The 72089-nt window shown below is 39.8% G+C and overlaps 1 protein-coding gene across 1 annotated transcript; it reads right to left on the bottom strand.

Annotated features, from left to right (window-relative positions):
* Positions 1-12131: 12131 nt before the first annotated feature.
* gcgrb (glucagon receptor b) lies at positions 12132-68522 on the bottom strand. Its single transcript, XM_042485587.1, has 14 exons — positions 68486-68522; positions 28044-28191; positions 27848-27944; positions 26987-27094; positions 24175-24263; positions 23772-23878; positions 22906-23104; positions 21327-21486; positions 19076-19136; positions 18805-18874; positions 15618-15706; positions 15348-15492; positions 14229-14270; positions 12132-13867 (listed from the first exon to the last, which is right to left on the bottom strand). The coding sequence occupies exons 2-14, from the start codon at positions 28095-28097 to the stop codon at positions 13445-13447; spliced, it is 1644 nt and encodes a 547-aa protein (XP_042341521.1). The 5' UTR covers positions 28098-28191; positions 68486-68522; the 3' UTR covers positions 12132-13444.
* Positions 68523-72089: the final 3567 nt, after the last annotated feature.

The following is a 72089-nucleotide window of genomic DNA, read 5'->3' as shown; positions in this document are numbered from 1 at the left end:
GAAGTACACTTGCTGTCTCTTGTGCATCACAAATGTAAGTGATTTCTAGTGAAATTTGCAAATGCAGTACTTGAGTGCAGGTGCATTTATTCATTATTCATGCTTTCTAATCTACCTCAGACTGAAACTGCATAAACACATATTTTGTGCAGGTGTGAAAAAGCATTCACGTGCATGTAATCTAAAGGCAAGAACAATTTCCCCATGGAATGGTTTGACATCCTAGAAAAACCGCATATTAGCTTTCTTGATAATAACTACTGTTGTAGGTGGGAATTTGGATACCACTCTGTAAATATGAATCTACAGCAAACTGCAAATTAGCTTATTTTGGCATTAAGGTGGGAAACATGGGGAAACAGCTAGATTTGCTGTCTAAATGTAATAGGAGTCGCCAATCGGCATATGTGAAGCTCACAAATCAGACAAATAGTCCCGATAGCAAATTGACCCTTTGCATATTTCCTTTCTATACAGCCGCAGTTCAATCCTAGGTTAGCAACCGTTTACTAAGAACAGGAAGCCTGTTAAGCTTTCAGAAAAAGGAAAGATGCTGAAATGGTTTGCACATGGCACCAGTAAGTCTGACAGGAGGTGTACCCAAGATTTGGATGAGGGTGTTGTATTTTTTTGTTTTGATATGCAACAGACTAATTGCGGTTTAAACAAATGGATAAGCGGGACAGTTTAGTTTGACTTGCAATTACTAAACACAAACTGGAGAAGGACTCACATAGCAGACTCACAGATTTGGAGAAAAGTTTAGGGTCTTTAAGCTAAAGAGAAAAGACAATGTTATTTCAGAGCCAAACATGCAAAGTCTCCTCCTCTGTGCTGCAGCATCATAAACGCAGCTGCTTGTAACAGAGTAGAGGACTCACTTCACAGCAAAAATCTGGGCATCAAAACATCCGCAGAGGTAAACTGCACAGCACCTTGACAATCAAAAAAAAAGGAACAACTGCTCAACTTGAAGCAAACTTAGTCAACTGGTCTCTGACTGATGATTCTTATCTCTGACTTTCAAAGGGCAGTCATAACACTAACCAAGGAGGGCGGGACTTAACGGAGAGTTATTTGTCATTTTACTCCTTTCTGTGCAGTAACACAAAAAAAGGATTTTGGTGGATTTTGTAAACTTTTGACAGACCCAGGCTAGTTTCCTTTCTGTTTCCAGTCTTCATGCTAAGCAAAGCTAACCAACTGCTTGCTTTAGTTTCAGGTTTAGTGTTCTTCACAAAATGTCAAACTTTTACTTTAAAGGAAGGGCAATAATTGCATGCAGACACAGCCCCTCTTCTGACATTTTACACATCTGTCTCATTCAACAGAATCCTGGTGCTCTTCACACACTGTTCTACACACTGGTCTCTGCTCCGTTTCCTCACTGTCCTTAATAAAAATCAACTAAGGTCAGAAAACTCGGCAGCTTTGAAGCCTTCGATGGGTCCCTGTGGGAATCTCAACGCAGTCTTCTACTCTTTGAAATTCAGATCCCATCCCTGCCAAATATGGCTTTGCATTTCAAAGTATGGTATTTCCTCTATCCTCATATACAGAAACACATCATCTGACACATTACACAAACACACACATACAGACACATATGAAGTTGACAAGACTTCCCAGTGTTTACATGCACCCCCATAACTTGAACTCTAACCACTGCATGTCCTAACTAAACCCTGACCCTCACACACACACACACACACACACACACACACACGCACCCACACACTCGCACGCGCACACGCACACACACACACACACACACACACACACACACACACACACTATTTACAGCCTAATGGGATGATTAAAGAGGTGGCTGACCATAAACTGACCAAAGTATTTGTCATTAATGAAACCTTGAACAAACACTGCAGAGTCTCTGGGGACTCATTTTTTCCCAAAATGCGTTACTGTTTATACAGGCCAGAGGAGATAAGAGTAGTGGTTTAACGTAGCAGGGTCCCTCAAGCGACACAATACAGTGCATCTAGTTGAATTTATACCCAAATAAGATAAGGTCTGTTTTCACCTCAGAGGTTCCTGTTTTGACTCTGATTCATCAGTTTGAAATATCGTGGGCAGGCGAGCTAGTTTTTAGTTTGCATCAATGTTTTGTTGCACATTCAAGGCACCTGAACCAACAACAAAGGTAGCACTATTCAAAGAGTACTCCAGAGACAAAATGAGCGACTGAATGGTCAAAATCAATTCAGGATTGTGACTATTAATCATTTGGGTCCAAGCACACTGGATCCTACACTTCAAATAAAACACAATAGTATCTTCTTGTTAGACCTTCCCTCAACACCCACGTCTTTCAAGCTGTCAGCTGAAATGAGGCCTTTTATACTCTGTTTGTAGTCTCTAAACTGAACCAAGAGATGACCCTGATTATATCACCTGGGAATCTTTCTGAGACTCAACAAAACTCCTCTAATAAAACAGTTTTCACAGGCTGAGTAGTGCTCAGAGAAAACTGATTTTGATGTGAAACGTCAGTGGATTACTACTCAATAAAAGCACAACTTTGACAAAAATAAAAGAGATGTAGTAACTGAGATGGACTACCTCACACAAGTGTTAAGACTGTGCAATCTCATTTTTATATTGTTTTAAAAGGAGTGGAAATAAATTAGTTTAAGGTAAAGCAGGAAAAGGAATTCATCAATCAAAAACCTGTGTTTTGGAAAAGGATGGTGGCCAAAATGTGGAATTACAATTTGCCACTTGAAGCCATGGGGCCCAGAAAGACATTTTCTCATAAAAATACATTGCGAAAGGGAAATTTACAAATCACTGGATGCACTTTTTGAGCATTACAATCCCTACAAAATCACTCACAAACATAATTTGATACCTTCGGCCTGATTACATTTACAAAGTCCGGAAGAGTAAAATTCAATTATTTTACTGCTTTGCTGCTTGTCCAGCTGAAGTTATAGTGCACTTGCACTATGGGCCCGACAATGCAGAAGATCCAGGTAATTTTATACTCTGGAAGTCAAACGTTTTCTGCTTCACTGAGCCACTTTTATAGGTATGAATGGGATCCCCTCATGCTGTATCCAGTCCTCTTTATACATCCATAAGTTTACAGGGAGGATGACTGCTAAGCTAACTGTTGATGGAAATCTTTCCAAACTGTAGACAGATTACTTATTTCTCTTGTTTTCCCTTTTCAAGCAATAATTCAGAAGATGAGATTCGTTGTGTTGAAGCACTTTTGACGATTCATTAGCTTGGTAACAAATGTCATGTAAACTATTTTCTGATGAGTAAAAAGTGACAAGAAAATATTAGCTGCTGGTTTTGGGAGATGGAAGCTCAAATGTCACAGACAGGAGTGATAACAACAAAATATGACATATTATCAGCTGATACAAAGCCTGAACAGGGCTGACTCTGTCTTATTAATGAGCTTTCTCATACATGCTCTTTCCCTCTCCACTCAGTGTCATTTGGGTAATCAGTGGTCAGTGTTTGATATGTTGGTTTTGGTCCTCCACATCAATCTCTTGACTCTACTAATTGAAATGCAGACTCTGTTGCTTTATGTGTAAAAAAGAAGAAGAAAGAATTGAAGCTCATTTAGTGAAATGAGAGTGTTCAAGACACAGAGACTATAGTTAGTTTGATGGAAGGATGCGATACTGGGTCGAAGAGAAATCATTTTACTGGCAAGAGGTGCAGCAGCGGCACTTTTCTGGCAGATGAGCTGACAAGTCATTAGCGGTTATGGAAGTCTGAGCCAAGCGTAGAGGAAATCAGCATCTATCTCCGACTGCTTCTATTGCTGTTACATATATTAGGATTTAATGAGCCATCAGTCATCTGCATTCTGTATCAGTCGCTCGGCCTGCAGGACCAGTGTTGTCGAGGTGCGCACAAGTTGTGTGTGTGTGATAGCTCTTCAGGGATCTCTAGACTCATGAAAACACAGATGATGGGAAAAGTTCAGCCAGAGCAGCCCCCCCAAAACACAATCCAAGTGCTTCAAATGAAACTATAAACTTCACACAGCACTCAGACGGCTGATGAAAGTCGATTTGTCCCTCTTTATCTCTCAAAGCTTTGGTCTTGTTCAACACCTACTGGAGCACAGAAAAACTTTTAAGACAACATTTAGTTTCTTTGTTTTGGAATTGAAAGACTGCAGGCTGTAGGGACATAGGATTGGTATTCAAAGAGGAAAAAGAAAGTTGTGCCAACAAATAAAGCTAGACTCTTGTCTCAACAAAGGTGATCTAGAGCTGTTGATCCCTCTCCCAAAAAAGGCCTGACCATACATGAAGTCTGACTCGAGCCTAAACCATGAGCTGAGCCTGATCTCAATAACAATGCAAATTTTCATGTTAATCTTTTTTTTTATTTTTTTACAAAAACAATTATTACAAGCTAAAGTCAACTAAAGTCCATAACAGAAATTTGTGACACAATTTCCGACATGCATCTTCTCCTATTAAAAGTCTAACACAGCCCAAAAACCCTCACATCGTGACCCATTGGCTTTTCCTCTGGTGCCATCATCAGGTCCAAATTTTTTATTTTCCACCACTTCGGAACCAAATCCATGCAAAAAAAACCCCAAACAAACAAACAAACAAACAAACAAAAAAAAAAAAAAACGCTAAATTAAGCACACAAGTGTAATCACTGGAAAATAAGAATAGCTGTATTTTTGTTACCTTATGTAACGTGAGGGTTCGTCTGTGATAGCTGGACAAGGCTTTATAAGATACTGTCCTCCATCCATGGCAGCTTCACAACAACAACTTTACTTCCTCAAACACAGTCACATGTCACTGCACTAACTAAATAGGAGCTAGCAGGACCTGAACAGGTAAACTCGAGAGATTCAACAAGGCAGATTCAGCAGAGTATCTTAGCTGCTTGCAAATATACAAATGTAAATATTTGACAGTGTAAATATGTAACTAATAACTCTGTACACATAAACATGTAAATAGTTAGCTGTGTTCACATTGTAAATATATTTTTTAGAAAATTAACTCAAACATATGAATTAATTTTACTTCTGAACCTTACACTTACAATGAGCCAATTATATCGGTTCTTTTCCACAGAGTCTGCCATGTTGTTCTACAGTAGCCCAAAATGTACAAACTAAGCACTGGCACTAGATAAGGCAATACACGTTCTTGTGTTGGTCACTGTCCTCCTCTTAAATGCTTGTACATAGGTGAAGTTTCAGTTTGCAAGCTGCAACCTCATCACACTAGATGGTACTAAATCCTACACACTGGGCCTTTAAAGTTTAGCAATGAAAACCTTCAAAGCCAAGATGTTATTGAAGCTTGCTTTCCTTAATATTTCAAGTTTTCTCAAATTTTTAGAGTGTACAGAGATGTTAAAGGCTTTTAAAATGTTTTAAGGCCTTATGGACACCTCTGCCTCCTTACTGACACTCATTGCATTAGTAATAATCATTGAGGACACTGTTTAACAGGGATACATCCATGCTTCCTCTATGGCTATGGCTTTCTTTTCTTTTTTTCAAAGACTTTTTGGTGGCATTTTGCCTTTATTTAATTAACAACAGTGCAGAGGCAAAATTAAAATTAAGAAAGAGAGAGAGGTATGATAAGCATCAAGGCTGGAATGAAACCACTTGGTGACCAAGGGGCTCTGTCCTCCTTTTCAATAGTGCTTCTAACAAAGTAGTCCATAAAAATATGGAAATCTGTCAGCTCATTACAGTTACAGTATCCTGATGTTGGTGTTTTAAAGAAATACAAGGAAACATCTACTCTCTGAAATTGTTCTGTTTATGAACCACTGTGCAAGAAGGTCCACTATAACTGAAGTATTGCAGTGGGAAAAACATTTGATTGGTATCACAGCCCAAATAGCATTGTGCTCATGAGGTGATTTTTATGTAATATCAACACCCACCCACACTAACAGACATTCAAATACGACTCACACAGATGTGAACAGTGTTTTTTCCTCTTCCGTTACATTTGTTTGACTGTTAAGCCTCACCCAGTCTTTGCCTGTTCTTGGACTCAAGTACTTTTCACAATAGACTTGTCGAAGCTGATTGATTTCAACACCATGCTGCTTCTTTGTAATTGCTATGTCATTGTTCTGAGGTTTTTTTTTGTACTGATCCCAAAATATCTTCTCCTGGCTTCGTGCAGCACGTGTATACATCTTCCTTGTATAAAAGTCGGGATTCACAGTATAACAGAAAGAGATAGAAACAAAGATTCACGCGGAAAATCTGCCTGTCATTGCAAAACACACACACACACACACGCACGCACACATGGACGCACACACGCACGCACACACACACACACACACACACACACACACACACACACACAAGCACAGGTGATGATGAAGCTGGTGATTTCAAAAGGCCAGGGAGCAGTTGTGGAAAATTGCATTCAGCCTTTATATATATTCATTTAATAATATATATTTAATTATTCATCCAATAATTAGATTGGCCTTTGTTTTGAAGATGGCACTCAGTAATGATGATCTGCTCCATCTCCTTTCAATCACAGCTTCACCTTCAGCTTTCACACCTTGGAGATTGAAGATTTTCATGGGGCTGAGTGTTTGCAGTACTTATGCTTTTGGACATGTCTCAGAACTGAAACTGAGAGACCAAAAACAATCAGGACTTGAACCTGACTGTAAGAAACTTGATTAGCTCGCATCACAATGTGCATTTACAATAACTACCAGGTAAAAAAAAAACAAAACAAAAAAAAAAAAACACTTGCAGAGAATAAAACAGTGCTGACCAAACCTCAGTTAGTCTTTAAATTAAAAAAAAAAAATTTAAAATCTGTTTAAGTAGGGCTGCCCATTAAAAGTCAGAGATCATCAGTCAACTAAGATCGCATCAAGTCGAGCAGTCTTTTTTTTTTTAATCATGTGCAGTGTGCTTCTGGGGACATTTTGGTCCCCAGATTTTGCTTTGGCGTGAGCGCTCTTGACACGCTACTCTTTGCAGCTGCAGACATGCAGGCAGCAGCACTGAGGGAGAGAAAGAGAGAGAGAGAGCTCACCATAAGGTGAAGAAGTGGTGAATTTACAGGTCACAGCAAGTTAATAGGACACATCTCTCTGCTGATATCTAGTATCAAGAAAAAATGTTGTTGCGCCCTTCAATCCGTCGTTAGGTCCATTAGCTTGTTTACCAAATGAGGTGAATGAGGCTGTCACACTGAACAGAACGTGAAGCCCCATTCAGACTTCAAAACTTTGTTTGGAAAATAAAAGGAAGCATCAATATTTGTATTAAACAGTCAAATACTATTCGACTGGCATAACTCTGAGTTGGGCACAGCCCTAAGTTTAGGTGTACAATTGAATACAATCAGCACTCCTGAACAAAAGGAACTGAAGGAATCCTAACAAGGAGTTCATGCTTGGCACATGATAGAAGTCCTGCAATCTTCAAGCTTCAGATGCAACTAAATACTACACACTACTCCTTTGAACTGATGCTGAATTTCTTAGGTGGGTCATTTTAAGTGGTTGAAAAATGTTTTGCTGCTGCCTCTATCCACAGCATCACACCAGTAGATTTGATTAATCAAAGACTTAGCCAAGCAACACAGTACATTGAGTAAGCACAACAGAAATGTCAGATAAGTCAGACCATCGTGTTTGACTATATACAGTATATGTATGCTACAGTTCAGCAAAAATTGTCAACAGAAAAAGAAACGCTTTTGCTGATTTTACATATCTCTGCAACAGAAATCAACTGCCATTTGTCTATCCAGAAGTGACTGATGTGTAACATGTTAGCTTGACTTCACATTGGTGGTCTATTCTAAAAAAGTGAACAATACTCATTCTGTATCTTATCATGTGGTAGAGATTTAATTTTGACCTTGATCTGCGATTTCTTTTTACATATATAACATCTCTTTGGCTGTGGGTATAGGTTGAAATTCACAAAAATGCTGTAATGTTTCTTAAATTAGCTGAATCTACCACTCACAGATCTAGACAGTCACAGCAGAGTGATCCTGAGGGGTGAGGGGTGGGAGGTTATGGAGGATGTTTGAAGATTTTTGACCACTGTAATATGTTTTCAGTGACTCTCCGTTTACATCTGGGGTGGGGAACCTCCAGCCTCCGGGCCGTGTATGGCCCACGAGACCATTTGATCCGGCCTACATGCTAAACTGGACGAGCTAAATGGAAAAATATTGTATTTTCCACAATCCTAGACCTGCAACATCACGACTACTACCACGAATACTATGACAGTTCTTAAAACAGATGTTTCCTGCATCAGCAGAGTCAGCATAAAGTCAATTATTTGATCTGTTTTTGTAACATCTTGGCTTTTGGTTTTGTTCTGAGTTTTTTTTTTTTGCCTTAGTATTTGGAAATGAGTTTCTGGTTGCTCAGTCAACCATAGGTAAGCAATAGATGTTTGCTCTTTTGGTAATAAAAGCTGATCGGTGTTGAGAAAATAAAAACAAGGCTGTTCCACAAGCAGACTTGCTTTTACAGAGGGTTGGTCAAGGTTTTACTTCTTAAGAATGAATAAGATTTAGTTTACAATGCAATAACCTCTACACTAGCACTCTGTGCTCTTAGAGTTTTGTAATTGAACACAAATAGGAAATAGGCTTTCAGACAAGATAAGAAAGCACCCATCTCTATTTTCATGTCTAGATGATTAATTTGTGCTGCTATTCAGCAATATAAATATGATTTCTCTCTATTGCTTGTTTCAGTAAGAATCAAAACACAACTTTTAGCCTTTACAATTTCGGGGCTGCTGAAAGCAAAGGACTTTGAGTTTTAACAGGTTGTGGTCCATGAAGACCAGAGCCAACATGTACTTCAAAATGTTGCCATCATAAATATACATAGATACACACGTGACCCAACATAGCTGAGGCTCTTAAACCTCTGATGAGGTACCAACATCTTGATCTTGTTCTTAGGCACAATATATATATATATATATATATAAATAAATAATTGCCTGATGCAACTGTGATAAATAGCAGTGTGCCTAAACACTAGGATATACACACAATATAACAATATACAGCTATTTACATGAATGTAACAACCCTGAACAAAATTAACTAACACTCACCGCTGGTCTTCATGTGGCATTTGATTTATTTGGTATTTGTAATGAAAAACCAGCAGGTTTGCAACCAGGCAACTTCACAAAATCCTGCAGACGTGCTCCAGACAGTTGCCCATAAGCAACTGACACTACGCACGTCGCAACAACCCTACCAAAAAAAGACAAACAAACTGATGCAACCCAATGGGGAAATGGCATACAACCTAGCGGGGACAGAACAGTGATGATGAATCATGCAAATAGGACCAACAGAACTCAGAGCCACAAGCAAATCACAAGCACACAGCTTGGTGACACAAACACACCCCTCAGAGCTAAACATTGTCTTGCTTTACAACAAAACTGCTTACATCAACCAAAAAGCAAACTTACCAAACTGGTCCAGGTCTTTCAGCAAACCACATACACAGCAAAAGCAGAGATCACAGTAGAGCACAGTCCCAAACCAGCACACAGCTGAACCAAGTCACCTAATCAGCAGGTGCAATCAGCCATGTGCCTGCAGCTACCTGATTTTTGTCAAATGAGGCAGCAACACAACCAAATCAGGCCAAATCACAAGGTGTAGACTTTGTCTTATCTTAACAGCATGGTGCACTTGACTCACTCATGAGCTCAGTGAGAACCTTCTCTGCCTTTACCTACATCCTGCAAGACAAAAGGCAACCAGGAAAACAGGCACACCTAGTGGAGTGGAGGAGTCGTCACACTGTGTGATTTTCAATTGAATAGTTTTGTTCTTTTATTTTATTTCTGGTCTTAATTAACATTGTTATTATTGATCTTTTTTACCTTCTCATTTTTTCTTTCTTAATTCTTGTCTATTTATTTGTACTTTGTGTTGCTGCAACACTTGAATTTCCTTCCCAGAGATCAAGAAATTACCATGTACTTCAGTATAAATAAGGTGTTGCCTTATGACCAAGCAGGAATCCCAGGGGCTGAAAAATGGAGCCAACATGAAAGTGTCAAAAACTACAGCTCCCTGAATGGCCACATGTGCCTCAAGATGCGGTTCAATCCCCATAGACCCCCATGTTAACATGCCCAACTTTACAACAGAAACAAGCATGTTTACATCTGGTTAAAAAAAGAATATGGTAATGCAGATTTAAGAGCAGGCCACTCCAGCGCCAGCTTCTTGTCTATAAATATGGTAACTGATCACTGAAATGCGTCTGGGGTCATCCCATCGCAAAATGATTTTGTTTGTTAATTCATTTATATATTTACTGACTTCCTTTCTTTAGTGACTTTAATAACTTTCTAAATGTCATTTCCTCATTTAATATTGTAAAGGTATTGGTCCATAACACAAAAGAGATTAATGCATTCATACAAGGAAATACCAGCGTGTAATCTCAACATCATAAATCTTGAATGCATTTATTCATATCACTTCTTAATCTCGAATTGGCAATTGTTAATCTAGAAATGAAAATGTGCAATGCATAACGAGACAAAGACCTATCTAAACCCTTAAATTCAAATTTCTCCGATGCATACTGATCTCATTCTGCAGGCTTTACATACAGCGAAAGGCATTCCCTTAAGAGACACAGTGAGCCGTCCTTCACTAATATTCTCTGCTGGCATCCTGCCACGCACAGAGCTGCCTCCGATGGTTAATGTTCTCTGTTATATGTAAATACAAAGCATGAGGAGAGGAGGGGGGTTCAGAGATTTCTAGATCAAGATCAATCACACACATGAACGCACATACACACACATCATTGGATATGTGTGCGCTCTGAATACATAATTCATACGCCGACAACTTATTACCCCTTGCGCAACAACACAGAGTGGTCATTATGATTTCATGTTGCAGTCATCTCCAATGGAAACGTGTTGATTGATATTAAGTCCACTGATAGGTTTAGCAGTCAGCCATTATGGGGAATAACTGCACAATGATATACATGTGCATTCACAGATGAATTTATTCATCAAAATTTTCAGCCAGTCTTGAAAAATCTAGTCAAGAATGTTTCAGCCATGACAGCCGCTGCAAAATGTCAGTTAAGCTCACAGTCAGTAGCCTCGCTGTATAACTGCGGAGGAATGATGCTAATTTCTCTCATGTTGAATCGACACAATACAAACCAACACTTTTTGCTGACAGTACTCCATTTAATTGGATCCACAGAGACATGAAACACAACAATTTGGCTTTAATATAAAACTTTCTGCTTTCTCTCATAACATTGTCCTGAGAGAGTTAGCAACACTTTAAATAAAGGACAGGTACAATCATGTTTTTGTCTTTTCTCAAGATAATTAATCATGTTTATTCTCATTTTTGAGTCACCTGGACTTCAAGCGAAAACATAGAACAACAGATCCCTCCACCCACCCTTTTCTGTCTTTATAATACCAGTATTCACTTTTATCAATATTTACAGTGTACAGTGCTCTCTCTTACACTTCCAACTGAATATTTTATCTACCATCCCTAATCAAAAAATTCATCAGGAATCACTTTGTGAAACTGTGTTGGCTCCAGGCTGACTAAAATCAATCATGTGTGGAAAATACCAAGAATCAAAGTTTATTGTGTAAGATTTATGGGATTTAGTGGCATCTAGTGGTTAGGATTGCTAATTGCAGCCATCTGAAACTTCGAAACAAATGGGTAATTTGATTTAAAACCAGTGAAAACACCAAATACAGCAGTTTCACAATATAGCAGTTGCCATTCTGCATGTCACGGAGGGGCTGTTTAATACCGTGGCCAATGCAAAAATGCAAACAGCCCAATCGAGAGCCAGTGTTTGGTTTATCCGTTCTGGACAACTGTAGAAACATGGTGGTGCAATTCATGAACTCCATGTTTCTCCATATAAACATATAAATGGCTCATAAGGTAACGAAAACACAATGTTTCTTATGTTTTATTTTGAGGAGACACTAAAAATATTAATTTTCTAAATATGTTCAATTTCCGCCAATATATCCCCCTAATGTTTACATACTGAATCGTAGCGTTCACCCCCCCCAAAATCCTGCTGTTACTTTCATAATTTTTCCTAATCAAAAATTATAAAAGTGTCTGTGTGGCACATTTCGCTTTCTACATCATTAAATATGAGCTCCAATCCGATCTGGAAAAGAAAAAAACAACAATTGAATATCAAGATGGTTCCTGCATTGTCATATGCTGCTGTTTTCACTCATTAAGTTATGAAATGAAAAAACTTTGTGCCACATAAAAAGACTTTTGTACAGAACTACTTCATGTATTGCATTTTCCTCCGTTCTACAGAATACTGTAGGACTGAGATAATATGAGGCTGTATGGACGATGTAGGAGACGATTGACAAATTGCATGTCATCAAGTTAATTTAAAGTGTGTCAAGTATGAATTTTTACTCCAAGTCTCCATGTTGACAAGTCAGGAATTCAAATAAAGTCTCCATTTCTGGATAAATACAGATGCAGTGGGCATGTCTCTAGTTACATATATACATTTAAATATCGTTTGACCCATATTTCTCCATTGTTCAACTACATTCAGTCAGGAAAATCTGTTAAAAGGCAAAGAATGAGGTTATTATAAACAAAAAGAAAGGAATGTGAATGAATGAGTGCATATGTTGCCTGGTTTACCCAATTGAAGTAAATCCTATCATTTTGTATTATTATTTTCTTGTTTGGCTTTGGTAATTTAAAACCAGAATAAGTTAATATTACAGTCTCTCTCAAGATCAAAGCTTCCATCCTCTGCCTCAGTACTGTGTGATAAGAGTCAGTGGTCTCCCGTGAGTCTATCCCTTCATGCTGCTATGAACAAGACGTCACGAGTCACGCGTACTGAAGTCCACATTCGGTTTCATGAAACCAAAAAAAAAAATATTGACACTTTTGAGAGGTTTCTGTGGGAGTGTACCACAAAAAAAAGCTTTGATTGCTGCAAACAGACTCATAATGCAAGCGTGACTCACAACAACAGCAGCGTTACAGATGGAAACATGTGAGCAGGGTTGGTGTCAAAATGGCAGCCCTCCATATGCGCACATACACATACACACACACACACACACACACTGGACTAGACCATAACAAGAGTTCCTTTTTAAAGAGTTCCTTTTCAAATAATGTTTTCATTCCTCATTTCTGAAGTCAATAAATGCTTTTCAAGGTCCCAAAACCAACAAATATGAATTTGCAGCTGCACAGGTTAGAACATCATGATCTGCGTGAGTTACTGCCTCGGCCTCTTCCCACGCAGGCTGTCTTGTTTGCGCATGTTAAACACTGATCCGAAGCAACGAAAAGCACAATCAGCGAGAGTTTTGGTGACGAGGCCTCAGAGCAGTTTGTCTTCACACATTAGTCTCCTCTCCTTCCAGAGGCTGCGTGCAGCCCTGCGCCTTCTCGTCCAGACACACATCTTCTGTTGTAGTGCTCACATGAATGCCACCGCCTCGGTGTGGCAGGAAGGAGAACTGCAGGGTGTGTCTGCTCTTGGCGGCCCTGCCTTTCCCCGTCCCATTGCTGTAGGAGACGACCAGTCGGCGGTTTTCTTCAGGAGCGGCAGAACAGGATGGGTCTCTGTCAGCTTTGTTGAGGCGAGGCGAGTCACCGCCGGGGTCGCTGGCATTGTTGTCATGGAGATAGGGCAGATTGCCTGTAGCGATGCTGCCACTCTTGACGTGGGGCGTGTGGCTGTGGGTGTGGCGGTACTCCTCGTCAATGTCTTTACCCAGCTTCCACCTTTTCCACTTTTTCAGCATCTCTGACTGCACCTGAGGGATAATGGGACAGCAGAGACAGAGCAGATAGAGGACATGAAGATTTGTGATGAAGATTAAATAAGACACCGAGCACTTCATTAGATGGACATGCTCTCTTGCCAAAGACTAAAGTTTAGAGATTAGCAAATGGACAATGTTGTGTCCTTCCCACTTTGAAGACAAAACAATAAAGTGGGACTTGAACAAAGACGAAGCTTTCAGAGATATAAAAGGGACGATAAAGGCTGGCAACAAGAACACTGATGAAGAAAAATGTCTAAGTTATCGTCTCTACAAGGGGAAAGGAAGGAACTGCAGCAGTGGCAGAGATTAAATTAAGGTGGTGCTCAACATGAAAGCACATCCGTCTCACCTCTTTGTTGACGAAGCAGTACAGAATGGCAACCAGCAGGCCCTGAAACAGAAGGAGTTTTAAACATTTCAGTCAGGTCAGATACCAGAAAAAGAAACTAATGTTACTCAGTTTTTACTGGATATTAAAGGACAGGACAAAGAACTATTTACTTTGTAAAGATATAGTAAAGGATTATTTATGCTCAACACTAGATACGTATATGGAGGGAGCTGTACCCTGTGTTCATGTTATGTGTTTCTGAGAGCAAGTCAAACCACAACCGGTAAAGGGGTGATGGATGAGGGAGCACAGAGCAAAACCGCAGCGGAGCCGTTCTGCAAGCAGTGGAAATCCTTGGTAACGGTCACCTTCTGGACCCTCCGCCCCCACGTTAGCTCCGTGAGCTCTGACAGCACCGTTGCCATTGTTAGCACCGTTAGCTGCTTGCTGCTGGCTCAGCTACCTCCATGTTGAGAGCCATGTAGAGACAATCCTGGCTCAGACTGTGACTCATAGATATGCTTTGAATATTGCACGGAGCTCCAGTGAACTTTAATTATTTAAAAAAAACACCCTGAAATCATTCATGCTATAGAACAGCATTGTTGTCTAAAAAGGCAAAGAAAAGAGCAATGTTGTTTCAAAATAAATTATACTGACTAAACACTACAGGTTTCTCATTTTTCAAATGAGATGGCTTTGCAGATGTTTTATGAGGAACAAAAACATTGTATTTGTTAGACCTCCGGGAAACACAAAATGCATTTTGCTGATTGACACTGACTGTAAACAGAAACTTTGTTTTCACAAGAAAATCTCCAGGGCACCTTTAAATATTTACTTTACTATTCATCCATTTTTCATCCATTCATACAGTGGTTTACTCCAGGCCAATGCTCAATTAAATGACACTAAAAACATTACAAGAGAAGAATATGAAATGGGTAAAAAAAACATTTTCACACTAAATCAGAAGTTCCCTTTAATATAGAATATTTATTATAGTAATAAATATTATTATAGAAAAGTGATACATAGTATTAGAGTGAAAATGCATACAAAAACTAAAACTCATATAAATGATGCATGTATGTGAATAAGTGTGAGTTGAGTTTTAAGGTGAAGTTGAGCTCTGACCTGGAAAGAGTTGAACAGAAGGTCACAGAAGAGGCGAATAAGGCGCAGCATGGAGCCTTTGGGGACGGACTCGTCGATGACAAAGGTGAAGAGGATGGCATGAATCCCCAGCAGAGGAATAAGAGTCAGCGTGGATTTTGCTAATCTGGACCAGAAGAAGAAAATCAGATTATATTACAAAAAAAACAGAAAAAATAGCCACTACTTATTTTGGTTTGGAAAGACCTTAATCAGGTAAGATTCAAGATTTAAGATTCAGGTAAGACTCACCTGAACTTGTAATCAGTGTATCTCATCTGATGAGCTCTGAGTTTAGACATCAGGATTTTGATAATTCGTATGAATATGAAGAAGTTAATCTGAAATAAAAAGAGAGGGGAAATACAATATTCAAACAAAATATGTTCTGTCAATTTTTAGATGGCAGAATGTGTCAGAGAGACTCCCAAAAATGTCTTGAGTGTTTCTGTGCTCTGTGGGATTTAAACTGGTCACTCACACACACGCACGGACGCACGCACATGCACACACACACACACACACACACACACACACACACACACACACACAATGATCCTGTGCAGACCCTCTCCATTGACAAGGAACATTAATTATTACAGCACTCAAGTTATTAGCGCTCCAAATTTGGTAACTTGTGCATGTTGTCTTGAAGGATGTGTTTGTGTGAATGTGTGTGTGTGTGTGTGTGTGTGTGTGTGTGTGTGTGTGTGTGTGTGTGTGTCTGTGTGTGTGTGTGTGAGTGCACTGACAAACACACTTTATTCAGGTGCAAATATGTGTGTGTGAACAATAGTTTAAGGATGACATATGATGTTTGACAACTGTACAGCAACTATTTAAGAGATTATGATAAAGAGAATTTTTCCAGAGCGCATGCTGTGTGACTTACACAGTCCAGGAAATGTACTGGTTTCAGAATATTTCAGCGTGTGTGCATGTACACGTACGCTTTTGCATGAGGTCACAAAGGTCACCACTGTTACTGTCGATGTGCACTTGTGCTAATAAGTGCGTCCATCCATAATGTTGTTTGTCTCTATGGGAACAAGCGGCAGGAAACACACAAGAGGAATTCCTCAACTTATCTCTGTGTGTGTGTGAGTGTGTGTGTGTGTGTGTGTGTGTGTGTGTGTGTGTGTGTGTGTGTGTGTCCGTGGTGGGTAGGGGTGTGCACAGCATTTTGCAAGTACACCAAAAAGACTATTTAAACAATAATCTAACTGCATCTGCTAATCTTCCAATTAAGTGTGTGAATCTTTGGAAATTGTATGAATAATGATTTCAGTTTCTAAGGTCACAATTCCTGCTATAATGAAGCTGCGGCCAGTTTTATATGAAAGTGATTTTATTTCTTAAGACCTCCACATGACATCGCAGGATCAGTCTGTGAGGTTGCGAGATGGTAAACGAGAAGGACAACAGAAAAGCAGATTTCTGCTTCAGAAGTTATTTTATTTTTTAAGTTATTTTTTAAAGACTTAAATCTAAGTAGCTTTATCTTCCTCTAACTATTAGATAATAAATACATTACATTCAACATATGCATAAAGCAAATTTCAAGGACAGTAAGAGACTTACTATAAAATACAACTTACTATACATTGTGGGGAACATATAATCTTCATTGCTATGTTTACTGTATTTGTAATTACCCGAAAATAAGAATTGCTGTGGTATTGCTACCTTAGAATGAACTGTTTATATCTACAAACAGAGTAGGTCATCTTCTACGAAGTCCGCCATGTTGTGTCTACAACAGACCAACCAAATCCTGGCTCTGGATTTGGCCATTTGCGTTTTGCTTTTTCAAGTCACTGTAGTTCTCCTACAGAAGAAGCTTCAGTTATGCAACCTTACTGCTGACCTTTAAAATAATAATTTAGAAGTTTTTCATTTAAATAAAAGTCTTTTAAGTCACTATCTATTGCTGAATTGCTGACTGATAAAAGTATTGCAACATTCAGAGGTTAGCAATATTATGAACTTGGTGTTGAAGGCAACATTCGTGGAACAAAAATGCTGTATCAAGTTACTGCTGATGCAGCCCACACGTTTCCTACTGCTGCAGCTTCACATTTAAAGCATTTAATTGGATTTTAAATTTCTAATTAGCTTGTTACTGCAAGAATACCTCGAGGGAGTTTCATAAGATTTTGCACAAATGTCCACTTTGAGTCACAGATGAACTGATAAAACTGCGGTAGTTAAAGGTCAAGGTCACCAACAGCTTACAAGACACATTTTTGGCCATAACTTAACAATTCATGTGTTCATTATGACAACATTTCACACAAATATCTAACAGGATAACATGATTTGTGTGAAGCATTAATGTTTGTACAGACATGGATGTAAACTGAAAGTGCAGCTTTTGCAGAGACATACAACAGCGAGGTGGTAATTATAGTGTTATTAGGAAGTCAAAGGAAATTCAATGTGTTTTTCAGTGAGATTAGAACTACCGCTATTGTTTATCAGGAATGCTTCTACAAAACATGACAACAGGCATTTTTGGCATTTTCTGACAGCGGATCAGTTTGAAATATTGCAGGAGGCAATGGAACAGTCAGGAGCAGCCACAGTGAGCTGTTAAGATAAAGAGCTGTAGGCGACAAACTGCACACCTCCAACTTAGCAAGATAACCAACTCCTTTATCTGTGCCCGGTGCTCTGCAGACTCATGCTATGTACAGCGTTTAATCATATCACAGTTGCTCACAGTGAGGTGGAAAACAGCCAATTATTACCTGACGTCTTTATTAAAAAGACAATAGTTTGCTCTACAGCCTCCAGAATTCATAATAAACCACATTTGCTGATACAACAATTACTAGGTGTCGCAAAATCAGCCATTACTGAAATCCTTGAGATTGTCATTTTAAAAGCCAGTTATGTTTTTAATAGTTTGATGGGATGAAATTATTAGTAATTTATTGCTAAGTTAGAGCACAGTGCAGTAAGAGCCTAGAAAAGCACCATCTCATACTCTGTCTTCCCCAGAAGATCTAAAAGTAGTTCCCAAATATCACTGAACATCTGGCTTATTTTACTCATTGTCACTCCATAAAACCATAGCTAGAAGCTACACTTGACTTCACAGAGAGGCACTCTGTCAAACATAACCTAAAGCATTCATTGAGGAGCGATCATAATGTTACCAATGTACAAGAATGGATGCTGGGAAACTGTGAAATTAGGTTTACTTCCAACAACTGTCTGCTTCTTTCAAAGCAACCGAAACACAAGGGTTTGGTACTTCTCTATTCACTGCAACATCTGCCAAGACACACAGTTGGTGAATGTCAGCTGCTGTGTGTCTGTGTGCATCTGCAGCTCGATCACATGCCAGAACACTCTGGACATGAATTTTGTTCATCACAATGTTCAATTGTAAACTGCCAAACAGAGAACATGAGACAGATACAGTCAGTCTTACCAGATAAGCAAACAGTATAGGAGAACGGATGATCCACCAGTATCCCATGTTAATGTTTCGCTCCCAGCACCTACAAACACACACACACACACACACACACACATTTTAAATTGTAACCTACTGCTGTTATCATTTTGATTCTGATCTTTTTATTGTATCTAAAGAGTCTTCACATATTCTACACTATGAATTTTTGTGGGTCACAGATAAAAGCTCTGACATTTAAATAGCCTTTTTATTTGATGTGACAACACTATGAAAATCAACTTACTCTTCGTTCTCATAGAGATATTTCACTGTGATCCACGGCAACACAAATATGAGTGGTGCACCTGAGAATGACAGAGGCAAAAAGGCAAAGTGAACAAAGTAAAACTTTGTAAAACATGAAGTTGTTGATATTGTGTCATTTTATTAGATTACTGATGACTTCATAGATGCTCCTGATAGATCGTTTTTTTTAGTACACAAATAAATAACAGTTTGCCCTGTATTTAATGTTTAACTCATTTTTAATGATGACTTGGTTTTATTGTATTATTTAGCATTATTTATAATGATGATTTTAAATCCTCATTATCTCAAGACAAATATTTCTAATCTCTTTCACAATGAAGACTGGAAAGGTCTCTAAATATGAAAATGTCTGCCTCTGTAAAGCAAAATCTAATCTGTTCATGGACCGTTGGTCTTTTCTTCAGACATTATTTGTCCTGTTGGGCGACAATGACTCACTAACAGACAATCCAGTTTACATAGTGGCAAGACCATGATTTGTTATCTGTGCTCAGTGAGGATCGCGGTAAACAATCTTTGAAATCTCAAGATAACTGCTTTATTAAATTGTTATCTCAGAATAACAAGCTGAAAACGTAATATGAGCATCACAAAGTCATTATTTATTGCGAGATTATAAAAAAATCAAGTTGGAAGTTTTCAAGAAAACAGGCCTGAAATTGTGCTCTGGGCTTAACATTTAAAAAGTAGATAGATTATTTTCATTTTTAGATTCCCAGTCATGTATAGCATTCACACATTAACGTTTTTTTAAATTTTTTTTTAAATAATGTATTAGATATCCCATAGTCTTCACTTTAACGGGAATTACACCGTTTTTTTTTTTTTTTTTTTTTTACACATTTAGGACTCCAGGGAGACCTGATAAAGTAACGCCACTTGAGTCAGTGTTGGTTTGTTCTGAGGACTAAGAGTCTGAAAATAATAAAATAAATCTGGATAATGAAGAAGTGAGTTTACCAGAGCTCTGTAGTCCGCCTCTCTCATCTCTACTTGAGGCTAGCAGCTAGAGGCTACATTAGGTGCTAGTAACATAATAAAGCTGAATTCTTGATTTTGGCGGTCGAGTTGAATTGTGGGCAATGCAGGAACAAGGAAGAGGTACTGGTATGTGTGAAATAGACCAAACTGCCGTAATGTTGAGCTAACAGCAATCAATTTCAACTGCATAAAGATGTAAAATCGGCAAACTTGTTTTTTTGTTGTCATTTCAGCCGAAACTGTAATATCAGAGAGAAGTCGTTAAACACGGTGGAGCGACCCATCTTATGTTTCTGTCATGCTTATTTTATTGCTGACTAGCATCTTTGATAAACCAAATCTACCTGTTCGGAAGCCAAGCAATGTGGACAGGACTGCAGCAAAACATATTTTAGCTACCAAAAAATATCATTTTTTTTTATCATTATCAAGTGTATGCAATATTTAGAATATTTTCACATCTTTACCTTAAACTCTAACTAATAGAGGCAGCGGTTACTACCATGTTCATGAAGTAAAATTATGTTTTTGTCTATGGAGTCCGGTAAAGCGGTGAAAATATTCTAAATAAGGCCTACACTTAAACTGATATTGATTTTTTTTAGGTGACTAAAAAGTAACCAATTGAGGAAGTGTTTGCTCAGCTCCAATTCATTTTTGAACATGACGCCGGGGGGTTTCTACACGGAAGTTACTTTAAATCAACATAGTGACTCGTTCTGCTGCATTGATTTTGGTCCTTTTTTAACCAATTTATTGTCTGTCTGTCTAGACATACCTGCAGCATCTTTCACTTTCCCTGTCTCTGCTTGTCCTTTTATACACAATGGTGTCTGTCTTTGCTCACCTTGTGTCATTTTAAAGCCTGTCTTACCACACCTGTCCACCAGATGCCCTCAGAGATTTTGAGCACCATTAGCCCGCCATCCTGAGAGCAGTGACCTGTCTACACAGCTGCTCGGTATTTGCTCATTAGTCTATTTACATACCTGTTAACCATTCCTGCACCTGACTGACTTCCTGTTGCTGATGACTTTGTTTCTGCAAACTACTGTTAGACAGATTCTGTTTGCTACAACTGATCTATCTGAACACACTGCTTTTAGGTTGCATTTGTTTTTACTCTTCATGCTAAATTAACCAATATTTGTGTGACAGAAAAGAAGAGAAATACAACTTTTGCAACAACTGCAGCATCATTACTATGTGATTGTGGGTCGCTTTGTAACAGCTGTGGTTCTTACCCCAGCCGATGGACAGATAAATGTAGAAGTACTTCCTCTCGCTGAACACGGTGATGACTAGCAGGCTGTGCAGGTAGATGCCCTCTACTAACAGCCAATAATTGTTGGCCATCACGCTGTACTGCATCATCACCATGGCACCACGACACCACGAAACAGCCTGACACATGACACAGAATAGAAGATAGTACAAAAGTCTTTATTTTTGTCTGAAGAAAATTGTACAGAAATGTATAAAAACTGATTTTGTTGGTTCTTATGAAAACGACCAGGGCTAACCACAACAGATAACCTGAGTATCAAATTTGGGGTCTGATTAGTTTATTTACTGTGCTGTTGATTTTAGCCTCTTAGACAATATCTGTGGGGATACTTTTTTTTTGTATGGAGTTTACACATAGACACTATTTAGGAGGAAACTCATTTGGACTAGTTTACTTTTCTTTTAATTGAGAAAATTTGAACATGGCAATGCAAATAATTTACACTGGATATGCAAATTATTATGCAAAAAAATCACATTTTCCATATTCCCATACCTCATTTTCACATTGCACTGTTGAGAAGCGGCTTTAAATCAGAGCTCCACAGGGATTACAGCTGACAAAACCACTGTTTCAGCTCAGCTGATTTAACTCTGAGTCACACTGCAGCAGAATACAATGCTCAAGTCTTGGCTCACGGCAACATTTCAGAGGGAAAGTACTGCTGTCCTTCACATGAAGTGTTGGATTCTGGCATCCTAGTATGCATATATCTCTTTGCTCACAATCCTTTACAGGAACTGTTTAAGTTCCTGTAAAGGATTGTTACAGCATAACCGTAAATACAATACAATGTCTCTTGCACGTCAGCACAAAAGCAACAAATCTTATTTACAGTTCATTTTATGTTGCCTGTTGCTTTTAGTTAATGTGGATTGGTGAAAACATAATGCCATTGGTACCATTTTATAGCAGATATAATGTGCTGTTAATACCGTCGATGCTAATTTAGAGCAGCTTAGCAAGAAAAGAGCAAGTGAATCTGGATGTGCGGCATTTCTTGATTTTCCCTGTTTCACAGCGTTGGATTTCTTTTTTATTAACTGATTTTGATGTGTGACATTACCAGTAGAAATATTCTAATTCATGAGATTTTATTCATTTATTTTTATTTTATTTCTGGGAAGTAAAACTTGAATTACTGATAGAGAGGCTCAAAACATTACGTTTTGCAGAATAGATTGCTCTTTTTATTACAGATTTGATGTGTGCAGACACACCTAATCAATACCTAATCAGCACCAGAAGAAGTTATGTGTGTGCAGGGTTTTAAAAACTATATTGAGCTGCTGGGAGGTCAAAAAAGAGGATGTGGAACTCTAGCCCTGAACAAAAAAATACAGATATTCGAGAAATACGGCGTAGGCCTCTGACTGTGGTGCAACCATGTGTCTAATTTTAATTGTATCTTCATATGCACCATTTTGCATTTAGAATTGATATGCCATCGACAGTGCAGGAAGCAGTTTGATGTTCACGCACTGCAGTAATTATGTCCATTATAAGAGTATTTTTTTCATGCTAAATAGCTGCACATGAACACGATTCAGTGGCTGGCGTGGTGTGTTTGCTCTGACCGGTATGTTGACCCAGGCTTGTGTCCGTGTGTCATTGCTGCTCCTGGGGTCCAGCGTGACGGTCAGCAGGGCGTCTTTGACCAGGATGGACACGGCTCTCAGGATGAAGGAGGCAAATAGGTTCATGTGGATGTTGTTCCTCATACAGTGGAGCTTCCTGGTGCAGAGGTGACAGTGTGTGACAGCTTTTCACTTTGATACATTGTTTTTACTACTCAGCATGCAGGAACATGACTTACATTATTTTCACAATCTTTGCTTTTTGTATGTCTTCCTATGATCTTTTGATCTTTACCCTTTTTGACTACATCTTTCCTTGCTTGTTTTTTCATTCTCTGTTTTCTACCTCCGTGTTTTGTCCTGACTTAATTTTCTCCTTTGGTTCCTTGTTCCTTTTCCCCTCACTTTATGCCCATTTATTGTGTGGCTTCTTTTTCTATTTCTGTGCTCTGTCTGTTTTTATTTCTCTCTCACACCTGCTCTTCTTTCTCCCTTAATCACCTCCTTCTTTCTTCTCCCCACTCCTGCTTCCTTCCTTCCACACTTGTATTATCTTTTCCCTCATTTCATTCATGACATAATTTTTCCCTTCTTTTCTTTGTTATTCTTCTCCCCCCACCCATTCACTCTATTCCCCTGTTTTTCCTTTCTTATCCTTCTCCTTCCCTGTCTTCTCTCTTTGGTTCCCTCTTTCCTTTGTAATTGGTCTTCACATGCTTCATTGATTCATTCCTTCCTTCCCTTTTCTCTTTTCATCCCTCTATCTATTTCTCCCTCCTCCTCCTGCTGCTCCCTCCCCCGTTCACTCCTCATACGTGTTGTACCTGAAGGTGATGAGGATTCCCAAGGCCAGCAGCAGGGCTCCCAGGGAGAGCGAGTAGCCCACTGTGTACATGATCCGTAACTGACTGAGGATGCGACCATACTGCTGCTGCAGGGCCAACAGGAGAGACAGGGTCAGTTACTTCCATACATTGCCTACACACACACACACACACACACACACACACACACACACAGAGCACATTGAATTTGGCACAAACAGTATAAAAAAAGGTCCTAAAGAGTATTTGAACAGATGGGAGAATTTTCATTTCAGATCGAGTCAAGTTTAAGTGTCAAGTCACAATTACAATATCGTCTCACCATCTGCCACCGCGAGCAGCCTCAGACATATTAACATGAGGAGTGACCCACACACAAATACACTGTACTGTACACACACACCTCACCGGGGTCGTCTTCACATTCGCTGGTATTCTTTTTTGCCCATTGACCATCTTCATTGCAGACTCTGTAGACCAAACCCTGCTGAACTGTTCACACACCAACACACATTAGGAGATTTTACATCAGACTTGCAAATGTATCTCATGTTTAGAGGTCATAATTCAAAAGAAATATTTGCCATGCAAATGTATATGCCATCTTATCTGTCCTCTGTCCTTAGTTAAAAAAATATTTTACTCAACACTTCCTGATCCATTTTTCCAGAGCAATCAGCCTCTGTTTGTAGTCTTTCTCAGTGGATGAAGTTATCGCTAGGTCTAGCTACAGCTGAATTATCATCACATCACCCAAGTATGCAACTTCAGCATAAGCAAACAAGTGAGCAAACTTCTTTTTGAGAGGTAAAAAAGATAGTAGTAATGGCAAAAACAGACAAATCCAAAGATGTTTACTCCGCGATAACAGAAAGCAGAAATAAGTGGAAGCGGTGGTTTGGCTCCATAAACTTTCTGCTAGTCCACAGGAGACTGCAGTATCAGGAAGTTCAGGCAACAACAGTAGTAGAACTCAAAAACACAACTCAAGGACACAATCAAAAGTTAGAGTCTTCACTTGGAGAAATCAGGATGCGGTACACAGATATCAGTCCAAAAAATCAAGGCAAAGATATCCAAAACCACTAGACAAGAGACTGAAAACACAAGGAATTACAATCAAGGAACATAATGGGAGACTAATCGGGGTGGGGAGGGTAAACACACAGGCAAGTAACAAAATAAAACAAGAAAAAAATACAGAAAAAAGTGAAAATATTAACACATAACCTTGACAGCTGGACTGGGAAGTAACTCCAGGTGTTTTGTTCAGTGCCTCCAAAACACCTGGAGAAAACCTGAAAATGAAAATAACTACGTCTACATGGAAAGAGCTGCAGAGCAAATAAAGCACTAAAGCTGCACTGTTAATCTGAGACTCAAGTCTGCACACCAAGAACGACCAGAAAGCTCCACAGGACAGGTGCACTGTCCCGAGAGACGCAGTGTGAAGTCTTGACTCCCAGGTTGATAGCGGACTAATATTCAGCCTTCACATACAATCAATGACACATTCACTCTCTTTAACCACTGTACACACTATTCAGCGCTGCATTCATCCAACAGATTTCTGATTTTTTTCATTCCACTGAATGACAAGGACATATGATGAGCTGCGCTGCTGTTGTGAAGCATTTTCTATTCACTCCACTGAATGACTTCAAATGAGAGCACTTTGAAAAGCTCTTTCTCCCAAGTTGTACTCGCATATCATGTCACTAGATGGATGTTGTATCCTTGAATTCATAACTGACATAAAACAAGGCCATGCAAGTGTGTTGACATTGAAAATAAAAAGGGATTAGATATATTTTCTATTACATGAACAGTTAACCTTTTTACAGGTCAGGCACTGTGTACATTTGGGTTTTTTTTTTTTTTGTTTATTTGTTTTATGCAGCATTCTAATAATCTGTCTCCAGCTATTCTCGCATACAGCTGCATAACCCTCATATTTTGTGCGCACATTTATGACTGTATGCTCAAGGACCTCTTGGGGTTCTGAAGATTCTAGTAAACGAACGCAACATTCGCCGCTCGTCCACCCTCCCACCACAGCTGAAATTTGATCTCTTTCACGTTGCCGGCTTCAACTCGGCAGTAAATTGCGCACAGCCTGTCAGACACCAGTGGCTCTGTTAATTCATTTATAAACAAACATAATATTATGTTTATCACGTTGTCATATTGCATAATACTAATGCAATACAAGTTGGATTTAGAGCATAAATTGCTGATATTTTAATCTGCCAGAACATCATGCATAACATCAACCTGTTTTAAGCTCAAACACCATACAGCACTGGCAAAACTGGACAATGACAGAATCCTAATTTACAATTGATAAAACAGCCTGTTTTATTGGCTCTTTTTTACTGACATTGACTGCTCACCTCCCTTAACTGGCTGTAAGGGGCTGCAAGTCCTCTAAAAAATTACGTACCCAAAGCATAGAGCAAAAGGCATTCCTGGCATTTCAGTCAGGCTAAATACAAGCCTTACCGAGTCTATTGAAGGCCACATGTTGGCCCTGTTTTGGCTAAAAACTGACATCTTTATAAATGTTTGGTCTCATTTTGAAATGGAGCCTCTGCAGATTAATTCCCAGGGTTTCCTACACATTTATTTATTTGCAGCAGCCCACCGCCATTAAAATATCTACTGCCACAAATACTTTTTCTGTTTTTACTCTGGCCAGCAGAACGTCAAGCGCATTGAAAATGAAACTTAACCGGTAATTCTGCTGGGTCTAAAAGTGTGCTTTCACTTGCTGTGGCTGCTCCTCTCATTCATCCATCTGATATGATCAGCTCTAAATGGACTGGCAGATCAATTATCCACCCTGAGTGTTACAAACTACTGGTGATGGAAACAAGAGCTCACTGAGAGCAAAAACCTCTGATTTTAGAGAGGGGACACAGAATGATACAAAGGCACAAACACACATTAAAAAAAAAGGTACAACCACACATTCACTCTATTTCTGTGGGAAAAACCAACCCCAAACCTGATAAGTTGTGATTCACTAAACTAAAAAGTGTTATCTTTGCCGCCATCTTCATTATAAGGGAGGAAGGGCAATTCAATTAGACGCGACTGTGTAACATGCATTATCTAAACTGTCCACAATCACTTTACTGAGCGTGCTTTTCTAGTTTAGATTTCACTCTTTCCCACTTTTTACTGCAAATATCTTGTCTTACAGTCACACACACCTTTATGGTACCATGGCAGGAACCATGGGCAGGAGACATTGACAGTGGTTCCTGGGAGTCCATCAGGCCAGCAGACGTACAGGTCAAAGGTCCTGTTACACACCAGCCCTGCAGGGAAAAGTAGATCCATGCTTACAGCGGGTCAGGCTTCGTTCTCCTGAGCACATCTTGTTCAGACTCTAGCTCAAGCAGGGAGTATTGACCGGGAGCCAGGTCCAGCTCTCATGATGTTTCCTGCTGCCTTTTTTCGCTATTCTATCCGTTTAGCCTACACCTCTGGTCATCACTAGTTGATAACGAGACACCCACAACTTGAGGCTGTTTGGTCTCAGGGACCCAAAAACCCTTTTTTGGGACATGTTTTTGGAGAAATGATATAAGTTCAAATATGAGGGAACTTCAATGGCATAAATAGTCATACAAGTGGCAGGAAGGATCCTGAGTAAAAGGGTAAAGTAGTAAAATTCGATTCTTGACCTTACCGCTATTCTGTTCCAAAAAAATCACCCACAACATCCCCAAAAAGACAATAAAAAATGGCACTTGACAAATTCTCATCAAAATTGTTATTTTTCATCCCTTTTTGGTGAATATTCCTTCTTCACTTTAACAAAGAAAACCTGCCAAGTCGATAAGCTTCTACTTGAGCCCAAGTTGACGGTTCTATCTTGAAATGAACTTGAAATGTGCTTTTGTCTAAATTTGCCACTATATCTCGAACCAGAGAAAACTCAATGATCAGTCACTCGACTTCCAGAGAGTCTACCTGCCAGCGATGTGAATACCAAAATGTTGAGCCGCCCAAAGTATTATGGTATAAATGAATAGTATGCGTCCCCAGCACTTGGCAGAAGGGCTCACCTGTGGCGGGGGGCGTGGCGTTGAGGTAGTCCAGGCAATTGTTTTTGTAGCTGCTCCACTGCTCCTTCACAAGCTCCAGGGAGTTGGTAGTGGAGACCTGCAGGAGAAAGATTCCTGAAGCTTCATGTCAAGTTTCAACCACCTCAGATTGTGGCGTGTGGGTGTATTAAAAAGAGAGGAAGTCTGTGAGTCGTACCTTTGTGCAGCTGCAGAGCATAAGCAAGGCCAAGAGGAGACACACCTGGGACATCCCACTGATGCTGGGAGGATGGGGGTCGGTGGGGACCAAAACACAGAGGAGGCCCGACACATGAGGCGGTCTCGGCCCTATCTCACCGTGTGGCCTATACACACGATAAAGAGAAGCTTGTTAGTAGGAAAAATGTGTCCATGTGTGTATGTGTGCATGTGTGTGTGCTAGGAGTCGTTTGAGCTGCAACTGAAAGATGGAGCGGAATAATAAAGAAGAGAATCGATAAACATGAAAATAAGAGAGCAAGAATCAATGATATACTGACGGTTTCTCTTTCACTCTTACAACACACGTGCTTACACACATATCACAGTTAGTTAAATACTCCACAGTGCCAGCTTTTAATGAACTAAGACCTTAAAGATCACAGTCTATTTTAAGCCAAACGGTTTAATTAACAAAAAACTTGTTTTTTCTCCTTTGACCTCACAGTTTCCCAGCACTGAATAAAAAATGTTATTTGTATGAGCAAACTGTGCTCTGCGCTTATCGGAAAAGCATTATTATTTTTTCTACACGTTTGCCGAAAAATCTCATCAATGGAGCTCACAGGTGTTTGGATAACGGGACCGGACAGCAGGGGACAGTGGGTCAGACGCAGAGATGGTGCCTTGATCAAGATTTTCTCACACTAATAGACTCCCACAGGTGTTTTGTGTGCGTTTGTCTACACCGAGCCTACAGCATGAAATTCTGTTAAATGGCTAGAATTGTCTGTGTGTCGATGTTGCATTTTCTTGCAGCTCCAGTCGTCCATCTTCACCCACGAAGTTGGAGAACAAAACGAAATCTGAAACGTTTCTGCAAAAAACACCTTGACCATGGAAACATTTTTGGCTAAAACGTTTCAAATTCCACTCTGTTCCAGTCTCTGTGCTTCTGCTGAACAAGAGCGTCTCATGATGGTGACGCATTTGCACCAAGCTGTGTGTGTGTTTCTTTGTGTGTTTCCACCTGTTGTGTTATCACAGCCTAAAGATTAGCATCTTCATTTTGAAAGGAAAACAGAGCAAAAAATCATTACAGTAAGCTGCTGCTGTTTTTTCCTTTTCCATGTGGTGTTGCTGCTCTTATTGACTGAGCAGCTATGGAAAAAGCAGAAGCACAGACAGTTCACATGATCCTGCAGGTGGATTTATATGTTATACACATGTTTGGTTCACAGCTTTTGAGATTAAACTACACCAGAATGAAATATGTTGGTGATCAAATATGCATAAGAATTTCTCTGTGAATGATACAAATGTGAATTACAGGATGGAGCCTTATCAAGACTGTCATGATATCAGACCCTAGAGTGCATAAAATGTGTCACACAACAACTGGTTTTAATGCAGTTTGCTAATATACTATATTCATTAAATGTCAGCATCTCATAAAAAAAAACAGTGCCATGTCTGTGTATCCAATGCCCAATAATTTCATATTCCTCTTTGTCATAAACCTCTATAGTTGTTAAAGCTCATCAGTGAGCCACATTATTGGACTACGTGACACCTTCATTCATTATGATGAAGACCAGAACAAGTTTATAAAGAGTCAGCTCCACATGCACTGACCTGCTGCTGTCACTACAGCATGTATTAATCAAGCATGTGCTCATTTGCAGCAGAAAATAGTCCCTTACAAATTCACAATTTACCTCTGTTTGTGTAACTTTTAGCAAAACCTACAGTGCCCAGCTGTTTTAGGAAATTTATCAACCCTTTTCTGTATAGAAACACTAAAAAATAAAAGCAGGAACCAAGGGTGTGTGTCCAAAGCATATTTTTTAAAAAAAAAAACACGCTTTTTAATGATATGCTATGCATGGGAACTTTTCTTTGACAACTTATATCTTGATATGGATATGGCCACCCGAAAAAGCCGGAGCCCTATGAAAAGAAATTTAAGGCCTGGATCTTTTTCTCTAATGCTTTCTCCTCATTGGAAACAATTGAAAAAAGAAAAAAAAAAACTATGTGGTAACAGGCCCTGATGGACATGGTGCTGAGAGCCACTGACAGGATAAAGATGTCAGCAAGTTATGGGAGACTGACACACTCTAAGCTTTGGTCTTTTCATTCATTGACAAGGAAAACTGTATTATTAGTAACAAACAAACATTTTTTTTCTGTCAGGATATATTCACCATGCAGCCTTAAGAATAAACCAATCAATTCTAAGGCAGGTCATTTTTTTTTACCAACATGTATTTTTGACTGAGATAGGATCTTTGTAATGTGCAGTTTATGTAATTTCATCTCGTACCCTCCCTCTTATGCGCAGTCACATATAGAGATTTACTCAATTTTCATGGGTAGCTAGGCACATGAGAGCACATGTGCATTTGGGTGTGTGTGTGTGTGTGTGTTTGTGTGAACATGTGTGCCGCTGGCAGCGTCTGTGTGTCTGTTTTTAGTTAACCACAATACTGAGAAGAGGACAGCGCATAATCACAGGATTGTCTCAAACTGATAGCCTTATCGACCTCACAAGCAGGTTTTACATTACACACACACACACACACACACACACACACACATGCACTCCAGCATACTGTGGAATGAGGATATTATGCCTGTGTAGATCTCCCTGTTTAAGGTAGGAGCATCTCAGATTTTCAAGGCCAGTAATTAAATCCTCTCCCAAATGTTTTGCAGTAGCTGCTTGTTGCTGCTTTTGGGTGAAATGTATCACCGTGGTTGGCTGTAATCTTTGCATCTCCAAAATGTCATCTTTTTTATGGGGCTGAAAAAAAAATCAGCCTTGCTTGATGACGGTGCATTTTTGAGTTTTTTTCCAGAGGGGGTTTGTAGCACTTTTTTTTTTTTTAATAAATAAGGCCTAGGAGGCTGTGAACAGAAGCCATTTTTTGGTGGAAATAAACATAAAAATTGATGAAAAACAGCGATGCCACAATATGAATCAGTAGTTCTCGTGCTTTTTAGGCTCTGGTTTGAATGAAGAATTCTTTTTATTTTGCATTTCTCTTTCATTCACTTACAGATACCTTTCTTTGAACTTTTGCTGTTACTGTGCCAATGCTTGCATACTTCCTCTAAATAGCCTCTTTGGGCATACTTTACATGACAATTCAGTGAAAAAGGCTCGGCGTCCCTGTCAGATAATCCCATGATGAACACTGAGCTGTGTGTTTGCTTTTGCTATCAAGGAGAAAGACAAAGCCAGAGATAGAAAGCAAGAACATATCCGCACAACCATGCTCACTGATTTGTATGAGCACAATCAGCCTGCGTGAGTCACCGCTTTTTCCTTAGGAATACTCCTGAATATTGCACTGTTCATGTAAATTGAAATACATGACCGCTGGTCACGCACACTTCTCTCTCTTTCTGTGTGTTTGTGCAGTCATTGTAACAGTTACATCTCCAAAGGGTTATTTGCTTAAACAGACTGAGTTCAAGCCATTGTTTGCATTGTTTATTTCTCACACACACAAACACACATGTCCCTTCTTTCTCCATTGGGACACAGAGAAGTAGGACTTTTGGCTTATGATGCAAATTATCAACAGATGAGACCACAGCAGCCCTTTGCTCTCCATCTACTAATGAATTAAACATTCCTGGCAACGATACTGCACTTCATCCTGTTGTTTGAATCATTAACACTCTGCAGAGCGCATGAAACATGTCAGTCTGCCAGTCCCTGTCATTCATACAAGCTCAGAGTCTTTTATTTTCTTTCTCAGTCCGTATCTGTGTTAGAAGTAAGGCAGTGCCTCTCTCCTCCCACACATTTCCATTTAAGTGCACAATCTGTATGCTTGTCCTGGGGAAAAACGCAGAGACAGAGCAGGAGGAAAGGCAGGGGGAAGTAGAGTGGAAATGCGTGACAGCAAATCATTGGAAAATCTAAGGAACGCTACTTATCACACATCAAGGAAATGATCAATTGACTGATAATTAAGTCTATAAGGATAATAGACCATTCCCCATTATCATTAAGGTTATGCTGTCCATGCTTCCCACCATGAGCACCTCACAATTATGTTGTTTAAATCAATAAGCCTCTATGTGATGAGGACGGGTAATTAAGCAGAGTATGGAGAGTACGTAGGTGGAGGCAGAGACAGGACTGCAGTGGCTGTAATGGAGCTAAACGGAGCCGTAATTATGTTGTTTCTGCCTCGCCGAGCCGCTCTGCCCCACATGGTTTCTGACAGCCAACTGCTTTTCCCTTTATCTTTATTTTAATTTGTTTTTTTTTGTTGTTTTTTTTTTTTTTTTTGCTTAGTTTCTAAACTTCATGTTATGTGGACATTATTCCAACTTTAAAGGGTATGACAAAAACCGGGGTCTTATAGTGTAAATGACCAAGTTTGGTTAAATTATACTATAAATTTATGAATTGGTTTTTTATGTTTACTTATTTTAGTTGTATTCAAGTGGCAACCTCTGAGGCTGAAAAATTAAGCCAACACAAAGTGTCAAGAACTGCAGTTTTTTAAGGTTGGCTCCAAAACAGAGTCAATCCCCAAAGACCCCTGTGTTAAAATGCCAAACTTTACAGCAGAAATGACCATGTTTACAGCCTGGTAAAAAAAAAGAAAGGGTTGTGGTCTTCCTAATAACAACTGTACAGGGGTTTTTATATATCGGCTTAAAGTTACACATAATTAGGCTTTGAGTCTGTACGTTTACATGATGTTTGAAAAAATCAGATTATTGTGTTAGTCTGACTAAAACTGGACCTTTAAAGTACATGTAAACAGGTTAGTCGCATTTCTCAAAACAGACTAATACATCTAGATAATATGGTTGGGGGTGGATTTACTTCCTCATGCATACGCCTAAATCCAGCCTGAACTGGCCGACATGTCCTGTGCGTGCTCCATAGTCCCTGCGCCAGGCTTTGACCTGGAAGTCAGACAGCGTAAATTCATAGAAGAAAGCTGGGATAAACAAAATGAGAAGGGAAGAAAATGAAATACAACAAAGGTATGAACATGGCGAGTGTGAACTACGTATTTTTGTACAGCACCAAAGAGTTATCCATGTTTTCACCGTTCAACATGCAACCCGTCTGTCACCTGCTAACTTGTGAGGTATATGAGGTAACAGGTCAACTGGAAGACGGTCCAGTAGCTGTTCTTTTTTGCTCTTACCCACTTAGTCATTATATCCACTTAACCAATGATTATTTATCAAAAATCTAATTGTGTAAATATCTTGTGAAAGCACCATCAGTCAACCCTTCTCATAGCAATACGGATGTTGAGGTATTTGGTAAAAATATTGTGATATTTGATTTTCTCTCTTTTGAGGGTGAAATGTTGGTGCGTCTTCCAAACTGACAGAATACTGTGTTTTTTGTTTGTTTAGCACCTTATTAAAAAAGCCATATGATACAGTCGCCATTTCTGCTTATTACGAACCACTCTGGGCTTCTTTTTTCTGTTAAGTTACCTACAAATATTGTCTTTTCTTATTTGGGCTCATACAAACAGGTGACTCACATTCAGTGAATGAGGCATTGTTTTCACATTAAAATTGTGCCATTGATGAGGTTTCTTTTGCTGTTTTGCTTTAAAATACCAGGGACAAGATGGGCGAAATATGGGAAAAAATACAAAGATTCAGAGAAAGAGACGGGATGAAAAGACTGAATTCAACCTCAAGTGGGAGACGATTCAAAGAGAGTTTCAGTTTCTGTGGGCGTGATATACGTGCACATCATGCACATCTTGTTCAAGCACTGATAAACAAAAGAAACGCAGAACTGTTCTCGTCCATGAGGCGTACAGACATTTGATTCACAGTCACAAAGCAAAACGAGACAATACAGAGAAGTGAGCTAAAGGTTGCAATGTAGGTGTATATATACTGTATTTGTATGTGTGTGTGTCCACTGATGACAGTAAAGGAGTTCAGGGATGAAAAAGTTTCATAAATTTATTGACATGGTCCATCAAAGGCCTAATGTGTTTTGGATTTTTTTTGACAAAAACATTAAGAGGATATATTTGTTTCCCCTTCACTGACTTGGCCAGTTCATTATGCAACTTCAGTCATTTATTCATTCTTCATATTTGTTGGTCAGCTGTTTTTTTTCAGCTTCTTTAAAGTTGAAAAGAAAACACAAAATTACAAGTTAGAGAATATGGCCCCTTTCTCTCACAATGTGGTAGATAAGGTCACCTGTTTTGAGCTTTTTCTTTTTGTTGTTTAGGCGAGCCAAGTTGCTGCTCATTCTGAACCTGCTTGTTCATTGATTTTGGTGTCCGACACTGACGCCTTTCACTCTGGCATGATATGCTGCTGGGCCACGTCAGTTTATAATATGGCCAAACAGCATAAAGTGTCAGTAACAACATAATATAAGGAGCTGGAAAGTCCCTATAGGGCAGGTGGGAGAGGCGGTGGATGGGTCCAACAAACCCCAGACTTTCACCCTTAAGCCCACTGTTTGACTCCTGTATGAATGTTGAGCCAAACTATCCATCCATCCATCCATTTTCTTCCGCTTATCCGGGGTCGGGTCGCGGGGGTAGCAGCCTAAGCAGGGAAACCCAGACTTCCCTCTCCCCGGCCACTTCGTCCAGCTCTTCCCGGGGGACCCCGAGGCGTTCCCAGGCCAGCTGAGAGACGTAGTCTCTCCAGCGTGTCCTGGGTCTTCCCCGGGGCCTCCTACCGGTGGGACGTGCCCTGAACACCTCACCAGGGAGGCATCCTGGAGGCATCCTAATTAGATGCCCGAGCCACCTCATCTGGCTCTTCTCAATGCGGAGGAGCAGCGGCTCTACTCCGAGCTCCTCCCGGATGACCGAGCTTCTCACCCTATCTCTAAGGGAGAGCCCAGCCACCCTACGGAGGAAACTCATTTCGGCCGCTTGTACCCGCGATCTTGTTCTTTCGGTCACTACCCAAAGCTCATGACCATAGGTGAGGGTAGGAACGAAGATCGACTGGTAAATCGAGAGCTTCGCCTTTCGGCTCAGCTCCCTCTTCACCAAGACAGACCGGTGCAGAGTCCGCATTACTGCAGACGCTGCACCGATCCGCCTGTCGATCTCCTGTTCCATCCTTCCCTCACTCGTGAACAAGACCCCGAGGTACTTAAACTCCTCCACTTGGGGCAGGACTTCATCCCCGATCCGGAGGGGGCACGCCACCCTTTTCCGGCTGAGAACCATGGTCTCGGATTTAGAGGTGCTGATTTTCATTCCAGCCGCTTCACACTCGGCTGCGAACCGATCCAGTGAGAGCTGAAGGTCGCGGCCCGATGAAGCCAACAGGACCACATCATCTGCAAAGAGCAGAGACCTAATCCTGAGGTCACCAAACCGGACCCCCTCAACACCCTGGCTGCGCCTAGAAATTCTGTCCATAAAAGTTATGAACAGAATCGGTGACAAAGGGCAGCCCTGGCGGAGTCCAACCCTCACCGGAAACGAGTTCGACTTACTGCCGGCAATGCGGACCAAGCTCTCTAATCTAACCCCTTGCTTTTTATGCACAAGGAGGTAAACATAAATATGAGATGAAAGTTTATTTTGAAAAATGCTGCAAAAACTGAGTATATTTTAAGAAGACATTATGCATTCAACATAAATTGACACGATGTCCTGGAACATCAACAACAGAAGCCAGCGAATACCTAGCCCATTATGTGTTGACATGAACAGCACTGACCAAGTGGCAATATCCAACAAGTTAGGATGAGAATGTTTGGTTTACACTTGTCTCTATAGACCTGCATACTTTTTTTGTCCCACAATATTAGGCAGCACTGGCACACAATTCATCAATTTTTAGTCGTGAGGCCATTGTGCACTAATGTATTTATGTCCTTAAAGAAACTGCTTTCAGCTCTCTGTTCAGATTTGTGTCCTCATCAGTGACAGTTTAGGCAGATCAGGTGTACCTGGCTAGTGACAGTTGCAACAATATGTGTGCGGGTCTGTTTTTGTGTCCGTGCATGCAAGCGTGTAAAGCTATGTGTTATGATTAACTGAGGTAGGTAATGGAGGTGACCCAGAATCTGCTCCTTCAGCAGAAGTTATGCTTCACAAACAGAGCAATGGCCATCTATTTTTCTTTTCATCTGTTTCTGTCTCTCTTCCTCTCATCAAAGGTTTCTCCGTGTCCTTCCCCCACTCCTCTCTTCAGCCATTCGGAAGGAAACTTGCTTTTCAGAAGTGGGAAAAAATGCCATCAGCCAAAGAGTGCAGCTCTATTCCTTTCGTTATTATTCTTTTGGGCTTCTCGAGGGAGAACTGACTGACAATCTTGTTTCCTGTGTCATATGGGAGGTCATTTCAGTGGGAAACACGCAGAGATAGCAGATGAGGGTCTGGCAGAGACAATTCATACATGCTGCTCTCCTGTCCAATATGTCCCTTTACTCTGCACTATTACTTTTGCACCACGCCAAACATCTTGGTGAGCTGCAGTGTTTTTTATGTCAGCCAGTAGCATCCCTTAGTATCTGTCCATTTAGAAGATTAAATGTGTTCACTGCATATAGCAGCTTTTTGTTTCATGGTTCTCATATTAAAATAGTGGAGATAGTTTGGCTCCTTGCACTGACATCATTCTCAAATCACCAACACTTCCACTTAGGACACATCTGTGTTGGAAAGACGTTTGGATGCTGTCGAACCACTGGCAGATGGTCCGAGCCGCTTTGAGCAGACTACATTCAGAATCGGGCGGTATATCTTTCTGGAGTCATGGCAACGCTGCATCTGAGGTGTCCAGTGATCGGTGCAGCGGTGTCCAGATGATCATCGTAAAAGTTGTGCGCGAATGTGAGGATTGCGCGAAGGCAGGAGAAAGGGAGACAGAGAGAGATAGAGAGAGGGAGAGCACATGGGAAGAAGAAGACTTGGCCAGCACATACCATTCTCAGTGTCCCGTGGAGAATGCCAAGAGCCAGACCCTAAATCCTCAGCCATGTGCTCCCTGGACTCCTCCATAAAAAATGCTTCACTTATACCACAGATATCCTGCTCGCTATATATTGTCCTTCAGACTTGCAGTGCTCCCACACACACTCTCTCTCCCATGGAAACAGACGACACTTCATTCTCCTGCCAGCAAACACACACAATACTTGCACAACCAAATGAGTTGATAAGTAGGCTAGAACATATATTACCGCATATAACCTAGGTTTATGTTGCTGGCTGACGGAGAGAAAATGAACCAGCCTTTTGACAAATAGGCCTATATGTGTACAGTTAGATGAGGAGATTTTTACCACCCCTAATGATGCAGGTGTGGCTCAGGAAAGCGGGTTGTCTATTCATTGCAGGGTTGGCTCAAAGTTAGATCCCCACTCCTTCTCCAAGAACACCAATAAGAGTGTTTTCCAGAGTATTGAACTATTCAACTTTTGTTACTCAGCCCTCCTGTGAAAAGTGCCTTCCAACAATCCTGCAGCCTCCAGACCATCAGAAAACATCTTCTTTATCAAACACATGCAAAAATAAGAAAGGAAGTTGTGATTTTGCAATCGCAACAATCAACACAAATTCAGCCAATCCCTTTGACTTCTGTGCAACTTTGCATTTTTGTCCCATCTTGGCAACTTTACTCCAAACTTTCAACACTGGTAAAATCTAATTTACCATCCTTCAAAGCTGCTTAAAGAATTAAAAAAACAACGTACAACTTTTAAAAAAAACAGCTGATCTTTGGGATCTGTGTCAGTATCAGTCCCCTCTCCTTCCAATATCACAAATAGACTCTAATTATGTGGTAAAACACTGCATACTCATTATAATCAGACCAGATTCTGAAAGATCATCAAAACGGTTTTTGTAATTATCACCTGTAACTTCATTGCAAAAACCGCTATAAACATCGTAACATGCCTTGCAAATTTTTGATAAAGCTGCTGTGAATAAGGCATTTCAGGATGCAACAATCCCCCTAAAAAGCCTTGAAATCATGGGGGGACTGACGACAAGTTTGATGGTACTATATTAACTTGACCATCAATGGCTAGCTTATCCCCGGAGACTGCACACAGCTCTCCAAATGTCCTGTCCACGCAATAAAGCTATGGGCTTCACACACTCTTCAGCTCACACTAGCCGAATGATGTAAGAGACATATTAAGCCTAGGAAGCCATCACATGTAGCTGAGTAGGAAAAGTTTTGCACCAGTTCAGGCATAAAGCTCCTCTGTTGGCAGAATGAAACTAACCAAAGCTCCAGAGTAGGGCTGAATGTATGATCATATTATTGGACCTGGACCATTCATTAGGAGCACACTCTGGGAGCACAGAGCATACTTTCGGCAGAGATGGAGTAGCAGAGTGCCAGGCGCAGTGAAAGTAAAGCTTAATTGTTCATTGTGCTAAGTCTAACCACTATATTCCACAAGATCCGTGTGCGGTCTGGCTCGACTACATCACGGCAGACGGAGCAAATAGATTACACTATAGTCTATATGTGAATTTCCACATTTCTCAGCTACATTGCGGATCAACTCTGTCTCAACTCTGGTAGTCCGGAGGCTTGCGGATCAGATACGAAAGCCTTCTATTTTTGCTGGACACTGGATCACTCCGCATAAATATAACCGAATTTAACACAGAGCAGACAGGAAATCAGACAGTGATACAACATTAAAACACCTGGTTAATTTTCAGAATAAAACACTCTGTGTTTACGTCTAATCGTATTTCACTTAACTACATCAATAAAACGGCAAAATGAGCAGATCCAGACCTGGAGTCAACAGGTCAGAGGTTTTTGGAGGTCATTACCGGCAACAGGAGGAAGAGAAGTTAATTATGGAGGTGGAAAACCACAAAATTATTTCTGACACCACATATCGTTTTATAAGGACAACCATAGAAAGGAAAGGAGCAACTTATTGAGAGCTATGGGAGTAAATCGACATCATGATAATTAATCCACAGAATGAATGGAGTTACTACTTTTTCTTCTGTACTGATATACTGCGTATTATTCTGTAATTACTGCGAGAACTCCTCGGTCTCACCTTTCCAGCTGATCCGGCAGTGCTGCGCCGTGCTGGACTCAAAACGCAACTGCTGGGGACTGATGGATGATGGAGCAAGAGCAAAACGGCAGCAGAGCTGTAACGCAATGCACATGCAACCGGTGGAAATTGTGGGTAAGTCTGCTTCTGCAGCTGTTCCTCTCATCCGATCTGATCAACTATGAACGGATCATTGGATCAGTAATCAACAGCAAAACATAAACTCCCCAGAGTTACTGATAAGAAGAAAAAAGACCTCCGGAAGAGCTGCACTGCGCTCAAAGACCCACAAAAACCTAAGACTTTAGACTTTAGACACAGAATCATACAAAGAGGCACACACACTCACAAAAGAAGCTACCGCCGCACATAGATTATTCATCTTTGGGAAAAACTGACGTGTGAGGTCAAGTAAGGCAAAGTAATGCATTACTGCTCAACAGTTGATATAAACACAATCAGCAGACAATGTACAAGAGGGCAAAAGGACAGATGAACCTGGGCTGATCCATAGTGTCTACCACAACCCTTTTCCTGTGGAAAAAAATGTCACGAGCAAGTGCTGGTGTGTATCATATCCAAACTTACCACCCAACCTGCCTGTCATGCATTTGCTGGAGGCGTATCTGCTAAACACGTCCCGACATACACCGTCACACCTGTGACAGCTACAAACATGAGGGACACAAACTTGTCTCTGGCAGCCTGATAAACCACAACGACTAACTGTCAGGAAAACCCACAAATGGTGTGCAAAAATTCAAGTCATTAGACTTCTTTTTGGATAGGCCTGATAAAGCACAAAGTCAAACTAGAAAGCAATCAGTAACATGCAAACAATTCTTTACTGCTGTTCCTGATACACAGCTGCTAAGTTTCCATAACTTAACTGTATATGTTTGTGCCTGCATCCATACCTGCATGCACGCATGTGTGCTGTTTAAAGGAATGGATAAAGACAATCATGACAACATGTGACTGCGGTACATAAAAACACACATGATGACAGGTGGTGGCAAATGGACGAAGTCAAGTTCTTCTAACAAACAGACAGAAATGGAAAAATACTGAGTAACGTGGAAAATTGTAATTATATAATTAAAAAAATGAATTCTGCATCTTTAATCTGCTTCATATGAATGCCTGATTTTCAATGAAATCTGTCTGTTGGACGTCGTTGTGATGTTGCCGTCTGAATCATGTGCAGTTGTTTTGAGTTGTCAAAATTGAGGTAGAGATTTGAAAACCAGTCTGAAAGCTAGTTGAAAATCAGAGCACATCAATCATAAAGTGCAAAATTGCAACCCGCATCCTCCAATCAACCCCCTCAACAAACTGACACATAACAAACAGTCTAAAATAGCTTCATGTTCATTATCTACCCTAACTAAAAAGCAGAATGCCATTTGAAAAGCTTGGGATATGGGGAAAAAAAAGTCCAGTGATTTCTTTTGAAGCCATGAAGCCAGACAGAATGCGACTTAGAGGGAAAAGCAGTTGGACATTGTCTTTCAGAGCTTCACATCCCTCTCTGCCATCGCAACCATGGCATTCATTACCAGGCAGACACTTCAGCTTAATGCATTACAACTCCTTGAAATGTGACAAAGTTAAGCCAAAAAAAACCAACAAAAAAAAAAAAAACACTTTTGAACAAAAACGTTGCCTTGATATGCAATTGTATTGTTTGGGGTTGATGTGAGCACCTTCACAGTCGTTACCATGACAGCAGTGAATGAGCTCCTCTCTCTTTATGGGATTGAAAACCTTCAGTGAATGACTATGTATGCATGTTAATGTTCAGAAGCCATGTTTCAAATAAGGAATCCTAAATGGTTACTGAGATACACTGTTTCATCAAGTTGCATCTGTCCAAGTTTTCCATTACATTTTATAACTTTATAGTGAGTATATGAATATATATTCTTTTCATTATCATTATTATTACAATAAATAATCTGATACTCCACATTTGAGAATTCTGATTACAGGGTTTCCCACACATTTATTTATTTATGGTGGCATGCCATGATTAAAACACAAATAAATTTCATGTTTTTGTAGTTGGACCATTCATTCCGAGTGCTTCTGGAATATTTACCATTAAGTTATGCATTGCACCCCACTCTCGCAGTGCAGAGTGTACTCTGGACACATACATAGTGGCAGAACGCCAAGTGCAGTCAAAGTGAAACTTAATCGCTCATTGTGCTGGAATTAAAAGTTTTCAGCAGCTCCTCCTTTCATCCAATGATCTGATCCTCTCTGAACAGATCGACAGATCAACTATTCATCCCTCAACCCCTTTAAACTGCTGCTGAGGTGAAAAAAAACCACAAACTGTGCTGCGTTCATAGACCAACAAAAGCGTCTAAAATTGGATAGAGGGCACCAAATGATGATGAAAAAAACATGGTAAATCTGCTGACACTGGCAAAATAAAACTGGATTAATATAATGCTAAAACATTGTATCTCAATCACTTTATTTTTCTTGGGGAAGGAGTGGGTTAAAATTACAACTTTCTTAAGGTTAGGTGACCTTTGTTGTAATGGTAACAACAAGTGGTTTCAGTAAGTGAATAGGCATGTTGTCACAGAGTGTCACAGGCCAACAGGAAACAAATTCTGGTCTCCCATGTTAAAGCCCATTGTTCTTTAATAACGTCACCCAACAAAAATCATAAATTATACAACCACCAAAGGGCTTTGTAACTTAAACGTAATTGTTCTGGGGCATTTGATGGTACAGCTGAGCTGGCACAGTCTCCGAAAAAAAAGCTGTTCAACACAGAGCAGAGAATATCATTCAAAATTTCTGCACTGAAACTTAAAAAAAAGAAATGATTTTGTGGGTTCTTATAAATGCTTACACACCCCTATGTAACATTTGTGCAGGGAAAAAAATATTCAGAGGGCCCTCAATTTCAAGGGATTTTAGTGGACCAATCTAATCCTGTTGCAACTAACGCTGCTATACCTCTAGGTCATAGCTAGCTTTCAGCCAAAATGGGGAATGCCAGGCTTCCAGGAAGTGCATTACATTTGTGAAGTCTATGAGAGATACAAGATTGAATTGTTTTGTCCTCATTCAGGTTAGTGGAGTGCCAAAACGGATGTTGCCTGCTTGACTGTCGTAAATTTCTAGTGCACTTGCTCAGGTAATTTTATAAGTGGCGGTTGTGCATTTTGGCTCCATGTGCCACTGAGCAACTTTAATAGGAATGAATGGGGACATGCCTCCAATGCTGTATCCAGGTCTCTTTATACATCCATCTTTCTGGAGAAACAGGACTTTGGAGTAACGGGCACTTGTTTCGAGGAAACATTCTCGATCTGGATAGGTTTTTGTTATATGGAGTGGACATGGGCACTATTTAGGAAAACGGCAACATGAATCATTTGCCCCAGACATGAGGAAAATTTGCATGCACAGTTTCTATATTTCTGCATCCATTTTCACATCACACTGGTGATAAACAGCTTTAACTGTGTATATTGTGCTGACTCCTGCAACACAAAAGCCTTGGGTGGCAAATAAATGTCTATCACCCCTTTGTTAGCACCTCACTTTACTGCATTTCACTCCTCTGGCAGTCAGAGGTCTTTACTTATCTCAAACTTCACAACATATTTGATGTAATAAGAACAGCTCAGATTAGTCTTTGAATGAAACTTGAGGAACCTTTAAATCCTTTAAACTGCAAAAAATTTCTGTTGAACTTTGACTGATTTTGGTATGCGATACTCTTGACAGTTGACAGGATGTTCACATGATGAACTGCCCCAAAAGTGGGTTTTTTTCTGTATTGCATATGTAAAAAAAAAATCTCTGTCTCAAGACATTACACTAAACCCAACATATCAAATATTAGTGACTGTTACTGACAGCATCAGCAGCAAAAATGAAGCCTTTTAGGAAAAGCAAGCATTTCCTCTTGGGTGCCTAAAGTTGATAGAGAGTTTTTCCTTGATACAAAGCAATTTGATTTGTGGTGGACATTCAAAGATTTAGTTATTTCCTTGCATCAAATACTGCTGCATCAGCGATTCAGGCAGCTGAGATAAAAATTACAAAGTAGTGAATGATGGAAGGTAAACATTGTTTTCATCACTTGTTTTGAATAGAAATGACTGGTTTATAGGCTGTCAGCGGAGTTGTTGATATCCACTCACAGTAAATAACATCTTCCCTTCAAAATAAAATTGTAATCTTGAATAAATCAGTAAACACATTGAGGGTGTTGGTGTAATTAGTTCTACACCCATTAAAAAGATGTATATTAACCTATTTCACTCTTTTTTCATTTCTGCCTGATAGGCACTATTTGTAACAGGAAATCTGTTTAAGTATGAAAAGTGAGCAAAGCAATTAGTGAAGACAGAGTTTGGGTTCATTCTTTTCTGTCAGATGGGATACATTTCAAATTTAGTGAAGAAACATGATTTGATAATGTTTCGAAAGCTAAATAGACCCATATGTGCCAGGCACCTCTGGGGATACAGAACCTTATCTTTTTTCTCTGTGTGTGAGAAAAAAGGAGACACAGAGGGAGTGTGTGTGAATGCATTTGCATCCTGAATAGCCTGGCTCATAACTCTTTTGAGAGTGTTTGGCTTCAGTATTACTCTCTTTAAATCATATTACAGATAATTACATTCTTTTGTTATCTTCAGAGAAGCTCAAGGGGTAAAGTACAATAAAAACCCAACTGCGTGTCCTGTTGACTTCAATCCACTAATTTAAAGACTAACTGAGTCTCCTGCAAAGAAATAATCTTCATGTGATAAAAGTTTTGGATGTTAAATCACTGTAGGGCTTAGGGCTGTCCGTTTTAAGTTGGAGAGTCGGATCATCAGTCAGTGACCCCTCAGTTGACTAAAACTTCTTCAAGTTTAGCAGTTGTTTTTTTTTGTTGCTGTTTTTTTTGGTGGTTTTGTTTTGGGGTTTTTTGGTTTTGTTTAGTTTTTTGCGTATCGGTGTACTGTGCAGTATATTCCTGGGGATGTTTTGGTCTCCAGATTTTGCTGCAGAGTGAACCCCCTGAGCCCCGTTCAAACTCTTTATACTTTAAATCTTTATACGGAAACAAAAGAGATTGTTGAATATTCGTATTGAACAGCCAAATAATTCTGAGTCGGTACAGCTCTACTTAAGACACGTGGAACAACCAGTATTGTTGTAAAATACATACATACAAAATGTTCCCAAAATGGTCAAAACATACCTCAAACTTTTCTTTAATAAATTCTTACTCTGCCTCTCTATAATCAAAGGATGTTTAGCATGCAGCAGTAGTCATGAATTTTAAAAACAAGGAATGAAAGTAATTGTTTCATGCGGTGGATGAGAGGATCGGGGACTTTAGTTAAAACAGTTCAAGTGGAATTCGTCCAAGAACGAGGGTGAGAGTAATTTCTACAGAGTGGTAATTCAATTTTTCAAATGTACATCATGTAATTTTAATGAGCTTAAACAGGCTTTTTACGTTAATGAAAGTAAAATGTAATGCCAGAAAAAGGGTGTCCTTTTGTTTTGTATGCAGGTGAAGATTCCAGTGAAGAAAAACAAGCCGCATGTGAGATTTGCAGGCTCTTACACTCCTGCAGGGAAACTGCAGGAGTCCTAAGCAGCGTTTACAATGACCAGGTGGCTGTGCTGAGTCTGATGATTGTGTGTGTAGGTAGTGTGTCAGACCTTTCCATAGGAAGGAATCTAATCTAAAAACAATTAAAGGCCCTTAACACCCACATAAGTAATTATTCTGGCCGATTAAAGCTGAGGTGGGAGTTTATTGAAGTCATGTAGGAATGGACCTTTGTCACAGCAGACTTTTTTGCTTTTGACAGGACAAGCACAGATGCTACTAATAACATTATCGATAGCTTCTAAGGATGTAACAATGCATCGCAAGGCAGTAAAAAATCGATACAAAATATGTGTGATTCAAATCGGTGAATTGAAAAATGAACTGTGATACTCTTTTTGAACAGCTGAGGGCGTAATCTGCTTTTGACTTTGTTTGCACGACGTGCCACATCGCTACGTGTTCAACATCCTACGTCATGTCTGTCTCAAGTGAAAGTTTTATTAAACAGCAAGGGGCGCTGTGAATGCATTCATTGCATAATTTGTGTTTTGCATTTATACCCTTCCTTAAAAATAATATGAGTTTCTTTAATTTGATATAGAGAAGAAGCGAACATGCCACTAAAAAAATAATACAATATTTTTCAGTCATAATTTTTCTATAATCTAATTTTGTATTTTAAAAAAGTTGTGAGAAAATCGTATTGTGAACCCAGTATCGTGAATCGTATCGAATCGTGAGTTGAGTTAATCGTGACATCCCTAATAGCTTTGTTTTATTTAAGTGTCACATTGAGAATGACACTGACTATGTTTACCACACACTAATATTCCACCATTATTCCAAATATGAAAATATTCTGAATTTGATAGGGTCATGTGTCTAGATAGGCCTTTTTACAAATGAAGCATTACCAATTAAGGTAATGGTAAGACATTGGTTATGCTGATATTTTCCAGGTTTTAAAATTGGACATGCATACAGCACATTCAGAATATGCATCTAAAAAGGGTGTTTTAATCCCATTTTCTGACACATGGCCTCTTTGTCTGTTCACGGTCGCCTCCTTGCCTTGTCATGGATATGTTTTACACAAACCAACAATTTGTTCGGCTGTTCATAGAGGTGCATGCACAAAAGAAAAGCTTACATTTCAGGCAAGAAGTGGAAACACACCTAATTTTAAACATTATGAAAGACTTGGAAATCAACAGGTTTTTCAATATGTGCAAATATCACAACGCTGACCTTTTCGAGAAGGTTGTTGAAGAATTGAAGGAGGAGGCAAGTTCATCATTGGTGAAAACTTTTTAAAAGTCCAGTTTTTGACACAAATAAGCAACACAGCACAAGTGGCTCCAACCATTTTCTATATTTTGACATGATAAAAGACATTTTAGGGTATGTTAATCGAAGTATGAAGGGCTGCATGTAAACAGGAATATTAGTGGAATCTTGATTCTCATCAGCCATTCAAACAGCTTACTAGGGTTTTTTTTGGGGGGGGGGGGTAAAAAATGTATATTTTGTGCATGTAAATGTAGTCAGTGTGAGTCAGCCAGCTTTTAATTCAGCCTTGATTAATGATTTTAGCTACACCTGTGTTTCTTAGTTCGACATTTCATAGTAGGTAAAGCACAAGTATGACAAATGACATTAATGACGACTCTGTTCAACAGAACTAATGGAATGCAGCCACAATTTATTAGTTACACCTGTGTGTAACCTGCTATGCCATGTCGAAATGTCTGCTGTAAAAACGGCCAATAATGTGTAAATGTATGGTCATTTTAAACCTGTTAATATTCACTCCTCCCATCCACATCAATTAAAGCTCATACAACGTTGCGAATGTGAGTATGTAGTTCCTGTGCTGGTGTTTATTATGTTTGAAAATAATAATCATCGGCACTCACAAATACATTTGCAGCACTTTTAATGATGCACAGCCATAGAGAGTGTTATATTCTGGCCGTGACCCCCAGAATCCAGAGTCAGAGTTCACTTTTATTCAACTTTGCCCTGCAAGCATTAATCCAGTGCTGTGTTATCACTCAATTTTGTACAATATTACACTGTCAGGCTCCAATTTATTTTAACTTAGTTTGTTTACTTTGTTATTTTTGTTAAAACAAAATTTAAAAACACCCTTAGGAACCGTTTGGATGTAGACATTTTTTCTGGCTCTGCATTGAAGACGTATTAAACTGTCAAGCATATACACTAGATTGATTTTAATGACTTTAAAGTACTTGAATTATGCACTGAGCAGCTGTATTACCCATGTAAATACAAGTATTGGATTGGGGCTCTGAATCAGCAGATACTCAACTTCAAATGACTCCGATCGGGATCAGGGCAAAAAAAAACTTGATCAGGACAGCTCCGCATAGCATTCACGCATGGACCAGATGGACAGGAGACGAATGTGATCATACTGTGAGTTGAGTGAGATGCCAATCAAGCACAGATTGTACGAGCTCTCACAGTGAAACACGTGAGAACACCTGAGTGTAAATCATGAGCGTTTAGTGCCTAATGACAGTGTGAAAGCTTTTTTAAAAAAAAAAAAAACTCAAACTTTGTTAAGTGCTGCATCCTTTAACATTTTTTCTGTCAAGTGGTTCAAGGTTATAGAGACATCTTGCACTGAAAAGCTGAATATTTTCATTGTAGAGAAAGAAACTGAGTATGTGGAAATGTTTTCTTCGCTTTTTAATTTTTTTTATTTTACTGTGAATAAAGTCTGTTACAAAACCATTCAAGAGGCTGAATTAACTAACAGTGAACCTAGAAAGCAGTTCAACAGGACATTCAGTTGTGCGTCATCTGGCATGCAATTAGTGATGCCACACACCACTGCTGCATGGTGACACGTAAAACATGCCAAAATGATCCTGTATATCCTAGCTTACATATGCTGCCCAATGTGTAATATCCACAGACTGTAGACATAACGGACAAAGATAACGTGATGTCAAAGATACTGTGATGGCTTCATCTCTCTCGCTTCATCTCATCTCTCTTGGCCTTGCAGATTACTTTGTTACAACACATCCGACAGCTTCAGAGCACCAATTGGTGCCTTCTTTTCTAACTGTTGAAGAAGAGTGAGCAATACCAAAATATCTTAACAAATTTTGGTTCTACTGTGCTGGTTATGTTTACATTTGTCACATTAGGTAAGGAAAGTTGCAGCAGAAAAGCAAATAAATATAATAAATAAATGAATGCATAAATGCATAAAAAGAAATGTAGCCATTCAGTAAATGTGATCCAGTTTCCATCGTAACTAATCTAATTTGCATTTAGAACATTACAGCTCCTCTGACGTTAACACATGCGCCTCCTGCACTGTATTAACAACTGTTATTTCTTTTTACCAACTGTTACTTCTGATTTTATGCCACTGGCTGAATCTTGAGTGGTCTCACTTCTAAAATTGGAAACTACAGAGTAATTAGAAATTTAAACCAGCATCTTTCCACCCACTGGCCAGATCAGCTGATGCATGTGGAGGCTCTCAGAGCTGCTAACATGAGGTGTTTGATGATAAGATGTCACCAAAGAGAGTCAGAGGATTCATCTGGTGGAGCCAACTGTTCATATTTGTTCATAGTGTTACAATTTGTTCCTAATCATCATCAGTAATGCATACAGACACACAACTGTAGTCAGGCATAATCTTCTGCAACACAGTCGAGTCGTGTTCTTTCGATAAACATGTTACCATGCATGTAACACAGAAATTACAGACCCTGTATACACACAAATGCAAAACCCCACTTGTCAGGTGTAAAGTATTTGTGCACTGACTGATTGTAATACAATTTGTGACAGCACACACACTGCAGTATGTATTTGCTGAGATGGGACTGAGAGGGGGGAGCTGGATGAAAGGGATATGTGGGTATATCGGTACACAAAAAAAGCCCCAGAGGAAGCAAAGAAAGGACCATATGTTTTCTGTCATCTGAGGGAGAGCATCGCTGCGCAGCTCGCTTTTAAATGAGAACCCAAAGGGACAGCCAGGAGCATTATAGGTGGCATTTAATGACTGTGATGTCACTTATGTGGTGTGATGCAGGCTTTTAGTAAACAAACACTGCATGTTTCCTTCTAAACAACAACAACATTGACACTTTACCGACCCCTCCCACTCCTAGCGATTGTGAAATCATAGCTTAGGAACCACAACAAGACAAAAAACGTCTGCGGGGCTTTGGGCAAAGACGTAAATCAAGATGATGCCTATTCAGTTGAATGGAATTGCTCGCCTGGCGTATTAAAAGAAGTTTCTGGCTTTTGGGTTTCCTTCCGGATATGCGGCCCATTGAATATGTGCGGTGATGTTTCTCCCACTAGTGAGTGCATGCTCAGCTCATAGACTTTACATTGTGATGACTGAAGGATTTTTAAATGCCTTTTCTCAGCTTGAGGAATGTTTTCCAAAAATAAAAGCTCGACCCATCAAAAATTCATAATAGCAAGAATAATAATTGACCTTGTTTGCAGTTCAAGGTGTCCTGTCAACAGTTTCTTTACAAAGGAAGGGAGAAGATGTTTTTTTGGACACAGGGAACTTTTTTGCTGCTATTCCCCAAGTGGCCACTGGGAAAAACCGGAAGCAAGGCTTAGCGCAGTGGGCCTGCTATGGTATTAGCACATACTGAAGCAGTGTATAAGGGACTGTAGTAAAGGTGTGTAAAGTATACATGGACTCTGGAAGTGCATGCCTTTTTTTAGTTTTTCCAAAAGACAAGACTTAAAAGTGTGAAAAAAGGATTTCACAGTGTATATATCTTACTACCCACAGTAGTTGCTAACCAAGCATAACATCCATGGCCAAAAGAGGTTAATCCATATTATTTTGTGCGGTTACAGGTTACATCTTACACAGAAAACATCCAGTGGTAGTATTACCCTAATGAGTGACAGCTGCTCTTGGATGCTATCCAAGTTTAAAGAAACTTTAAGTAAATTTAGACATTTAGCAGTAAGGTTTACAGATTGCACCCAGTTGGAACTGACATGATGTCACATTTGTGGCAAACAGGTAATATTTGCATAGTTTCAAAATGTGTTGGGTTTTTTTTAACCAATTCACAGCATTAATGCTGATAAGCTAGCTAGATTTGATGAATTCTGCTCCTGATAGTCATCAGTTTGGCAGGCCAACAGAAATTAAATGTTACAGAAAATCAGAATCTGTGACCATTATCAAAAGGCATGTAGCTCTTGTCTCAGAGTTTGGGTTTTTGGTTAGATATGTGAAATAAGGTGGTCTGTGGTTAACACAAGCATAAAAGACTTTGTTCTACGACATAAAATACCTCAGTAAATATTCCACTTCTGAATTTTGAAGCTTTTTCGTGTCTTTAAAAAGGCGGTTGCTAACAAGTGGCTAAATGAGACTAGAGAACATCAACATACCAAATACGGCTTTACAGCCTTGTTGCGGTGCAACCCTAGTGGCAGCTGTGGCTCATCCCCGGCTCATCCACTCAAAATGTCAAAGTATCGTTGGGCAAGATACTGAACAACCAAATTGTTCCCAATGCCATCAGGGTGTGCGAGTGCGTGATTTGTTCCTGAGTAGCAGGTGTTGTATGGTAGCCTCAGCCACCAATGTGTGTGAATGTGTGTTGGAACGGATGAATGTGACTTGTAGTATGTATTTGTAGTAAGTGCTTTGAGTGGCCAGAAGATTAAAAAAGTGCTACACAAGTGCAGCCCATTTACTATAGTTCTTTCATTGCGTAATGTGAGCTTTTTACTTCTGGTAATTGGATTTTTTCTTCAATAATCACAACAGTGGTGTTAATTTGTGAAGATTTTCTTGCCGATATAAAATGTATAGCCTATGTACCATTCACTTTTGTCTACCACAGACCTTTTTTCTGCAATAATCCAAAATCCAGTGGAACAGTCCATTAGCTTTTTGATGAGAAAACTAGGGCCACGTTAACATTTGTGTCAACCTACAGACAAACATCACTCCTGTAGCACTATATTTGCTGTGTTACAATGACGAGTTTGACGCATGTAGCAACAGTAACTAGGGAGGCAGGGTTTAATAAACGGTTAGTGGTCTCTTTTTTGTACCACTGCACCAGTGTGCTGAGGCAAAAAACCTTTCCACTCAACTGTGTGTGTGTACTCCCAGACTTACACTGATCACTGACTCCTCATCCCTACAGAGTCACAGCCCATGTAACCTGAGTGTGAGAGCTGGTATGTTCAGTCCTGCCGTTCCTTCCATAATCCCCCTCAGCGGCTCGCTCACTCCTGTCCAAGCTTCATCCCACTGTCCATTATTAATGGAGCCCAGCCTGCTCTGCAGAGAGTCAGCAGCTATGACAAAGCTGCTGCTACACACAAATATTTACACTCAACAGGCTTAAGGAGTGTGCCTGCACAAGTGTGTGACCGGACTCAAACACCTGAAGTTAAAAAAAAAAGAAGCAGGACTGGTGTGTGCATTTGCATGTGTGCATGAAAAGCATTGAAACGTGACAAAAAAAACTCAGCAGGATTATTGCTTTGTCAATAACACCAATCAGGGTGGATCAAAAACAGCTCAGACAACAAAAAAATCACAAAAGTTTACGAGTGTGCGTGTGTGTGTGTGTGTGTGTGTGTGTGTGTAGACAAAGTAAAAGTAAGGAGATGTAGGAAAGAAATAAGTGTAACTGGTAGAAAATCAGATCTGGCAGGTGTGAATGACAGCACGCTCCCTCACTGTCCTTCTGCTCTAAAGAAAAATTTACAGCAGAGAGTGAAAAAGAAAAAGTATTGTTAATGTGAAAAACACTTAAATAACCAGACTGGAGAGCTCCTGCAGAGACTGATTGGCACACTGTAATAGATGTCAGTCATAACATTTCAGCGTCAGTGTCAGAACAGAGAAGCTGAGACGAGTGGCTTCATTAAGATATCAACATGACGCCTCGGCCATCTACCCAACCAGCCTCAGGCTCCTTCTGTCACAAGATTAAGAAGCAAGAAAAAATGAAGGGAAATCAATTGTGGCGAGGATGAGAGAGCGGATACATGCAAAAGACATGCTGATGCTGAGAGTTGAGTGCGCACACGCATAGAGAGACTGACAGACAAAGTGAGGAGCGGCTGATCTTCAGTCAGCAGAGAAGGTGTTCACCCACACAGTTTACTGCTACTGAAACACCCGTGATACACAGTTTCATATTGTCACTTAGATCACTCCTGTTATTTTACAGTTTGAACGTGAGTTTGTGCATTTACACGTTACTGTTCATTTGTCAGTGACGGTTAAAATCATATGTCAGGACATCAAGTTTATTCAAATGTTTTTGTTGGAATTTTAAACAATTGTACATTGTACATAATACAGTATGCCAAAAACATACACATACATACACACTGCACACCAGTGTTCGAAATCAGCAACTGTCTTACAGGGCAACATTCAGTTTTTGCCCCCTCATTGCCCTGTCATATACACAACTATGGAACTATAAAACTGAGAAAGCACGCCAGAGCAAAATCTGAAGCAAAATTATTAAAATATATTGAACAACTCATCACCACAGACAGCCTCAGCATGTGAATAAGTTCCCTCTGGTAAGCTGTGACGCAGCATATCCCTCTTGGGCTTTTATTGCTAAAGGTAAGAATAGAGGAAGTGGAGCTCGTGCACTAACTTTGACAATGAAAGAGTCAAACAGAGCCACAGTAAATGGTGCCGCAATACAAGGGATGCTCCAGACAGTCAAGTCAAGTTTCGCCACACACCGGCGCAGGTGTGCGTGTGTGTGTCTGAGATACAGACAGTTGAGGAACAACAGACACCAAAACAGACCAAAAAACTGTACATTTTTTATGATAACAGAAGTGGATTTTGAAAAGACATGCATGTAAGAGACGTAAATTGGCACACCGTCTTGTCCACGTCGACAACAGACACACGGAGCATACACACGTACTATGTAGACTGGAATGGCACTGACCAAGCAGCGATATTTGACGAGTCGGGATGAGAATAAATTATTTCTGATCCTTTCTTACTGAGGTACTTCTTTAAAAAAAAAAATAGGAGCGAAAAGTGTGTGTTTGTGTGTCAGATGTACCTTTATATGTCAAAGTCACACTCAAGGCTGTGTGACTAACAGTCAGAATACCATCATATTGTCCCATTGTGCCAAAAACTTTAGTCTCCTACAGACAATGAAAGAAAGATTTTTTTTTCTTTTGCTACGAGGGTACTCTCTATTCAGAAAGTTGACAATGCAGTGTTAAATAACACAGCCTCCTCCTTCATTTCAGCGAGGCACAGGGGAGGTAATGGTGGGGAAAAAACACAGAGTCACACAGCAAAAAGCTGAACCATGCTGCAATATAACACAACGTCATCCAATAAAGGTGTTTGCATTGGCCACTCAAATATGTGTCAGTGCACATTCCTGATAAATTACTTTGTAACGTGAACAGCATCATAGTCATACTTTTCATCTTGTGATTGTTGCATGAGTGACATAACTTTTAAGTTGTTAAATCCTTCTTCGCAGTATTATGAATAACCGTGCAGTGTGCAGGCTTCTGCTAAGTCTATTACTCAAACCAGCCTTGTAAGAACCTGTAAGAACCTCTTAAGCCTTTTAAACACATGCAGCCAGCTACTCCTTTTGCCCAAAATATCTGTGCATGGCAGCGGTTTGACGTACCAACAGCCATACAGCAAAAGAATCACGAGTAGAAGATTGGCAGTTAACAGGAAGTGATGACACCAAAGACAGCACGTTTTTACTTTTCTCATAGCTTGCTGTGCCTGGATGTTGAGTTGTCAGGCTTTTCTTGGCACTGGATGATTGTTTATTCTCACAGCTTGATGCTGACCATGTGGTCTACGCCGTGGGGAGGCTCACCCCCGCTTCAGTAATCTGCCTGTGTAACTGTTTTCGCTGAATTAGAGTACCGTGAGCATTTAGTTTCAAACAGTCTGAGCTATATAAAGATGACAAATTTCTCGTATTTTTTTCTAATAATTTGTGTGACAGTTAATGTTCTAGTATTGTCCAGCAATGTGTGCTGACTCGAGAGCTGTCAGTTGTCACACTATCACTACTGTTAACTTGTAGGATGCATATATTTTGACTGAACTGAGATATGTGGATATACTTTGCATTATCCTTGACACTTCACACAAATTTTACAGACTAAGGGACTGTTTTGATGTCAACATCGATGATAATGCTAATGACATCCAAATTCAAAAACTCACTTTCAGGGGTTCTGGAGCACTTCAGAAATGCTTCAAAAAAAGTTTTCTAAATATTAAACATGATATCAAGAGCACTAATTAAGTCATTTGTGATCATGAATTAATAAATCAGAAGCACAAATGAGATTTTCTCCACGACACATCCTGGGCTCCATGGGCTTTTTTTTTTCAGTCTTTACACGAGTGGATCAGTTGTTTGGTCATCAGAGGTCTCACTGGTCTTATGTTGTCGATATGGTTCTAAACTAGATGGATTTGTAGTGGGATGGTAAACGTGTAGGATGGATGTTTTGGTACACAGTCTTGTGTCTAAATGCTTATGTGGTGGTTGTAGTGACAGTAGAGGAGAATGCATGGTGGCCATTGGCCACTGTGAGGTCAAACATGCAGTAGGCCCTTGAAGATCTTAATCAGCTTCTTAACCCACCATGCTTTAAGTCTACAGCATATTGATCTGTGCTTGGCAGGCGCTCTACGTGCTGCAGTTTATGATGTTGGTCAGCTGCGCTGCTGAGACTGATAGTTTGGCTGATCTGGGTGAGATTGTTCTTTCAGATGAGCCGAGCTGGTGGAACCAACATGAGTAATCTACAATAAACCTCAAGTGGAATTTAGGTTTGTAATTAGATGACTTAGTTATTCTAGGATCAATATCCTCTCTCCTCTGTGTCCTGCTCTCCCTGACTGCTCTCTATGGACCAGGATCTGTGACCTGAGTCTTTTCTGTAATCATATGTAATGAAAACCAGTCCCGAGCACAGAGGGGATCTGCTTAATTATGTCCACCTTTTGGCAGCAAGGACATTAAAATTACATTTTAGGTATTCAGGATACACTTACAGACACTTCTAAAAGGTGTATTTAAATACTGAATCCCGAAGTATTCCACTCTGTCATTCATGCCTCCATCCTTTACACTTGATCCCCAAATACAGCAGACACCAAATATAATCCACTTCCTCTATTTAATCTTGGCTCTTCCTTTTTCCAGCTTCCAGTTCTTGTTTGGCCACAGTTGACTAATCCTAGAAAAACCATCAAGATTGCTAAACAAGCCCAGTTCATGTCAGGACAACTTAGGTTTTAACTGTCAAGCGACCACAATTAATGCAGTTGTAAGACTGTGATAATGATCAGTGTACAAGTCTCTGGTGCATTTCATTGATGTATTTTTTGGCCTGCAAGGACCTGTTTATAAAAAATAAATAAATAAATAAATGAATAAATAAAGCGGATGGAGCAGGTGAGGGATATTGTATTTGTTCCACAAATTTGTCTTCCCTGTCAAAACCCGGTGCCTACATTACCCACAATGCAACTTGTCCACCAATAGTTTGGTTTAGTCTTGTTATGGGGCACTGCCAGTAATTCCGACAGCTAATAATTCCAATGTCCCAATAGTCCGAAAAGTCTCTCACTGGACCGAAATGCCATTTGTCCAATAGCCGGGTACCCTGAGAACAAACGTGTTTCTTTAAAGAGCCTTTTCTCAGAGGTATTTGAGGAGAAAGTTGGGCATATGGAGTAAGATTGGATAAAGTTAGGGCCCCTCTGAGGAGGCACAGACCCACTGCAGATGGGGCATGGATGACCAGAAGAAATATAGAGGAGTGAGAGAAATTTGCATAAATATAGGAAAATAAACAAGCAAGAGGTTGCTGATGCTACCATGCTGAACTTTACTTGACTAAATTCAACATGGTTCCTCTATATTAGTCGCTTCCTCGTGCATTAACATTTATCGGCCTCTGAAGGGTGGCATGACAGAAATATATTTGAGAACCACGGGGAAACGGGGAGAATATTAGGGAAAGCCAATCAGAGGCAGAATTGAGCGGTCCATGCCTTCCCTTTAGTCGGGCAAAGGCATGTCATTCTGCATAATAATTAACCATATGCTCATGCTTAAAATAAAAAGATAGAGATAGAGAAAGTATAGCCTATTTTTGGAGAAATGGCCCTTCAGAGCCACGAGCAAAGTTTTGTTTTCAGGACACCGGGCTGTCAGACAAATGGCTTTTCGATCCAATGGGACATTTTTCAGACTATTGGGTCTGGGTAATTATGAGCTGTGGAAACAGTCGCATGGCACCAAGTTTTGCTAGTAGCAGTTAATGTAGCCACCTGCCTTAAACTGAGATGATTGGCCTGGTGTGCCGTCCCGAAAATGATCTTGTACTGAAGTTTTTCAAACTACAAGGCCTCCGCTCTTTACCCAAAGTAATACCAGGCTTGTCTCTCTGTTCCTCTTGCTAAAAGACATTTTTATGTTGTAACTGCCTTTTATTACCAAGAACATCAAGACATTTCTAGAATAAAAGTCAAAATGATGATAGAAACAAAAGGTCAACAGGAATCTGCCAGAGGCCCGGTGGTCCTGCAAGGTCACAGCACTTTTTAGAAAACATGATGTTATGTTATTGTGTTTTCTGAAATGTCGTTGTATTTTGTAAAATGTGTTTTCTGAAATGTCACTGTGCTTTGACCCTGAGGGACACTGTAATAAGGAGAGGTATTTCTTCTTAAACCTAATCAAACCCATAGCTGTGCGAGATCCCAAAACATGTGTCAGTCTGAAGGACAGTTACAAATGACGAATTTCGTTGTTTTATTTGAAGGACTTTGCTTCATGTGATTGATGGCCAATTTTATGATTTGGGCAAGACTGAAGGACAATCTGTCAATATTTAGTATGAAAAAAAACACACTGCCTGAAAGACTACAGTCCTGCTGGCAGCTCTGTGAGGCTGCACTTGGACACAATGATGCTTGAGCTAAATGCTGTGGCAACATGCTGTTGTTCAGCAGGTTTTATGTTGAAAACAAGTGGAAACTTCCAAAGCTGAAAAATAAAGCCAATGGTGAAGAGCCAAAAACTGCAGTTCAATGAATGACCACTGGAGGCTGGCTCCAAAACAGAGTAAATCCCCATAGACCCCTAAGTTAAAATGCCCAACTTTACAGCAGAAAAAACATGTTTACAGCCAAAAAGGTTTTGGTCTCTATAACTAAATTCAACATTCATGACAGCTGCACAGGGGTGACTTTTCACATTTGGCTACGATGTAAAATTGACCACATCAGCCTCCACTTTGTTTACATCCGCTTCCTCATGAGATGAAATTGGGTGGTGCATCCATGCTCCCTCTGGCATGATGATTTTAATGATATCCTGCAGTTATGTATAGTCCCCTGCCCGCTAAAAAGCAGAAGGAATCCTTTACAACTGCTTCATATGCAACTGTTCTTGATTTACAATGTCACTGTGTTTCTCTTTGATAAGGAAAGTTTCCATCATTATTGGCTACTCAGCAGAGAGCATCCAATTAAATTTAACTAATAGGTTTAAATGATCACACATCCCCCTTGGGTGTTCTTTTTCTTCTAAATCCCTATCGTACTTAAAACACCTGAGTGTGCTGAAAGCTGTTGTCAGACTTTATCACTTTTTAAATTAAATATCATTTCACCATTCATTTGTCACCGTCAACAGAAGCTCATACTTGACACATAGAGAAGTTCGCACCACATAGGAGTGCTGTTAGGACAAACTTCAGCTGTCCCGTAGAGAGCCAGCATAATGGTTGTCCCAACAACAGGAGTCATGACGACAGACGAGCAGCATGACTAAAATATTAGTTGGAAGTTGGTGAAAGACAAAGAGCGGTAAGTGATATCCCAGAGGGTAAATGTTCACCTGTCTAATTATAAATACTGTCTCCAGGAGCACTACTGTCTTCTACGTAACAGTGCACGCGCACACACACACACACACACACACACACACACACACACGCATGCACTACAAAGTATGCATGGCCTGCACGCGAGTCAGACAAAAGCTCATTCAGTAAAGCTCAGAGGGACATCACAGCTCTGCCAGTGTGATCTCACTGCCATCAAGCCCGGACATGTCCGAAGCAATGTCTTTCATTCCTTAAATAGTTTGCATGTGTGTGTGTGTCTGAGATAAAGATAACTGAAAAAAACATGTGCCCACGCGGTTTTACAAAAAGCATCCAATGTTAAGTTCATTCATCAAACAGTTTTTACTGTCCATTTATGCACAGTAATTAATGAGTCAGTGGAGTAGCGAGTCTGTCAGTTGGGATTCATCCGTGTCAAGAAACAGCAGTGACAGCAGATCTGTGCTGATGGTGTCAAAATGTCTCGTTTGAATCATCAGACAGACATCACAGACAAACCCCTTACATATCACTTTCTCGTTTCTCCCCCTTCTCTCCCCTTCTCTGTTTTTCTCCCCATCCCTCCTCTTTCTCTGTCTCTCCTCCCAGCTGTGTACAGTAGATCACATTATATATTAGCGCTTCATGTATAATGGATCAGCTCGGAGGCAGCGGATAGCTCGCCAGCTTCAATTTGCTTTGCTCCCAGCATGTCTTCGGTCCATTTGCTGCACTTAGTAAAAACCTACAGTGCTGTACTATTGGCTTCCCTTACACATTTAGAGCAGGAAACCTCTTTCTCCCCTGTTAAATTCAACATTTTCCCAGCTGCTCTATTCTTAAAGGAATAGCAAACAACCTTCAGCAGAGACTGAATAAAAGGCAGAAAAAAAGGCTTTCACTACTCTATTTTAGGTTGTGTGATATTCCTGGTCAAATATTTCTCAATACAAGTGAAAGTTGCTGAGTCAAATTAGTACTTAAGTTTAAGCAGTGGCATATGTGCTGTTATAATGATCAATTATTCAAAGTACTTTTCTTTTTTTTTATTTCAATGCATTTTTATATACTGTTACAGAACCTTTACAGAACCTAATGACTCTATAACAACCCGCTGACTGTGCTGATTTGCTTTATGAACCAAGTAAAGCAAGTCATAATTAGCAGGCTAAGTTAATTCAAGTTGTTTTATTCAATCTGAAGCAATTTAAAACTTGAAATGGAAACAATCATTAACAACAACAGGACTCACTGCAGAATCTTGACAACTATCGGCTTTAATCTGGCCAAAAAAATGTCGACTGCTTTTTTGACAGCACATACATGAATTCAACTTTTATTGCAAAGCATTGCCAGAAATGCGAAACAGCTTGACCTCTCCTCTCTACCGATGAGCTGCCCAGTCTGAGTAGCGCAGGCACAGGGTAGAGTTATGCCAGCATCACTTCAACACACAAACCACACACAGAACTGCACAATCACAGTTTATGGACTTTTGCATTTTGGAAAAGAAAAGCAAATGTATCGAGTAACAAGAACCTTCATAGAAATATAATGGACTCAAAACCACAACATTTGTCTTTCAAATGTAGTAGAGTCAAAGTAATATGTTTTCAAAAAAGGACAGTTAAATCAAGTACAGATACTCACAAAACTTTACTTAAGTACAATATTTAAGTAAATGTACTTTGTTACAGGCCACCACTGGTAGGGAGGGATCACCAAAGACAAAAGAATCTATCCTCTGGGAACCATGAATGTCTGTAAATATTTTAATGGAAATGTTTGTTGTGATATTTCAGTCTGCACTAAAATGGTGGACAGACAGAGCGTCTGTCCATCATCTCCAGAGACATACTGCCAGCTAAAAGGTAACCTGGTGGTCTTTAAATACAATGTTGATTCCACCAGTTAGTTGGAGTGACTCAAATATTTTTCGTAAAAGAACTGGAGCACTTTAGCAGAAATCACTCAATATATGTGTTACTTGACAAACTTTATACCCAGTGTCAAATTAAATAAACCTTTTTTACTGGTGCCCAGATTACTTGTCCAGCACTTGTCTCATATATCCCTGCACTCTTTTTCTGTTTTATCATTCTCTTCTCCCTTCACACGTTTTATTGTTAATGAAGGTCATGAGACATCATTTGTCTTTAAGTGTAGACAGAATGCTAATTTGTCCAATCATAGTTGAACAGTGCATTCTGCCTCTGTGAAGTTCCCAGTCATGGGGGGGTGTCAAATGAAAGTCAAGGGTGGTGGTGAGGACTTGAATGAGTGAGCTAAAACTCACACTTATGAACACACACATATACAATGCTTTTATGGGCAGAGGTGGGAGAGGTCCAATTTTACGCTTCAAGAAAGAGAGTGAGAAAATACAGGGAGATTCAGACTGGGGCAATTTGAGAGCGAGCTTTGCAGAGAGAATGGGAAAGCGTAGGGGGAAGAGATGTAGTAGCAGATACAGAGACAGTTAATGTACAATGTGAGGAGATAGTGAAATAAAAGGAGAAGGGACGGGGAGGAAGAGAAGACATACAGCAGGACCATAAAGGAAGTGTGTTTAACTGACTCCCTTATCAGACAGAGTGGATAAAGGAAGTGTATTATATTATAGTATAATTATTAACGGGAGAAATGGCTGAGATAAGAGATTTAGATGCGGACCAGGAACTCTGAACCTCAGAGAGAGAAAGAGGGAGGTGGTGGAATGAGTGTACATAATGAATGTGATGGACTGATTCATGGTTTTCAATTTCACCGTCATCCAGAGAAACTCACAGCACAGCATGAAGATTAGATTCATCCAGATAGTCATCCGTGAAACACACACACACACACACACACACACAGTGGCTTTGCAGACACATGCATGGACATCACAGTGTGGACTTATAAAAGGTAATGGCCAGGGTTATATTTCAAATAACTGTCTGTCTGAAGTGCCTCTTTACGGCTCTGAGTTAACAAGCTGTTTCTATGACAGCCAGGTAACTGTGACTCTGCTCGCTTCATTTCAATACATCATACTCATTTTTCACAGCACAATATTCCTTTAAAAAAAACCTCCATATTAGACAGCTCCACGCTGCCGTCCTGTCGCCTGCACCTTTTTTCTCAATCATGACCACCATTTTTTGGCCAGTGTACAGATATGCAAAAGTGGTAGGGGTGCTAATATGAAAGCAGTGAGGATTATAGAGGGCAAAATATTTGGCTCATGATCTAAGGCAAAGCTAACATCACCAACCAGCCTAACATTGTGAGTTGATTCTGTCACTGAGGAGAAAGATCTTCAGGGTTTCCCACACATTCATTTATCTGTGGCGGGCCACCACAACGAAATCATCTGCAACCACAAACACATTTTTGGAACTGGACTGGTCATTAGAAGCACTATTAGGCACACTGAAAGTGACGCCAAACTGTTTATTTTTCTAGGTCTAAAAGTTTGCTTTCACTTACAAACTCATCCTTCAATGTGATCTGATCAGCTGTGAATAGATCGACAGATCAATTATCCACCATGCCAGTGACAAACTGCTGCTGAGGAAATAAAGGAACTAATGGAGCACTCTGTCTGCTGCACTGCACTCACAGACCCACAAAAACATCAAAATTTACCAATTTTAGACAGAGGCCACTGAATAATACAAAGGGACACGCAGGCATATAAAAATAAAATACACAAAATGAAAGCCTCCCCTCCTATGTAACTGACTCCAAATAAATGATGTTGAAACTGCTGGATGTGCAGGTATAACCATACCATAGTTGCCGTGTGCAGACAGAAGGCGAGAATTTGAAAAACATTAGCACTGGACATTAGAAAACAATTAACTTCATCTAGGGTTTTGCAGAAAACTCCTAGACATCGCTCTTAACACCTGGAACACGGATTATCACTATGTTAGTATGAAAACATTTTGATAATCCTCTTATCAGATGTGTGTGTGAGTGTGTGTGAATGTTTGTGTTATTTGCATATTGATAGCACACTCCTATTTTATTCATGTAAGAGCACAGGACTGAAACTTGCCTCATTTTCAATTCTACTATGTCCACAAAGAAATCTCACCAATTTAAAGCTTCTGTAAATCGTGCAGCCTCGTGTCCCGCTGCCCTGCGGTCATTTGCTGGATTAATTAGCCACAGGGGCATCTCTCATTGATGACATCAGCATCTGACCAAGATTAATTGATGTGATTTTCGCTGACACATAAAATGCTTCTGTTTAACCAGACAGGGCCAATCTGTTCCTAATGTTCTCGCAATATATGTGTGTGTGTGTGTGTGTGTGTGTGTGTGTGCGTGTGTGTGTGTGTGTGTGTGTGACATCACAGCATGCGTCAGAAACCAGTCTGGGTCAATGTTGATTAAATAAACGATTGTGTTTATAGAGCAGACCTTCTTAACATGCATGCATAAAAAACATACACACACAGACGCGGAACACCCTTCAACATGCTACGTTGTCACACCACTTTCTTTTTGTCGCTCGCAGAAACAGATAATGGAAAAAAGTTAGTGGATCAACTGCCTGTGCTTTTTCACTACTAACATGAAAAATTCACAAATCAACTGCACACACATACACAAACTCATATCTAGGAAAGTACAGCAATACTAAAAAATGATAAGTGCTCAAATCTAGTTCCTCAAATTTCCTCTCAGCTCCCTGTTGAAGTTTGAAAACCTTTCATATTTTATGTTGGCTGTTACAACATGGACAGTGAGCTGGGAGGAAATTTAGAGATTTTCAGGGCCTGGCCCAGCACTCTGGATGCAGTTACACAAACATGTAGGTTATTGCTGCTGACATATATATATATATATAAATGATTGCCACAGCTGCCATCAATTACTGTATGTTTATGCATGTCAGTGTATTAGTGATGTAAATTAGTGTGCAGGAGAGAAAGACTAATGTGAGGCTCCTTGTGTAATCACTCACCCGGTACCTTAACCCATCCTAATGAATAACAGAGAGATCAGATAGAGGAGTCTACTAAAGGAAATATACAGTACATTAAATATGCAAAACTTGCTTTTACATAAACCTCCATCTCTCAGAGAAATTCTCATAGGTAGCAAAAGGTTGAGTGGTTACATACTGAAAATATGTGCTTCTGTAAAAGTGTGAAAAATTCTCTCAGCATTTTCCTCTGACTTGAGGAAAAATCACTGCTCCATACTGCTTCTAGTTATCAGAGACTCAACACAGTCAGCTTTAACTAAAACTAAAATCAAGTTGTAGACTGAAATATCTTAACAACTAAAGGATTAATTCCTATAAAATTTTGTACAGAAATTCATGCTCCCCTTAGAGTGGATTTTAATCAAAGATTAAAGACAGTGACACTCAAAATACCAAATAGAGGCTTCAAAACCACACCCCCAGGAATGAGCTGGACTTTGATGTTGATTTTTTGAATTGGCCAAACAATCTAATTACGATTAATTGCGAAAAATTGTTTTTGTTGTAAGTGTGGAGACATTACCTGTGCAGCACTGGGTCCAAGACAAATTTCCCCTGCATCGTGTATATCGTATCGTATAGTCTCATAATACATCGTATCGTATCGTATCGTATCGTATCGTATCGTATCGTATCGTATCGTACCCTGTCACATGATGCGCTGCAGCTTAAAAAGACTTTTCTCATTGACTTACATTGGGAAAGAGACATCTGTAAATCAATGGGTAATGTTTTTGAGCTTTACATCTCCAATAAAATGACTTGTTTCACTATCAGGATTTGGTCCATGTGATTTGATAACATTTTGAAAGTCTAGAGGAGCCACACAACAAAAAAATCTTATCCCCATTTAAGGTAATTCAGTTAAATTTTATTGCTAAAGCCCAAAATCACAATTTGGCTCAAAGGACCCTACAGCATACAACATCCTCTGTCCTTAGAGCACTAAACTGAAAGTTAGCTGTTCGGCCATGTTTGGCCACCATAAGTCTCTAGTGTACTTGTTCTGGGCCGCTCAGTTCAGAAATAGTGCTGATCATATCTGGATCACCGGGTTAAATTATACATGGCACTTGAACAGTTTGGCTTCATGCACCACTAAGCAGCTCTCAAAGGAATTAATGGGGCTCTATGTTCAACGCTGTATCCAGTTCTCTTAATACATCCATGTACAAAATGAGCCATCCACAAACCGATGGGTGACATCACAGCAGGTATGCCCATTACTTAATACAGTCTACGCACACCTGTATTTTTTGTTTGGTCTAATTAACAAATGTTATCATGTTAACAAGCTAATCTAGGATGATGGACAAGGTAGACATACCCGCTAAACATGTTAGCATAGAGAGCATTAGGTCACAGCTCTGCTGTGTCAATGTGATAAAAGGATAAATTCACAATTATTTTGGCTTTTTTACTAATGCATTATAATATGACCCATCCACTGTTTCATGTTGTGCTTGTCTGGTCTCCTACATGCACTAGACTGCAATCAACTTTCAGCTCCTCCTCCGCCTTGCTTCATCCTTTTCCTCAATCTCCAACTCCAAGAAATGACAACATGGTGGCAATCAACAAAGTATAGAATAACGTGTCGCTGTGCTGCAATTTTCACCAGGGAAAAAACAAGGACTAAAACAGTATGACACACTGCCTGCATCCGCGAGCGTCACACCCTTTGACGCATGTCATTGACACTCATAGCACACATCATATTTGTCATGAAGACGGAGGAAGAAGTCAAGGTACAGAAGCCAGCATGTGTCAATCTGGGGAACAAGTGTGAATAATCTCTGTCTTCTCTGGAGAATAACGTGCATTGACACTGGGAAATAGGACAGTGGCGTACCCCAATGAATGTGCACCAAACTGTCATATAATCAATTTAAGAAGAGACAGGAAGGAGCGGGGTGTAATGCATCATCACTTAATAGCACATGTAGTTACAGTATGAAGTATAATTTTTTTTAATCTACCTCAGTTTTAGGAAATGTTCTTCTGTTTGTTTGTCATGTTCTGTCATGTTCATGTTCTGGTGTAGGATTTCTAAAATCGATGTGAAAATTTTATATCGTGATATCGCCCAGCCCTAACAACAGGCAGTGTAATTCTGCTGTAATGTGTCTCATTGGGCAAGAAGTATCTTCGTGAAGTAAAAGTCCAATATATTAATGGACAAAAGGTCAATGTAATCACTTTTCTCCAACAATGGCCCCCACAGGCTCCGTCCACAGTCCTGCTGAATGAGACTTGCCCAGTCATGTCCCACAACAACCCTCAGTCTTTGTAAGTGCATTGATCGAAAAAAAAAGTTAAGCCAGTGAAACCTTGAAGCTTTTTGACAATAGTGTTCGTGTCAGGAGGAAGAAGTTAATGGGAAAAAGACATTAGCTTACTTCCTCTGCTTTCATGTTTTGAAGACCAGCGTCTGTGAATCAATATCTGCCCATTGTAAATGTCCCCTGTATGTACACTGACCCATCCTGACCAAGCAAATCAAATCTCCAGCCATCATACCATTACAAAAGAGTGGTCTGATGTCTGAGGACACCATGGAGCCCTCAGGCAGGACAACTTAGGATATTACTTACTACCTGGAGAGTGAAAGCACAGAAGGGGGCAAAAGGACACAGCGTAAAAGAAGGGCTCTAGTGCAAACACAAGCACAAACTTGGAGAAGTTTTTACAGATCAAAAGAAAACCCTGAAAATTAGGTCTGCACATTATATAGATAGATAGATAGATAGATAGATAGACTGACGGACTGAAAACGTTTTTATCTTATTAGAGAAAACAGATTCTTACAAAGTTTGCCTTTGGGGGCATACTTTGCTGTTAATGACAAACTTAATCGCAATGTATCGCAGTTTATTGTTTCATAATACTCAGCAACATGCTCTCATCCTAAGTCGTCACATATCGCTGCTTTGTCAGTGGACTTTCACATCTACATATGACGGGCAAGGTATCCTCCTGCGTCTGCTGTTGACATTACAGTACGCTGGAACCAATGCTGCACATCAACAAAATCTAATGGTTAGAATTAGGCAACACAAGCAGGTGGTTAGGTTTAGAAAAAAAAAACATCATGGCTTGGCTCTGCATTCCTATGGGAAGCGAAGTACGGCCATTGAAAGTCCTGGGTTTGCTGGACCCATCCATCATCCCTCCATACCAATCCTAAAGGGATCTTCTAGCTCATTATATTATGTTGTTACTGGCAACGTTTCAACCTGACGCCGCCCAGAGATAGGTGCCATTTAGCTGTGTAATGAACTAAAGCCACCCATCTACATATCATACTGCCACCCTGGTTACCAAACAGCCGACGAGATAACATGGCAAAAGGTTCCATCCGGCCCCATTGCAAACCAGCAGTGTATCAAGACGCCATGAAAGGTGGCTTTTTGCATTGGCGTCTGACAGTGAAATTACTGAAAAAGTGGCTGTATTTGACGAATTCAGTATGAGATTGGGCTGGCATATAGCAAAATATTAAAAGTCACAATAACTTTAGATTGTGACCTAAGATTTGAGAACATATCCTGGGGCCTCTGGGGATTCCCATCCTTAATATTGCACTCGGTGAGATAGAGTATCAGTTAAAACATGCACATTTTTGGTGCCTTTTGTGCTCAGTTCAGTACTCAACTTGTTCAACACAAGAATGTTGGAAATAATTTCCTTTAGTTTTTAAATTCAGCAAATTCACTAAAAATCAGAAAGGCAGAATTGAGTACACTTTCTGTTTATTTATCACCAGTAATGTCCTTATCACAATATTTAACAACATTATTGCATATTGCATATTTTCCTCATGTCATCCAGCCCTGCTTTTGAAATCTGGACGACAGGGATGAATGCAAAGTTCATGGGACAGCCCCCAATGGACAATCACATCAGCCTCTTTTATCCCCTTTTAAAGCAGAAGACAATTTTCAAATGGCCTCAGATGAGAGTCAAGGTGAACTTCTCGGAGAAACCTGTCAGTAAGCTGCAGACTGTTGAGGTACAAATGCATAGCCTTTATTAAAAAATATAAATATCCTGAATGCACCAGCTGAAATTATACAAAGCCAATAGCAGGCATGCATGTAACAGTTCTCATTGTTTTGTTTCCACATAGGACTTTTCATTTACTTCTTGTTAATCTGATGATTGCTTCCTTGATTAGATGTTTCCCGCAGCCCAAAGTGGTATGTTCAGCTTGTTTCACTCGATCATCAGTCGCAAACTCAAAAATATTCAGTTTGCTATCATGAATTACCAAAAAAAGCCTCAAATCAGCACGGCTGGAACCAGTAAATACCTAATATTTTGTTGCTTGTCACATACATTAATTATCAAAATGGTTTCAAATGAATGACTAATTGTTTCAGCTCTATGATAACAAAATCATAATTGTATGATCTTGATGTAATAAAATTTGCATTATTATAGCAACCACCACAGGCACACAATTAGTCCCTTCTATAGGGATATAACATTGATTTATGTCTAATGTGGCCTCTATAGGCTACTGTAAACAAACTGTTGATGACTGCAGGGCCACTTTCGGCCCCTAAGGGCATATTACAGGGACTCTGGTTGCAGCTGCATGAGGCTATAATAATTCTTCTGTGCAGATGTCAACTGTGAGAAGCAAAATAACTGGCGGATGTTATAATGTCTGCTTATTCTAGATGATTACCCAGCGTAGTCTAGCACGTCCGCAGCGATAACAAGACATTTAAGAAAGGAAATTTGTTGAGATTACAAACGATTTGTTCCATTTTCGTATGAAAATGACGCCAGTTGTGTCATGTTCACACAATAACCACTGAGCAATCAGGTTAAAGTCAAACAAAATCATCATGTAACCAGATTTCTGAAGCACTTCATATCACGCAAACCGTATCTTTATGGAGCCACAAAAATACTATCATTATAATAAGCACCTGCATCTGCATATTCATGGATTTGCAGAAAAAAAAAAACAGAGAAAGCAAGAGAGAGTGATGGACAGATGAGGGGCAAAAATAAGTCATACTCCAAAGTTCTCATAATTCAATTCCAGCTGATCATATGCCTCTCATTCACCGTGAGCAAATAAGCTGTAACACGCAATGCAGTATCCATGGAGTCATATTCTGTGCTCTGTCTTTCTAATCGCCTCATCTGATGTCTCAAACATCCACTACTACTTATCTGTCCCAGACATCTAAAAGCAAATTGATCAAATCAGATCACGTTTGTTTGTCACATACACAATCATACACAGTCTACAATGTGTAGTAAAATTATTAATGCCTATAGCTCCAAGAAGCAACTAAAAATAGGGGGGGGGGGTAATATAGAAAGATTTTTTTTTTAAAAGGAAAGAATGACACAATGTATCTATACATTTCAGAGAAACTGTACAGTGAAACAGTATTACCAGAAGGTCTACATTTCGAATATTATATACAAGGGATGACATTATGGACCATGTGTCATGACTTATGGATCAGCTGAAGACCACAAGCAGATAATAACTTAAGACAAAGTAAACTTGACTTGCTGTTCATTTAGATTAAACTACGCCAGAGCAGTTGATTGTAGAAAGAAAAAAATAATATATTTTATCAAAGTCTAGTTCCTTCAGTACTATGACAGGACTATGACAGCACACACACACACACACACACACACACACACACACACACTATAACTATAGCTCGTGAAGAGCCCCAAAAGTTGGGTCTGCACTCTCCTCCAGAATAAAAGTGTTTGAACCACCGGGAGAAAAAAAAGAAGAATGAACTCCTCACATTGTCATCAGAAAGTTAAACCGTCAACCAACACGTTACTCTTCTAACAGTTAACAGAAACAGGGATATAGTAAAGATGAACAGAAAAAAGATAAACAAAGTGAGTTCATACCTAAGCGTCCAGACCTCCTCGCGCGCCCCTGGCTCCCCCACACCGCCCGCTGCTCATCTCGCGGCCCGGCCCATCACCGCAGGTACAGTCCCGAGCGCACAGCCCGCGCGCATCACCGAGTCCAGAGGTAAAGAAAATTAAACAGTGCGCTGAGGATGAAAAAGAAATAAGAGAGAAAAACTGGATTTTTGAGTTGTTAACTTTTCCTTTTGTTCAGCTACGTTTCTGTCACAGCTCACTTTTATTTCTCTGTCTCTACAAATCACTTTTCTAAATGAAATCTCGCTCGTGCTGAAGTGGACTCAGGTGCTGAATGAGTGTGAATGGTCCGCTGTTGGTGCTCTGAGCTCCCGATTTCTGTCAAACCAGTCAGACTACAGAGGGAAACTTCCGGTGGGAAGTTTCAAAATACAACTCAAAAGGGTGAGCGTGTAGATGAAGCGCAGTCAAAATAAGTGTGTCATTAAATGTTTCATTTATGATGTAAAAAGCCTGACTGGCATTTAAAGAACACCACTGTTGAATTTGAATTTTTACAATCTCCCAGTGATAAACGCCATGAAATAACCAGAAAAAAATGGCACACAAGTTTTTTTCTTTTTTGATCTCCGGTAACAATAAAAACTATATACTATAATATATAAAGAACTTCAGCTTTAAATGGCTATAAATGTCATGTAGCCAATATGTATCTAAATTGCCTGAAAAAACAGCAAAGCAAGGTCTGCAAAAATGCAGCTGTTGGAAAAAAATTCTACAATTCTACAATTCTACAATTTCATTTAGCAGACGCTTTTATCCAAAGCGACGTACAGCACAAGCAAGAATTTAGACTTAAGGAAAAAACCCTTAGTAAGTGCAAAAACTGCTTCAGGTGTGATTGGTCACAGGTATTGCCGTCTAGTGGCAGAAGAAGTGCCGCACAGCTGCAATTGAGTTTTCAATTGTCTCTTAAAAGTAGAAAGGGACTCAGCAGAACGCACAGTTTGGAAGTTTGTTCCACCATTTGGGAACAACAGAAGAGAAGAGTCTGGCTAGAGATTTAGAGCTGTGCTGGGCTGGAAGCACCAGGCGTCTTTGATGATGATTACAAAAATGATTGCAAATGAAAAATGATTACAAAGCAGAGTGCCTTCATCTAGCCTAAGTAATGATAATATGCCATTAGTGTAAAATATGTTAGATATAATTGACACCTAGCCTAAAAGTACTGCAATTATGCAGATCTGCAGAAGGCCCTGTAAATACATAAACATGTCTGGGTGTAGCTATGTTTTTTTAAAGCTACAGTGTGTATGTTTACATCAAATGAAACACCAGACATGGAGGCATTAACAAAGTCTTCGTTATTGCAAATGCATTGATGAATGAGGAAAATAATAGGCTATACTTGGCAGCTGTCAGGACTGAGCACAAACCAGGAAGAGAGCAAACAAATTCTTAACAGAATAGTCAAGAACGCAGGAATGTTTGAAACTCACAACACCATCCTTGAATTTTGCCTTGAAATTCTTTCCTTCTGCTGAAACTCAGGGAAATAAAGGTTAGTTTGTTCAAATAATCATCAATTCACTCTGATGAATCAGGCCCCCCTTCTTCTGAAATTAGTCTGTCATTGAGACAGGTTTTGTTTCAACAACCTGCATCGTTCTTTCCCATTAACAGACCTGCTGGACTAAAGCTCAACTGTCTTTTAATGATATGTTTGTCCATACATATAGATTTTACAGTCTTGTGTTGTCTTGCTGGATTTTGGGGTGTTTTTTGCTTTTATTTTGAAAAACTAATCGCTAGACTTCCTGAGATAATATTCCTAAATGCGGTTAGCTTTATCCAGGTCGGTTCATTGACTAGGTCAGTCATTGAATAATTTCCTATCTGATTTAAGGAAAACAGTGTTGGCACCCTCATAGTCCAGAGGAATTTGATAGGAAGTATCACGGTGTATTATTTGGTTATTTCCTGGCGTTAAAAAGAAAGAGATTGCTGGATGATTAATAAATACAACCACGGTGTATAGGAAAAAATGCAGAGGTAGGAGGAAGAGCAGGGGGAATTGAAAAAATCACTCTCAGGCAGGTGTGAGCTGCAGACAACAACAGGTCGACAGAACCCGCTGCAGAATATTTGCTGTTTAAAAAAAAAAAAGATTGAAGTAAAGATTACTATATTTTTGGTTCCATTTTTTCAATGCAGTACTGCGGTAAGAAATCAAATATAAACCTGTGGACTGAAGAGACTTCTGAAGCATGAAAGATGATGGCTGCCTCAGTTGTTTTTGTTTTGATCTGTCTGCCTGCTGTCCCTGCCTCCAGCGTCTTCTCTCTTTTTCGCTCATGGCCCGTGCACTTCTGAGAAACTTCACTTCAGACTTTCCCTTCTCTACCTGTCCACCAGATGACCTCCTTCCGATCCTGGTCACCTGACTCCCACACCCCCCTGCTCAGCTGCTCACATTCCCAAATCACCCTCACCTGCTGACACACCTGCCTCACATTGTCTCATTAGTTCTGCAGTGTCTGCTACCAGCTCATTGTTTGTCATGTTGTCAATGACCATGTTTAGATGCACAAAATATTACATTTTTTTGCCCTTTCTCCAAAAAGGACAGTATTCTGGTTGTTTACTATGGATATTGAAAACAAATATTCCACTAATATCTCTGCATACACCCTGATTAACATGCTTTAACTTTTATTGTGTCAAATTTTGCTTCTTTGAACCATTCCATCTTTTTTAGTCCATCAATTGTGGGCCATGGATGTAGTAAGAGACCTGGATACAGTGCTGAAGGCTTGACACCAAGACACCTTTGGAGGTTGCTATGTGGTGCAAAACAGCTCTTTCTCAGGGGCATAAAATTACCCTGATGACTGGCGCCTCTTCCACATCATTAAACCAATGTAGAGAAATCTCACTAAAGACCAATTTGGCTACCTATGATTTAGCACTCTGAAGACTTGAATGGGGATAAATGAATTCAATTGTGTGGCTCTTCTAGACTTTCCAGATGTTATTGGACCAAATGGATTAGACCTGATAGTAAAATGAGGCACTTTGCTGGGGTTTGATGCTCAAAAGAAATTATCCCACTCATTTACAGACACCTTTTTCCCTATGTAAGTCTATAGGAAAACCTCTTTCTGGGCCCCAAAGACATTACATGATGGATTAGGTGGTTGTAATCCCACTGTTTTGTCACTACAATGATTGACTTTAAAGCCCAACATACTTCCTGGGGGCCTGGCATAGACAGGCTAGACACTGTGTGTCACAAACAGCAGTAAAAGCCCAAGTTGAGATCCATATTCTGAATGTGCTGTATGAATGCCCCTAAAATCCCACGTCTTTATCGGAAAATGTTACATTTAAAATGAAAAAATAGAATTAAAATTTTTCCATGGTCCATATCAAAATTCAGAATATTGTGATATTCAGAATAATAGTGGAATATAGGTGTGCATGTTAATGTAGTCACTAAGTTGTGCACCGTTTCAGTTTTCTCTGTTGCTGATATCTGCTTCCCATGTTTGGCCCTGCTGGCTGCCTTGCCCCACTGGACATGTTTGCTTGTTTGGACTGCCTTCACATGCCTGACTTTTCA

The sequence above is a fragment of the Plectropomus leopardus genome, chromosome 4 (genome assembly GCF_008729295.1).
Source record: "Plectropomus leopardus isolate mb chromosome 4, YSFRI_Pleo_2.0, whole genome shotgun sequence".
Lineage (NCBI taxonomy): Eukaryota > Metazoa > Chordata > Actinopteri > Perciformes > Serranidae > Plectropomus > Plectropomus leopardus.
The sequence above is the reverse complement of the archived record's forward strand: the minus strand, read 5'-3'. Positions and strand labels throughout refer to the sequence as shown.

Coding starts and splice junctions, on each gene's coding strand:
- gcgrb (XM_042485587.1), bottom strand. CDS start 28,097: ATGTCCCAGGTGTGTCTCCTCTTGGCCTTGCTTATGCTCTGCAGCTGC. Junction 24,264..26,986: donor CCTGCCATGGTACCATAAAG/GTGTGTGTGACT, acceptor GTGTGTGAACAG/TTCAGCAGGGTTTGGTCTAC. Junction 21,487..22,905: donor AGCCACTGAATCGTGTTCAT/GTGCAGCTATTT, acceptor GTCATGTGTCAG/GCTGTTTCGTGGTGTCGTGG.